General features: G+C 40.9%; 1 protein-coding gene across 1 annotated transcript; it reads left to right on the forward strand.

The window, feature by feature from the left end:
* Window positions 1–18,917: 18,917 nt before the first annotated feature.
* LOC125339895 (betaine--homocysteine S-methyltransferase 1) lies at window positions 18,918–35,512 on the forward strand. Its single transcript, XM_048331233.1, has 8 exons — window positions 18,918–18,993; window positions 22,423–22,555; window positions 24,270–24,388; window positions 25,832–26,023; window positions 26,964–27,111; window positions 31,751–31,933; window positions 33,707–33,935; window positions 34,816–35,512. The coding sequence occupies exons 1-8, from the start codon at window positions 18,961–18,963 to the stop codon at window positions 35,000–35,002; spliced, it is 1,224 nt and encodes a 407-aa protein (XP_048187190.1). The 5' UTR covers window positions 18,918–18,960; the 3' UTR covers window positions 35,003–35,512.
* Window positions 35,513–72,089: the final 36,577 nt, after the last annotated feature.

Below are 72,089 nucleotides of genomic sequence, written 5' to 3' on the forward strand. Positions count from 1 at the left end.
TTTTTTTGAAGATTATATTTTGTCTCCTTACATTAAATATTGTCTTCTTTATTTCCCTTTTCATTAAAGTATTGAGCAAAGAGCTTTGCAAGAACTTCAGAATGAATGTAAGTCATGAAAACATCTAAAATGTTCTTTTTCTGAAAGGCAGTGTGAAACCTAGTAATTCTTTTTTTTTTTTTTTTTTTCCAGTTCTGGGACTTGAATTCGGGGCCTGGGCTCTGTCCTTGAGCTTCTTTTGCTCAAGGCTAGCACTTTACCACTTGAGCCACAGTGCCACTTCAGGCTTTTTCTGTGTATGTGGTACTGAGAAATCAAACTCAGGGCTTCATGCACGCAAGGCTTACGGACTCTACCACTAAGCCACATTCCCAGCCCCCCTGTAATTCTTATGAGGAGAAATGGGAGAAAAGCTCTGGTTGGACAGTTTTTCTGTCTGTATGTTGAAACAAAAGTCTCAATTAGCCTGGTTATCTGATACACATATGTAAATACTTTTATATCTTTATATATACATGTATTTACATATATGACATATTGGACTTACAAAAAGTATATATCTTCTCAAGATACATTGTGCACATAAACTGACATATTAAATTGGACCCCCATGCAATTATTCGAAGATAATCATTTTTAAAAATTAAGTATCAATTGGGATTGAGGGTTTTGCTTTGCTGTTTTTGTTTTCTTTTGATCTTTGGGAGGGTAAGGGGCGCCAGAAATGGAGGGACCAAAGGTGAACAAATGTAACAGTGGTTACTCAGGACGCTATGTTGAAAATGACCTATACAACTCCTAGGTCCGGATGTGAGGGGAAAAACTGGGAAAGAATCAGGGAAGAAGTGACCAAGTGCTAAAAGAAATGTACTCATCACTTAACTTATGTAACTGTAACCTCTCTGTACATCACCTTTGTAATAATAAAAAATAAATGAAAACAGAATACATGTCTTTTCATAGATTAATGCTGTGTATGTTAAAACGCAGGGCTAGAAGGGAGTACCGGGCGACTCTGCTGCCAGCTTCAGGCCCACCTTCCTGTCCTTCACTATCAACGCCTGATGGATAAGGAATAATGGAAGAAAACTGAAACAGCAGAACAGAAAGCAATGGCCTCAGCTCCTTCTGCATTTCATCCTCAGCCTGCCTTGCTGTCAGCCACTAAGCTTACACAGTCTCTTCAGCTCACACTGATACATACATACTGAACTTCTGCTCGATGGATATATAGGACAGGATGCTGCCAACCATGCAGAGGAGTAAGCCAGGTCTTTGACCCTGAGTACTGAGTATCTAGGAATGCTGCCTTGTATTATTCTGAAGATCATTATGAATAACCAAACTTGTCTTTCAGGGTGAATCTGACATTTGAAAATAACAGGAAGTCTCTGAGAACCAAATCTAATGAATAATTTAGGTGTCTGAGCTAGGTGTTTAAGGAAGATGGAGCACCACTGTAAACTAAAGCCATGAGTCTGCTTTTCTTAAATGATTTGTATAATCGCCCCAAATGTAATCCCAATAGACAAGATACAAAAACTGTTGAGCAATGGCATAATTCTTGAATTTGTATATAACATCCCAAGTGATTATAACGCTACAAATTAACATGGGTCTTTATAACCACAGATAGCTAGATCATAACCTATCAAAGGTCAAAGACCATTTAAAATACTTCTTATATTTCTCCTCATTTAGCATTGTGCCTAACATAACCATCGATACTCAATGAAATACTTGCTGATTACTTAAAATAGGCGAACAGTTTCAGAAGACCTTTTAAAAGTCAAATCCATCTTGGTCTAAGATTTTCATGCTTATTGTTTTGTACCCACATTTCTTTTTTCCCCTCACTGCACTGTATCAACTTGTGACAAAAAAGTTAATTTAAATTAACTTACTTATTGTTTTGAGTATGTAAATTTTCATAGATTAGCTTTGGAACAATAATAAATGCTTATTATGTATTATAATATGGGCTTTGATCTATGTTTTCTCTTATGTGTATGTATGTGTATATATTCATACACAGCAATTAAAGCTGAGCTGCCTGCTGTTATTTTTTTTTAACACAGCAGTTTACATTCAAGGAAACTGAAGTCTAATGAGGCTGAGTAGCTTGCCCAAGGTCACACAATTACAAAATGTGGGGCTAATAAATTGGCTTTTGAACCCACATGGTCTGATTCTGAAGTCTGTATTCCAGTCATTATTCAGCATTGTCTCTATCCTGCTATCATGCACACAGCTGTTACTTTGGTCAGATCTATTCAAATTTTTGTGTTGATGAATTAAAAGATTGCAAATATTTGTGGTGTACCTTACATATAAGACCATTTATATTGATTTCTTATGCATCTATAATTTTTTGTGTCTGGAAACTTCAAATTGTTGTATTTCTTCTTAAAATATATAATAAAATGTAGAGCTTAAGGTTTGTTTTTATTTTTTCTTTTAAAAAAAATTTATCCCAGGTTAGTCTCAAATTCATGATCCTTCGGCCTCATGAGTGCTGGGCTTACAAGTGTGTGCCACAATACCCCACTCAAATATAAGGTAGTTTAAGAATTAATTTTCCTTTATATGGATCTATTCTTCCATCCTGATGTGGCTTACTACTTTTAAGATACACCTCACTTTCAGAAAGTTGTTCCTCTGGCTGGAAATGTGGTTTAGTGGTAGAGTGCTTGCCTGGCATGCGTGAAGCCCTGGGTTCGATTCCTCAGTACCATATAAACAGAAAAAGCCAGACGTGGTGCTGTGGCTCAAGTGGTAGAGTGCTAACCTTGAGAAAAAGAAGCTCAGGGACAGTGCTCAGGCCCTGAGTTCAAGCTCCAGGACTGGCAAAAAAAAAAAAAAGATATTTCCACATATTAACCAAAAACTACCAGCTATAGTTTCTATCTGCTAGTCTATTCGATTTTGAGTATCTGTAAAACAAACTTATCATTTTTTTTCCATGTGGTAACTCTTTAAAGTTAGCTGCTAGGTTTTTCTATAACTCCTCTTCCTCATTTCCTCTAAACCAAATGGCTGAGTCTTTTATGATGGCTGTTATTGTGTACTATCTGGATAACACTGGATCAAAGCGTTGGACATAAATTCATGAAGTTGAAAAGCCATGATAATGAAAATAAATTTTATCATGCAAAAAAAAAAAGTAAATGTATATACACACACAACTCCCCTCAGTGAAGGTGAAGTTGAATGGAAAAGATAGGAAAGCGAATTGGGAACCACTCCTGATGTAAAGGAGTCTTGAACTAACTTAGCCTGCAACCTTTCTCCCACCCAATCAGATGTTACAAGAAGGGCTCAAAACATTCAGAACCCCACTGCATCTCTTTTTCTTGGGCTTAAAAGTATTACGAGTGGGAGATACACCTAGATGAGGACTAGACCAAGTAGCAAGGTTAGCACTAATGTCATCACCTCTGCTGGACAGTCATTGTTCTGGGTGTAGATATAATACACCTGGTAGAGCTGATGTGAGAAGCTGGGTAATTGGAGCTGTAGAGCTTGATACACCACACAGTCAGCTTCTGAGTGGTCACATATGACCCCTAAACATGGAAACTGTCAGGCCCAACTTGACTCTTCCTTCCCAAGCCGCAGATTCTCCCCCTTAGAACAACTTCAGGTTATCAACTCTCAGACCCTGTACCTCCCACAGGTACCTCTTACTGCCTCTTCCCGCCCCCCTCAGCCCATACAACATTTATGGTTTTCTTCAAAACCCTCTTGATTGGGGTGGGAATATGGCCTACTGGTAGAGTGCTTGCTTTGTATACATGAAGCCCTGGGTTCAATTCCTCAGCACCACATATATATAGAAAAAGCTGGAAGTGGTGCTGTGGCTCAAGTGGTAGAGTGCTAGCCTTGAGCAAAAAGAAGCCAGGGACAGTGCTCAGGCCCTGATTTCAAGTCCCAGGACTGGCAACAAAACAAAACAAAACCCCTCTTGATCTATCCTTATATTACACAAAAATTACAGAAAAATCTACTTAAACACATCCTTTTTGGAGAAAAGCAAAATATTTGCTTCCTATCTTTTTTTTTCCAGTACCACAAAATGGAGGGGTAGAGAAAATAAATTTTAAGATGCCAAATATGTTTTTTATAACATTTTTCTGAAAACCAGCTTAACCTGGTCACTCATTGGACAATTTGTTTTTGTGTATACCATGGTTTGAACCCAGGGTCTCCTGTTTGCTCCACTTTCTTGTTTATGACTGGCACTCTACAACTTAAGCCAACTTGCTTTTTTTTCTGGTTAATTGGAGCAGGAATCTATCAGACTCTTCTGCCTGTGTTAGCTTCAAATCTCCATCCTCTAGATCTCCTGAGTAGCTAGGATTACAGGCGTGAGCCACTGGCGTCTACATTTTCATGGTGTTTTTCTTGTTCCTATTGCCCCATGCTATCATTTGAACATCCCCTCCAAAATGCATGTTGAACTCTAAACTCGTGTAATAATATTTGGAGACAGACTTTTGAGATGTAATTATGATTGGGGGAGGTCGTGGAAGTGAGACAACTACACACCTTCCACCCATAAAAAACCCATACTGCCACAAAGAAGGAGTGAGCCATACATTCTTTAGGACAGCTGGCTTGCTGGCTCCACCATAGGCTTTTGACTCATGTATAGTTGGCCCCAGACATCTATGAAAAAACAATTGAATCTGAACAGATTCTTTTCTTCTCAATATATGTCATAAACAATACAGTGTAACTTACTTATTTTATATAATGAGTATTATATTAGGTATTATAAGCAATCTAGAGTGTGTGTGGTTATATACAAATGCTATGTCATTTCATATAGTGGCGTTGAGCCATGTGTAGATTTCAGGATCCAGGGGATTCTGGAGCCAAAGGCCCACAGACACTAAGAAATGGCAGCAAACAAACTGAAGCAGCAAAAGGTCCTACGATGAATCTTGCTTTATGGAAAAACAGTTCTAAAAGAAATTATTGCAAAAACTTGGGATATAAATGAGGTAATAAGTGGTATTAATTTTAGGTAGGTAGGTACATATCAGGTAGGTATGTATTCTTAATTTCTGGAGAAAATTTTTAAAAATACATGCTAAATGTTAAATTGCTGTTCATAATTGTATTTAAATATTTTAGCATGCTAAATGTTTTAAGGTAAGATTTCTCTAAAAGTTCTGGTGTTTTAAGAAGACACAAGAAGAAAGGAACTGAAACAAGCAATGATCAAAAAAAGGATGATCCAGTGACCTTAAGAAAACCAGCTTGAACCAGCTCTTTCCAGTTCCACAGTAGATATTTGCTGTCCTAGAGGGTTATCAAGACTAACAGATGGCCGTTGGATAACCCTGCTGTGGGGAGAATCAGCAATGCAGACCAGCAAGTGGCTGGCATAGGAATAACCTGTGCAGGATCGAAGCCATGTGGGAGACAGGGGTGAAGGTCACTGGAAAAACAATTACTGCTTTGCGATGATCACAGCTATGACTTGACACCTTATGCAAAATCCTAAACTCAGTTAAGCAATTCATTTTGGCTGTACAGACAGCTGCCTTGAAGACAGGCACGTATTTTATTTAATCGATAATTTAAAAACCTCTGGAGAGTTTTGTTTACAAGGTCTTGGAGCCATAGCCAGGGAATGCTGACTGCAGTGTCGAGCACTTTGGTGGGCAGAGGCGACATCTAGCCTCTGCTAGTTGGCTAAGTAAAGGAGGACATGATAGAGAAAAGGCTGGCTCCATGCCAGTTCAAGAAGATGAGGTTGAGGAAGCTTGTGAACAGAAAGACAGGCTGGCCAAGCAGAACGGTTCAGGGGGCAATCACAGAAGGTCTTGACTGGAGTAGATGGGGATGTAGAGAGAAGAGAGTTGGTACTCAAGATGATGAGCAATGAAAGTGCCCCCCTTTAAAAAAATGTATTATGATTCAGCCAAGTTCAGTGTCTTAAGCCTGTAATCTCTATCACTGGGGAGGTACAGATAGGAGCATCAAGGTTCAAGGCCAGCCTTGTAAGTTGCTATAGTGGACCAATACATCTATGTATTTCAATTTTAGGGGCAATAAATTACTACACTACATTCCTCTCTAAATATCTAAATTTCTTTGTCCTTACTTGCTCATTCATTTATTTTTTTCCCCAACAAATATTTAAAGCTGTGAGAAGACAGACTCTTTTCCAGATGCTGGGATTACTCTCCTGATTGCCTCAGTGCTAATCTAGTTTTAGCATTGAAAGTCCTATGTCCTCTGAAACTCTTCTGTCCTGGGCTAGGGTCCTAGGGTCCACACAACAGTGAGGGAGGGTTGCTATTTTAGAGAGGTACCAGGAAGTCCTTACTAAAAAGTTACTGGTAGGGGATGAGAATATGGTCTAGTAGTAGAGTACCTGCCTCACAAACAGCCCTGGGTTCGAGTCCTCAGCCCAACATATATAGAAAAGGCCAGAAGTGGCGCTGTGGCTCAAGAGCTTGAGTGCTAGCCTTGAACAAAAAAAACAAAAAACAAAAGAAGAAGAAGCCAGGGACAGTGCTCAGGCCCTCAGTTCAAGCCCCAGGACTGGCAAAAAAAAAAAAAAAAAAAAAAGTTATGGTAAACTACATATTGGTGGCTCATTCCTGCAATCTTAGCTACCCAGGAGGCTAAGATCTGGAGGATTGTGGTTTGAAGTCAGCCTGGGAGAAAAGTGTGAGAGTTTCCCTATCCAATTAACCAGTAAAAAATTGGGAGGCCCTGAGTTTGAATCTCAGTATCACACACGCAAATTTTTTTTTTCAAAAGAAAAATCCAGAAGCTTAGTGTTGGGTACTTTGGAAATAAAGTAACTAGAAATTCTGTAGAAAGAAAAGACCTGAAGTTCCTAAGGGCAATAACCACTTGTGTATCTTGAGGGAAGAGCAACCCAGAGAATGCAGAGCCCGTTCAGAAAACAGCTCAAGAGCCAGGGTTGCTAGGGACAGGGTGTGGAGAGGTATGGGGAAGAGTAGTCGGAGAAGAGATCCAAGAAACAACGTGGATCGGATGCCCTGAGGATTATAAATCTTAGTTTACTCAGAGCAATATGAGAGAACCCAGGAAGACTGTTTCCTTTTAGTTTTGCAGCGCTGGAGGTTGAACTCAGAACCTTATTCCCCCTAGGTAAGTGCTCTGCCACCAAGCTGAACCTACAGCCCGACAATGGAAGGTCTTGGATAGGAAAAGACAGGCTCCTTTTGGCTGTTGTGTTCATGATAGTCCACAAAGGGTTAAGAACAGAAGCAGAATGTACGTTCATATAAGACTATTGTCGACATATTGTCTATTGTCGACATTACATTTAAAGCCCTAGGCAAATTTTCTTCGGCGTGGGCCACGTGGCTATTGTATATGTTCTTGGTACATTGTATATTGTATATATGTCTACCGACCTAGGGAAGGGAAAGAAAAACAGGATGTAAGATATCACAAGTAATGTACATACTGCCCTACTATGTAACTGTACCCTTTTTGCACAACACGTTGTCAAAAAAACCTTTTCTTTAATTAATAAATAAATTACAAAAAAAAGAACAGAAGTAGAAAGGCTTAAAGAGCTCTTTTGAAATTTCTAATGCCTCTTAGCCTTGCCAGTAAAAAGCAAAGGAAAGGTTAGGGTCCTCAGTCAGCTTAGTGCATCCCTGCTAACTGTGCCCTGGGCCCAGCCCTCCAGAAAATGGTCCTCTCCACTTCCTTTTTGGTTTCACTCAGCTCATCTCACCACCTGCTTCTCACTCAGTCTCAAGTTCACCTCTCTTGTTATGACCTAGTTGTAGCTTTTTTAAAAAGGAAGGGGGATGACCTTGCTCTGTGGTTATTTTCAGCTTTGCAATGGCAGGGAAGCAGTTTCAAGCATAAAGAATATAAAGGCAATAGGAAAATTCTTCCCAAGAGGGGTGCTAAGGATGTGGCGTGGGGCCCGACTGCCTGGGTGGCCCTCCGTCCTTTGATTTCCTAGCCAGCTGCCTTGGACAAGTGCCCTGCCTTGGACAAGTCCCTTGCTTTCCTGTCTGTAGGAACAATAGCTGTGTCTACTCAGAAGGCAATCAGGAGGGTTCAGCACATATACCTAAAACAGGCTGGGTCCTCATTAATACTAAACTTCATTATAATCATTAAGTCATACAGAATTAGATGCTCAGCTCTAAGCCTGACTAATCATCATATCCTTTCCAACTCTGAGCTTAAGATTAGTGGGATGAATAAGTAACTACTGCTAAAGCATCCACCATAGTATTCTATGAACAAACAACTGGAAGATTAGTAGTAGTCGTATTTATTTGCTTTGGCAAGTTAAACTTAGATCTTGGATGCACAAGAGATTATTGGGACATAAACGCTTATGAGTCAATGTTTTTGTTAGTCACTAACAAAACTCACACTGTCTAGTTTAACTGGGAAAGGGATTTATTAAAGTTGATTTGGAAATGCATAGAACCTCCAGGAGGGCCAGATGCAAGCTTCAGTGAGTGAACACCCAAATCAATCTCAGAGTAACCACACTGCTGGCCCTTCACACTCGGCTGACACTAGACACGAGAGCCACCCTCCAAATTGGACCTTGGCCGTAACATACACCTGAGAAAAGGGTCTTTTCTGCTTCCTCTCTGCTTCATCCCACTGACTTCTCAGTCTCAAGTTTGTGTGTCTAATTAGGGGGACAAAAGTCACAAGCCTGGTACCTCCAGGCTGTTGCAAAAGCTGGCAAAGTGGATTTGAGACATCTACTCTAAAGACAGAAATACTAAAATGGGAAATTGCCAAAAGACACAGGAAAGATACTCAAAGGATGGTAGGCAGCTAGACAATACAACCATATTAACAAGTAGGAATTAAGTATTCAAGCAGGGCATAATGGTGCACACCTGTAATCACAGCTCTCAGGAATCTGGGACATGAAGAGCACAAGTTCTAGGCCAGCCTGGGTTAAATAGCAAGAGTCTGTCTCAAAAGCAAGAAAACAAACAAACAAAAATCAGAAAATAAATTTAATGTGAAAAGTGATTTGTCATTTAACAATATGTGTTAGGACTTTTGGTTACATAGTTCATATATTCTTATTATTGGGAAATATCTTGATATAGAATTCATTATTCACGGGGCTGGGGATATGGCCTAGTGGCAAGAGTGCTTGCCTCGTATACATGAGGCCCTGGGTTCAATTCCCCAGCACCACATATACGGAAAATGGCCAGAAGTGGCGCTGTGGCTCAAGTGGCGCTGTGGCTCAAGCGGCAGAGGGCTAGCCTTGAGCAAAAGGAGGCCAGGGCAGTGCTCAGACCCTGAGTCCAAGCCCCAGGACTGGCCAAAAAAAAAAGCATTAAAAAAAATTCATTATTCACATATACTATAATTTATATACTCATCTATTGATTCACTATTTTAGTTTCACAAGTTATTATGAAATTATATTAATAAATCTTGTTATTTCCCAATTATATTTACTATCAAACAATAATTTTTGTCAGTATAAGTTACATTTTTCTACTGAGATATTTCTTTTGTATTAATTTATATGAAATTTTATTACATTTGAGTACCATACTTTATAAAATACATGCTTCAATTGCTAAAATTACCCCTATTGATGTTACTACATTAGAATCTTAGCATACATTATATATAACATGCATATTTCATAAATACACTTCAATATACTTCAAGTCACAAGCTGGAAGTACAATTTAGAGAAAATAATTGAAGTAAAAAATAGACAAGGAAAATGCATTTAAATTTTTCAGAATTTTTAATGATAATGAGGTTCTGATTTAAAAAGTGTTTGCATTTAACTATTTGACCTGCTCCATTCATTTTTCGAAATTTTCTTTCAAGTGGAATACTAAAATGGATATACAGCCTTTAGAAGTCCAAGGAAAAATACCTTTACTGGTTCAACTCTGTTAATGTTGATGTAAGGAAACAGAGACCCAGAAAAATTCAATAATTTACTCAAGGTCATCGTTGAAAAACAAATCATGTTGAAAGGTCTAAATGATTTTATTGCTGTTCCAAGAATTCTTTTCAAAACCTCCTACAAAACAATCATCAGGCAGGATGGTTCTTTGGTCAAAATGGTCCAAGTCTTTGCTCCCTTCAATATCCAGCCAGAAAGGCTACTTTGGCTTGCTATGTGCTGGAAAGATTTATTTCTACCCCCTTTGAGTATACTGAAGCTTCAGATATGAAAAATGAGAGAAACAAAGCCCTTTTGCACCAGGGCCAGAATGATTATTGAGCACTACTGAATGAAAAATAGGAAGTACAAAAGTAACATGTATTTAAAAGTTCTATATCCCTGGCGTTTACCTACCTAATTCAGTGAGTACACCAAACTTCCCCCTTTCCTATTGGTATCCAGGATATTCCTTAATTGCAATGTAAAAAGAAGGAAATAAAACCTCAAACACAGCCTCTTTTCCCCTGTGGCTCTCCTTCCAAAACTCTACAACCCCAGTCAAGCAAATCTAAGCTGAGGAACATTCTTACAAGTACAATGTCAAGGTCATGAAAAATACAGAGAGAATGAGAAAATGTCACAGATCAGAGGAGACAAGAATTAAATGTAACATTGTATCTTGGACCATATCCTAGAGTAGAAAAAGAACAGTAATTGAAAAATTGGTTTAAAAAAACTAAATCTAGGGGTTACCACATATAACTATTCAAATGGTGATTGATATGGAAGAGCTTTTACAACCTAATAAGACTATACTGAAACCAGCCTGAAAGAAGAGATAATATTTTTGTTCATGACCCTCTTCTTGGGCACATGGTAAGCACTTGAAGGTACAATGGGCTCCTGTATGTAGCTTCTCTTTCTGCAGCTTTTCTTATTTTCTATCAATTGCAGTCTGCAAATGTTAAATGAATAGCTTTGAAAATAATTAATCATCTGAGAATTGTGATAGAGTCTTGTTATGTGCTGTCCTACCTGCTTCCACCTTCAAACAGGAGTCACTCCTTTTCTAGCATATTCCTGCCATATACACTACCTGTCCATTCATCACTTTGTAGCCTTTCTGATAATCAGATCAACTGCCAGAGTATTTGTGTTTGATTCTTCTTTCATAATGTTCCCAAAGCAGTAATGGTCCTAAAGTATAAAAGTACAGATGCTGACAAGTTGGATATGCCAAAGAGAAACTGTAAAGGACTTCTTCTAAGTGAAAAGGTGAAAATTCTCAGTAAGGAAAAAAAAATTATATGCTGAGAATGCTAAAGTCTGTGCTAAGAATTTGCTGTCTATGAAATTATGGAGAAGGAGCAAGACATTAATGCACAGTAGCTTCTGGGTTTCACGGTTAATGCATAGTATCTGTAGGGTTTCAAACTATCTGCATCCCCTGGAGAACTTGGAACAGAACCTCTTTGGACACAGGAAGGCTATGATAGGGACTGCACGGATAGGTAGATAGAGCAATATGGTCTAGTAGAAATATTCCAAGACTTGAAACAGGAAGGTTTATTATTCTTGTCATCCCCTCAGAATAATAGATCAAATCTTTAATAACATAGTGCTTCTCATATATTTCTACAAAAAGAAACATATGAGCTCACATTAACTATATTACATGTCCACAAAGAGAATACATTAGCCTAAAGTAAATTTGGCCAGCAGTGAAAGCGCAGAATAAATGAAATCAAGTGGCAAGTGCTGGCTTTATCCAGCTAAGCACTGCCCAGAACACATACAGGAATTTTTGCAGTATATGTATTTTTCTTTTCTTTTTTTCTTCTAATAATGAGCTAAGAAACTCAGGATCATGTGCTCCTGAGCTTCTTTGCTCTCAGGTGGGACCCTACCATGTAAGCCATACTTCCTGCAAGGCTGGCTTTTGCTGGTCATTTGGAGATGGTGTCTGATGGACTTTTCTGCCCTATCTGGTCTCAAACTTCAATCCTCAGGTCTCAGCCTCCTGTGTAGCTAGGATGACAAATATGAGCCACTGGCACCCAACTTAACTATACTTTTGATAATTATAAGTCCATCCCACCTCTTGTATATAAATCAATAGTTATTGAATTTTACATTTGAGTAGTATTAAATTTTTTCCTCCAAAAGGAATGTTTGGTAGATAGATTCCAAGGTTGCAAAATGATTAACAATAAGAAAAAGACAAAGAACCCCCACATCCTTGAAATGTTTGTGTCTAGGAAGGACAGACACTAGTTCAACTATGAATATTCTATGTATCCAGTTCTTTTCCTGATTCCACACTTGCCACTCAGCTTTCTGACAAGGCTATAGTTGTTCACAGAAGTCTCCCTATCTTAAAAAAAATATCCATGTTGGTTTCTTCGATTTGAGAAGTGTACCACAGAAATGTAAGATAAAACTGAAACTAGATAGAAGAATACATTTCTAAAACTTCCTGTCATTCTTGAGTGTTATGGTTCATGCCTGTAAGCCCACATTTTGGGGAGAACAGGCATCAGAATCACAAACCGGAAGCCAGCCCCAGGTACATAGTAAGCCGCTTCTCTATTTTATTTTTGTTCAAAGTGTGTGTACACACACATATACAACATAATTATAGCAACCTTATTTGTGTATTGTCTGTCTTCTCTCCCATACTCTCCCACAATATAAACACCAGTCTATAAGAAATCTTTTTTTTTTTTTTGCCAGTCCTGGGGCTTGAACTCAGGGCCTGGGCACTATCCTTGACAGACTATCCCCTCCAGCTTGGTCTGAAGTAACTAAACAGGAAAATAATGTTACTGTCTGAGAGTAGGAATGAGCTAAATAAATTCTGATAATGCCAATACAACAGAATACGAGGTCACTAAAAAAGGTGAACGTTCCTAGTACACTTATATGAAATAATTGAGAAAATACATTGTTAAGCTAAGAAAAAAAAGCAAGGATGGGAGTTTAGTTCAAGTTGTAGCCAATTACAACAACTGTTTTTTGAAAGTGGAATGTGAATTTATTATGTGTAAGATGAACCCTGCCCTTGACAATAAGACTAGCAACCATAAGACTTTAAGTTCAAACTCTAGTAGTGCCTAAGAGAAAACAATAACTTATAAAAAGAAAGATGGAGACAGTATTCACTGAATACTGATCTTTGAATAAACTAGGAGCAAAACAAATGCTTGTATAAATTTGTTGTTGTGTGTAAAAAAGTCCTTACAACACAAAAGAAATGTGAAGAATGCTAGGAAAAAGCTATTTTATGCCCTAAGTTTATATATATCTAACCAACTGCAAAGACAAATATGAGAATCACCTAGCTTCTCATTTTACATATGAAGACACCAATGCTAGTCTAAGAAGGGTAGTCAACGAGATGTGGTTTGACATGCTTAGTGTGCTGGGATTGATTGATGTTTGAATGTGATCTTTCTTCACCAAGGACATAAGGAATGAAGAATTGCCATAAATGGTAAGGTGAGCCCTTGCTCCTGACCCTGGGTAAGAATTTTCAAAAAAAAAAAAATCCCCTTCCCAGCCCTTGATTATGATCTAGATAGTGGGAATAAAAATTATCTGAGGTCGATGACAGTGAGAAAACAGGAAGCAGTGAAACCCTTAGTTTAGGGACTATTGGGGAGGATTTTATATATATATATATATATATATATATATATATATATATATATATATATATATATATATATTCCCCCAATAATATATATACATTCATACATTCATATATACTTATAAATGAATGGAAATTGGTACAGATGAATATGAGAGAGTGAGAACTAGAGCGCCAACTCCCCAACTTCTGGATTTTTTTTTTTTGGTATTAATTGGAAATGAGAGTCTCATGGATTTTCCTACTTGGAACTGTGATCCTCAGGCTTCTGGATTACAGATATAAGCCACCTGATCCTGGCTTTGGAACAGATATATTCTATAACCTCAACTAGTATCCATTTATGCTAGTAGCTGAACACCAAACCTGAGAGCCAGAAAAGATGGCACAACAAAATGGAGTGTAGAACAGCCCAGCACCCTGAACATAATAAATTCACATTTCATTTCAAACAACAGTAGTTTTATCAAAGCAAACATAGGGGTTAGATACATTTTCATGTCACCAGTTGGTAAACAGTTCTACAGTGTCGAAACATGAAATACCATTACACACAGTGTTCAAACATAAGGTTTCTTCAGTGGTTTAAATGACACTTTTTTTAGTCTAAAATATCTGGGGTTGGTTATTTATTTGTGTGTATTTATTTATACACATAGTACTGAGGGTCAAATCTAGGGTCTTGTGCATGGCAGGTAGGCAGGCATACCACCAGTGAGCTAAACTCCCAGATATCATTTTTTTAATTTATTTATTTTTATTGTAAAGGTGATTTACAGAGGGGTTACAAGTCAAGGAATGAGCATATTTCTTTTTGGACAGTTCCCTCATTTCCTCCCAGCTTTCTCCATCCCAAACCCTCTCCCCACAAGTCATATAGTTCACTTTCAACATAGTGTCTAGTGAGTACGGCTGCTGAATTACTTCACCTTTTGTCCCACCATTTCTGTACGCCCCCTCTTCGTTCCCCAAATAAAGTTATAAAAGGTACCAAAATCAAAACCAGTAACAAAAGAGAAAGAAAAAAAAAAAGGCAGGGCTGGGAATATGGCTTAGTGGTAGAGTGCTTGCCTTGCATGCATGAAGCCCTGGGTTCGATTCCTCAGCACCACATAAAAAGAAAAACCACAAGTGGCTCTGGGACTCAAGTGGTAGAGTGCTAGCCTTGAGCAAAAAGAAGCCAGGGACAGTGCTCAGGCCCTGAGTCCACGCCCCAGGACTGGCAAAAACAAAACAAAACACAACAAAAACACAAAAACCCCTCATTTCTCTTTCTTGGAGTTCATTTCAATAAACGCCATTTTATATGAACATATACACATAGCTATTGAGCCTTTGTGATCCTAAGACTATCTTCCTTTAGTCTTACCATGTGAATGTTTAGAGTCCTGCTTATCATTTCCAAGTGTGATGTTGCTTTTTACCATACATGTGTTTACTTGTAGATTTAATTGCTCATTCTAATTACTACAAATAAGGAAACCATGACGCCTATGTTTATTTGGGTCTGGCTTACTTTTCCTAATGTATTTTTTCCCAAGTCTTTTCATTTCCTTATGAACGGGGCATGTCATTCTTCCTGATAAAAGCATGTAATTCCATAGTGTATATATACCATATTTCCTTGATCCATTCATCTACTGAGAGGCATCTGGGTCAATTCCATATCTTGGCTATGGTAAATAACACAGCAAAGAACATGGTTGTGCTGGTAACTCTAGTGTGGACTTGACTGTGGTCTATTGGATATTCCTGGAGTGGAATTGCTGAGTCAAAGGGAACTCCATACTGTTTTCTGGAGTGGTTGAACAAGTTTATACTTCCACCAACAGTGTAATAGTGTTCTCTTTTGGCTACATCCCTGCTGGCATCTGTTATGTTAGTTTTCTCGATAATGGCCATTCTAACTGGGGTTGAGGAGGAATCTCAATATTGTTTTTATTTGCATTTCTTTCATGGCTAGAAATGTTGAACATTTATTCACCTGTTTATTGGCCATTCTTACTTCTGATAAATGTCTCTATTTATGTCTTTAACCTATTTGGGTTGTTGTTTCTTTGAGGGTTTTAGAAAGGTTTAATTTTTTGAGCTCTAAGTATATTTGAGGCCTTTGTTCAATGCATAACTAGTAAAAATCTTCTCCCATTCTATGGGCTATTTATCTTGCTAGCAATTTCTTTTGTCATGAAGAAACTCTTCCGTTTGATACAGTCCCATTTATCCAGTCTTTCTTTGATTTGTTGTGATTCTGGATCTTTACTTAGGAAGTTTCGACCCATGCCTAGGAGCCCTAGTGTTTCCCCTACCCCTTCCTGCAATACTAAATCTCATTTTATTTTAAGAGAGATGCCGTCACTTCTCAAGCTTTTGGCTAAGATTAAGTATTAAAGGAGATGTCAACTGAATGGAAAATAAAAAATCTTGGTACTTTCTCTATTATCTATTGATAAAAGAGATATTTCAATGACTTCTATGAGATGGTATCCACCTCCTCCCTATTAAAAGAAATGCAGAGAGAGAGTGTGCCTTTATTCCAACCCCAAGCTTAATGCTTGATAAATATTTGTTGAGTGGTGCTTAATAAATATTTCTCCGGTTATAAGTACAGAAAAGCAGGAGCTAGACACAGAATAAACTCTTTTGAGGTTATGAAACTCAAGCAGGGTAGTTCTCCAACTCTAACCCTCCTCTTCCCTCTGAACTCTGAACATCTTTGCACAAGATAGAGGACTTCAATGGTAGTTATCTCCCTCATCTTGCTGCTCGGGCAGAGCTCAAAGAACATGGGCAGACTCCCAAGAACAGCTTCTTACAGAACTTGTTTTCTAAGTTTATAGCCAAACGGACTTGGTTCTTTGGGATGCTGACAAAAGAACCAGAGATCTTGCTGATAACCTTCCTACTTGCCTGCCTTCATGACTCTTGAGTACAAAGTGGAGGACCTAACCTCAAAAAGTAGGTAGTGCTATGCGTAGGGAAGATATGCTTAATACCTTGCATTCAGTAGGCACTCAAACATGGTCATTATTATCTATGATGGAAATAGTAGGTCAATATATTCTTTTGTTGTTCATATTTAATGGACCTAATTTGGTATAGGGAGAGTTAGGACAACTTGGGAAGCAGAAGAATGACAAAAGAATCTTAATACCTGCCTATAAATAATTTTTGGAAAGGTTTTATGGAGTTTAAACCCAGGTCCTCCTTAAGTGCGCCTCCCTGTGCACTTAAGCTGCACCGCTACCCACTTTTGCTCTCATTATTTTTTTGCATAGGAACTTAACCTTCCAGACTGTCCTGGACCACAATCCTCATCTTTATGTTTCCTATATAGCTAGAATGAGAGGTGTGTACCAACATGCCTAGCTTTTTCTTGACTGAGATGGAGTCTCATGTACTTTTTTTGGAGGGGGTAGAGGGACTGGGCTGGTCCTGAATCACAATCCTCCTAAACTCAGCCTCCAGATTACAGTTATGACAGTTATTAGCTAGGATGCCAGTTATGACTCACCATGTCTGGCTCAAAGACAATTTTGTATTCACATGTATACACTTAGATAGGCATAGAATGCCTCTAGAAATGTAGTTAGCAGTAATATAGTGGTTATCTCCAGGAAAGGGACTCAAATTGAAGCAGCTAGAATGAGCAAAGACAGCTTGGAAAGGATTTGTAGTGTTTAAATTTTTTTGCCATGTGATTATATCAATATCTATTAAAACTATTTATTTATATTAACAGTTTATGTAGTCCAGGCTGGCATCAAACTCCTGATTCTCCTACCTCAGCCTCTAAGATTTTAGTATGTGCCGCCACACCCAGCTTCATAATTCATTTTTAAAATTAATGCTACTAGTTAAAATCTCTTAGAAGTTATACTGCCTTTGGGAAAATGTGAAACATTGGTCATGCCTCCTGTCACCCTTTATCGCCTGACAGAGCCATTACAATAGAGAGGGCTAATTCTCAGCAAAACATAATACATGCATGTCTGAGAAACATAGTACAATGATATACATTACTTAAAAAAGAATAACAATAATGTGAAATGGGCTCTGTTGGGAAGGGGGCTAGAATAATAGCAGGAAGAGATGATGGGCTATGGAGAAGGTGAGTGAGGATAGAATATAGTCCAGGAAGGAAGTGGGTGGGAGGCAGGCACCGAGGGAGGGAGTTTCACAGATACTGTGTGTGCATATATGGAATGTCACAATGAAACACCTCCTTACACAACTAATGTAAGCTAGTAAAATGCCATAAAAATCAATATTGAAGAACACTTTTAGGCTGGGGATGTGGCTTAGTTATAGAGTGCTTGCCTAGCATTCATGAAGCCCTGAGTTCCATTTCTCAGTACCATATAAACAAGAAAAACCAGTGTGGCATAAGTGGTAGAGCGCTAGCCTTGAGCACAGAGATGCTCTGGGACAAAGTCCAGGTCCTGAGTTCAAGCCCCAGGACCAGCAAAAACAAAAGCAAAGAGTAAACATTTTTAATGTTTTTTTGAAGTAGGACTGTAGGCTTGGCTCAAGTTGTAGAGTAGTAAAGAAGTAAGCATGAGACTCTGAATATAACCCACAGTACTAGAAAAAAAATGAAACAAATTTTGGGGGGAAATACTATAAAACATGTAAGCACTAATTCTACCATCAAAAGATAGCTACTGTTAACATTTTCATTTCTTTTCAGTTCTGAGATGTATACATTTGCATATACAAAATGTTTGTGGTCTTCAAAATACATTTCCATTTTCTAACACAAATGACAACTGGCCTGTCCTTTCTAAACATTGCAAAAATATTCGCATTAAACATTACTGTATTACTAGAAATCGCAATACATGTTTGTATATAAGGTAGAAATCATCTGGAATGGTCCATAATTTCAGGGTTACTATGGGCCTCTTCTCTGAATGTCACTTCAGGCTGACATTAGTTCTTCCTCTCTCAACAATATTGAGTTCCTGGCCTTTGACAAATATTTGAGTATTGAATGGAAGCCTTCGGGGGCTCCTCTGGTGGCCTTCATAGGTAAAGGTACATGGCTCCTGGGCAAGATAGCACTAGATCAAGGTCGGGGGCAGTGCATAGATCAGCGAGCGCCTGGCAATCTCAGTTTTCCCCGTGATCTTCTTGGTCGGTGTTCCCACCCACTTGGGAAAACAATCTCCACATATCCTCATCGGGAGCTTCCGAATGGCCAGCTGGCCCGAATCAGACTGGTAGGCGTGTTCCCTGCCTGAGGCTCGCGTTGGACCAAGCCGGGGCTGGAAACCCACCCCGCAGGCCAGCCAGGAGGTATAAAGGGATGAGGCAGCCGGGGCTGCTGTAGCGCCAGCTTTGCCAGAGGAAAGGCTCTCCTGGTGGGTCCACAGCTGCGGAGTGCCCGTCCCACATCACGAAGATGCCACCCATTGGGGGAAAAAAATCCAAGAGGGTGAGTGTGCAGGGAGAGTGAGGGTTCTGGGGACGAACCTCGGGGAGAGCGCCAAGGCTTCCGGCGCCTGGCTGCAGACCAAGCACCCTCCTCCGCGCCGGCCTCCACCCACAGCGTCTCCTTCGGGGAGCCACGGACTTCCGAGCCCCCACTCCGAACGCTAGGTCCAGGGCGTGCCCCTGGAGTTCCTTCTCTCCATCCCCAGCTGCCCTTTGGACCGGAGTAAGCCCTGCCATTCTGGCCTCCTGTGCCCAAAGGCACTTTGAAGGGGCTTCCAAACTCCCAGATTCTTCCAAAGTGCAGTGTCCCAAGCCCAGATTACTTCTCAGAAAGGCTACTCTAGACCCACGGGCTCCATTTCCTGCCCATGAAGGTAGTAGGGCGGGTTGGCAGCTTGAAGGATGTAGGTGCGGCTGGGCGCCAGCCAGATGGATGGGAGCGCGAGGACGCAGATGGGACCGTTTCCCATCTGCGTGCCTCGAAGCGCGCATGCGCTGTGCCCCAGAGACCTCCCTGCCTGCCTGGTTCTTCCTGCGCCCCGTGGCTGCCCTACTGAGGCCAGACGTTGGTGGGGTGATGGTAGGTTTCATCCACAATTTGTTTCAACAATCACAGGGCAACTCACCACTCCAGCTTCAAAAACAGTTGGAGAAGAACTGGGCCAAATGATTGGAAGATGTTAAGGAAAAGCTGCAGGTTAAGATTGTTCAGACCTCTAACCCAGCAGGTCTATCTAGCTCCTGGCTAACCAGCCCATCACTTCACTTTCCCCAGGGCTTCCTGGGAGGGGATGACCAGCATCCCTTATAGATGGTGTGAAGGGAGGGAAGGATGGAGGGAGGACAGAATGTGTGTGACCCTTTGCACCTGCCACCAGGAGATAACTGAGAGGCAGCATGGTCCAGGCCAACTGTTAACCCTTGATTTGTGAGGGCACGCAGGGCAGTGAAGCCCTGATAGGTTGCCCACTTTTTAAAGGAGCCACCAACAAATCAAAAAGTCCTTTTCACAGGAAAAAAAAAGTGAATTTAATTAAATATTTTCAGGGCCATGCCCTGATGCTGACATGACACATTGTAGGCTGTTATCAGTTGAAGTAGGTTTGTGAAGCACTGCCAGTCCCCATACGTTTACTAAGTGAATAGTCCATTGTAGACCTGAAAGAATGATCCCTACAAAGATTCAATTGATTGTTTTCCTTGGTTTGACCCCATTTATATAGCCATGGATTCGAACCCCTTCAGATGCAAATTCAAATTTTTCAACATTTTAAACAATGGTCTCTGAAGAATTATCTAAGCCACAGGTGGATCCAATGGGGTAAAGTGTTTCCCTCATTCCCCCATCAGTGATAAAATGTGGACAGTAATATGTTTGTGTGTATGAGTATAAAGTATGTGGCCAAGCTAATACAAATTCATTAGAAACAACTAGTAACACCAAGAACGATGCTCATCACATTTGCCGTATATTCTGCTAGTTGCTGTCAAGGCAAAAAAAAAAAAATGGGCTGATAACACACACACACACACACACACACACACGTATCCTTTTCATAGCACATTCCAGTATGTTCACTGAATCACCCCCTTCTACCCTGCTACAAAACAGATTTAACACAGTGGTGCTGTGTTATAATGTGATACTGAAGTTTGAAAACACACATTTAATGAGAGGTATCAACTGCCAAAATTCATGAATTATTACCAAAACAAAAGTTGGTAGGAAGTCATGGCTCATTGATGTGTTTCTTCTCATGTTTAGGATATAACTGCATTGGTGGAAACGTGTGTGGGTGTTGGTGTGGGTGGGGATTATATAGATAGATATAGACAGGTAATTTTTTCTTTCTAACTATGTCACAATGATCATAGCTGCTGTTTTAAGACAAGCATTTAGACACATTGTAATCATGCCAAATATTTGGGTTTCAAAAACCACATGTAGATAGTTCTGTATTTTTGTAGTTGTTTGATAACCTTTGGTCATCCAGGCTTGAAAAGTTTTTGATTAAAAAAGGTATTCAAGAGTAAATCGTACAATCCTCCACTTAACTTCTTGCTCTAAGGTAAAAATGCCCTGGTTTCTTCTCTCTGTGTACTTGCTGTCCAAATGGCGTGGAATGGAGCTGTGGAGGGGAAGACAGCTGTAATGAGAAAGGCTCTAAGCAAGTGAAGAGGAATTGGGTGCACAATCTTATGAATGCCTCACACATTTATATAGTTCTTGTTATATCCACTTAAAAAAATGTGTCCACTTGCATTAGTAATAAATGAAACAGAGTGAGTAGATTCCAAATTCCTCTTTAGTGTCCAGAGTTTTCTTGTGGTTGTCTCACTCTCGCCTTCAATTCAATTTACAGTCAAATCTAGGATAGCATTTTAGGACAAAAGAGTCTGGAAGACTTTGTATAAATTACTCAGGGACTCTGGGCTTTAATTTCTCATTTATAAAACCAGAAACAGCAACCTAAATGAAATGTAGGGTACTTTTTATTTAAAGTCTATGAGTCTCCAAAATTGCAAAAACAAACAAAAATATTCAGTTATACTAGTAAATTGCTTTCGAATCTACAAAACCCTTTAAAATATTCAATTCAAAATTCATTTCTTACACATTAAAGTTAGGGTGATTCTTGCAGAGTATTGCAAATGGAATAGGTGTGGAGAATGGACTGGAAACCATTTCATAAATGTTTTACTCATCTTTTTCCCTGTTCTTGGAGTAGTGCAGGACATAAATCATCTCAGTCTCTCAGAAGCATAGCAAAGCTGCTGCTGTGAAAAATGAACTTCAATGCCAGAGAGAAAAGTCCTTTAAATGATTTAGTCACCTATGTTAGAATCTTCTTCCTTCAGTTATATATCTTGTGACTTTTCAGTCTTTGAAATGTGTACATAGTATCATAAGAATTTCTACCTCTTAAACCCTCTAGTTTATTGATAGAACAGGAGTATGCAGGGCTGTGGATTGGTGTGGCTCCCTTGTAGAACACTTGCCTAGCATGCACAAGGCCAATACAGAAAGAGAGAGGAAAATGGAAAGAGACAGAGAGAGACAGAGAGCTCCTCATTAGGGTGACTGTAGTTGACAACAACCTTATATGCAAACATTTAAAAGAATGTGCATTTGGTGGTGGGGAGGGGCCCAGGCAAGCCAGGCAAATGCTCTACCACTGAGTTATTACCTCCAGCCTGAATACGCTTTCCTGTGTTCTAAAAGATGCCACCCCATACCGCACATACACATAAACACATACATTTTCACTCTATGAGTATTCTGCCATAAATTTATCTATAAAATATTTAATGTATTTTTTCATAAGAATTTTAAAGAAATTATACTTCTCAAGGATGTTTAGCCAAAGCACTAAAACATAAAGTTGTCTTAAAAAATAAACTCCTTTCTCATCTTCATCTGTAATTCCAGGGCATCCTAGAACGCTTAAACGCAGGAGAGGTTGTGATTGGAGATGGAGGGTTTGTCTTTGCCCTGGAGAAGAGGGGCTATGTAAAGGCTGGACCCTGGACCCCAGAAGCGGCTGTGGAGCACCCTGAGGCAGGTTGGTGCCTGGCTCTATTCTAAGTTCTCAGATGGACATTCTATGGATCCACACTCATGGGCAAAATCAAAACAGATACATGGATGCAATACTTTGCAGAAACTTGTTCTTGGCTGCTGGGCCCTGCTAGGGAAGTCCAGATAGATTTACAAACATTATTCCTGCTGTTGTCAGCTACAGACCTCCTTCCCCTGCCTCTCACTCTATATGAGTTTAAAGCTGGCTGACTATCCCACCTCACCAGTCTACCTGACTTCAATATCCATGTAGATGATCCATCAGCACTTTGCCTGGTAGTCCCTCAATTTCCTCCCCACCCCCAACTGGCTGCCACCTACTAGGCTTTGCCAAGGCCGGTAGGATGCGCCAGCCATTCTCTTTTATGAGAAACAGCTCAGCTTTATTACTTGGCCAGGTGTGTCTAGTTTACTGGAGGCTTATGTGTGTTTAGTATTTGCTTTTTCTTCTGAAAGCTGAATGCTGAATTAATAGAAACTCTATGACACCAAATCATTCAGTTTAATCCTTTTAGCCAGGGCTTCAAGTCTTCTATGGTATTTGGCTCTGCCAGCACCTAGCTTGATGTAGGCTCTACTGGAACCATTTTTTTCTTTTTTGGCCTCTCTGTGCTCAAGACTAGCACTCTACCACTTGAAGCCATGATACCACTTCCGGCTTTTTCTGTTTATGTGATACCAAGGAATCAAACTCAGGGCTTCATGCATGCTAAGCAAGCACTCTGCCACTAAGCCACATTCCCAGCCCGGAAATAGTTTACATGATTGGTGACCAGGCCTTACTTTTTAGTGCCAGAGACAGCAATAAAGAAAAGTATATGCTGCATGTCCACAATGCTTTATCCAAACCATTTGGGATCAAACGTAGCTTTGAATCTATTTGGAAAATTAGAACAGTATGTATGCTTCATATTACAAAACATTCCTATTGGCCTAAAGCACATGTGTGCACATGTGCCACACACACACACACACACACACACACACACAGCAAGTAATCATATATATATATATATACTTTTTTGTATCAACATATATGACTACCATATCAATGAGCATGCACTTACAAACACCCTTGTGTTAGTTCAGGTTGCCGTTTGCTCCCAAATGACTTAGTTGCAGATGTATTATTCCCCTGAAGAAATGCTACAGAATTTTATCTGACCCTGTTGAATTTTGGAATTACAAAATCTTGAATTTCTTGTTGGGTGTTGCCCTTACCACCTTCCATGTTTGGTAAGAACACTGAATTCCTCAAAATACAGCTCAGATGACTCTTCCTCTATGGGACCTTCCTCATGCCTTTACTCCATGGCTCTAGTGGGAACTCCTTCCTCCTCCCTTGTCTGTCCACAGCCAGTCATTCTTGGATGGTTCACACAGTTTTTTGAAGACAGGACAGTAGGCTGTTCCTTCCTGAGTGCCACACACACAGAGCCAATGACAATAGACACAACAGATGCCAACTATCTTTAAAAGTGAAATGTAAGACCATGAGCCTCTAGCTTCAGATACCCATCCACCAAGCCTTAGCAGGTTCGCAGGAGGTACAAATCTCTCTCCCTTGTTAACCCCCAAGATGACCAAATGCCACATGTCTTAGGAGTCTTTTTATCTGTTTATCTGAGTCTTTTGAAAACACTGTGGATTAATACATGAACAGAAATGACAGCTTTTCCCCCCACGCAATCTCCCAGTTCGCCAGCTTCACCGCGAGTTTCTTAGAGCTGGGTCAAATGTCATGCAGACCTTCACCTTCTATGCCAGTGAAGACAAGCTGGAGAACAGAGGAAACTACGTGGCAGAGAAGATATCAGTGAGTGGCGCCTGTCCTGACCTCACAGACAGGTTCTCTCCACCACCCAAATCCTCACAGGGAAACACTACAGCCTCTTCTGAGTTTTGTGACATCTACTACAAAAATGAAGGGCAGTGAATTGCACTCTTAGATTTTAGGTGTAATCTCGCAAATGAACAGGAAAGCAGATTAAAGAGAGCTACTTAATGATGAATTATCTTGCCAGTCTGTCTCTTTTTTTTTTTTTTTGGCCAGTCCTGGGGCTTGGACTCAGGGCCTGAGCACTGTCCTTGGCTTCTTTTTGCTCAAGGCTAGCACTCTACCATTTGAGCCACAGTGCCACTTCCAGCTTTTTCTGTTTATGTGGTGCTGGGGAATCAAACCCAGAGCTTCGTGCATGCAAGGCAAGCACTTTACTGCTAAGCCATATTCCCAGCCTCTGCCAGTCTCTTGATTAAGTTACTAAGTGGATATCTCTACAATGATGCACTTTTTTTTAATGCTCACAGTGTTGGGAAAGATCACAGGCTCGTGCAGTCTTGTGTAGTTAGGCAAACTTTTTCCTAGCATGGTTTCATCTCTACAATACACATGGAGATATAAATTTCTGTGAGTCTAATTAGTGTTATGGTTTAAGGATAAAACTTTTTTTGTTACTTTATTTTTATTTTGTGATGCTAGGATGGAAGCCAAGAATGCACAAATGTGAGGCAAGTGGTCTACCACTGACCTTCGGCCCTAGGCCAGCCAGCCTTGGTGGTACGATGCACAATCTCAGCTACTAAGGAAGCTTAGGTGGAAGGATGGATGACTTGGGCCTAGAAATTCAAGGCTAGCCTGGGCAACACAAGTGAGGCCTTGTTTCAAACAACAAAACAGGCACAAAAAGAACTGCTAACCTAAATCCCAGGATCAAGTTTAACTTCAAAACCATTAGCCAAGACCTTACTGAAAATGCATTTGTCAGTTGAGAAGATGCATAACAACTGAAAGCCGTGAATTCTGTCACCATTTCAACTAAACCTTAAGCTTATTAATCATCAAAGCCAATCATTCACCATCACCATTATTTGCTAAACTCTTGCCTTGAGCTTAGGTACTAGAAGATACTCTATCAGACCCTCTTATGAAAGAAAAGTTTTAAAAATAAGCATATATTAATTGTACAAAGGAGTTTAATTATGACATTTCCATACATTTTACCTTCTCTCAGACCTTTGCTGTGATTCCATACACTCAATTAATCAGCTTCGACCATTATATTCCTCGGCAGTGTCATTTTTAGTAGTGCCGATTCTGCTGTTTCTGCACCACTTTGCAAAGCACTGGCCTGTTCCCTATGTGCCCTTTTCTGGAGTAAAATTACAATTACAAATATCAAGTTGAGAGAGATGCAGGGGCTTCACCAGTGATAGTTTTCAATTTCACACGCAAATGCAGATATATCGTCACCCATTTTAGGGGCAGAAAGTCAACGAAGCTGCGTGTGACATTGCCCGGCAAGTGGCTGACGAGGGAGACGCGTTGGTGGCCGGAGGTGTGAGTCAGACACCTTCGTATCTTAGCTGCAAGAGTGAAACTGAAGTTAAGAAAATATTTACCCAACAGTTAGAGGTGTTCATGAAGAAGAACGTGGACTTCCTCATTGCAGAGGTAAGCACTGGTGATCCAAGATCAGATACATGAAGTGCCCTTTTCCTGCCTGTTGATCTCACGCTATCAAAATGGAGTCCAGAGCCAATAAAAACTAGTAACAGTCATAGTTTTTGGAATCTTTTTTTTTTTTTTTTTTTTTTTGGCCAGTCCTGGGGCTTAGACTCAGGGCCTGAGCACTGTCCCTGGCTTCTTTGTGCTCAAGGCTAGCACTCTGCCACTTGAGCCACAGCGCCACTTCTGGCCATTTTCTGTATATGTGGTGCTGGGGAATCGAACCCAGGGCCTCATGTATATGAGGCAGGCACTCTTGCCACTAGGCCATATCCCCAGCCCTTTTTTTTTTTTTGGTTGGTCATGGGGCTTGAACTCAGGGCCTAGGCACTATCCCTGAGCACTTTTGCGAAAGGCTAGCACTCTACCACATTGATCCACAGCTCCACTTCCAGTTTTCTGGTCGCTAACTGGAAAAGTCTCACAGACTTTCCTGCCTGAGCTGGCTTTGAACTCTGATCCTCAGATCTCAGCATCCTGAGTAGCTAGGATTTCCGGTATGAGCCACCAGTACCCTGAAGAGTCTTTTTCCACTGTAAGGCTTCTGTGAACTTTGATTCTGTTAACGTAATGTAGTGTGTGTGTGGCGGGGGGGGGGGGGGGGGTGATGTTGTTGTTTTGAGTGTCACTAGTTAGCCCAAGCAGTCTCAATCTTGCAATCCTCCTTCAGCCTCTCAAAGTGCTAGGACTGTGGGAGTATGCTAACACATCTAGTTTCTAAGATACACAGTTTCTCTTTGCAAAATCTTATGACGGTAATTCACACTAAGCAATTACAATTTAATTCTATTTGGTGTTAAAAAATCTTATTAAATAATAGTTAACAATAAAGTAGGTGTTCTCATCGCTTTACAGTTAACAGTATTACAACCCTAACTGATTTCAGTATTTTGAACACGTGGAGGAAGCTGTGTGGGCAGTGGAGGCCTTGAAAGCATCTGGCAAGCCAGTGGCTGCTACCATGTGCATTGGCCCAGAAGGAGATCTACATGGCGTGACCCCTGGCGAGTGTGCAGTTCGCTTGGTGAAAGCAGGTAATTTGTTTGCAATTTGCAAATGTCTTAAAATAGCATCCCAAAAGACACATCCCTGCAGGAATCCAGGTGTAGTCCTTCACATACTACAAAGAGATACATGGCAACAGGAGAACTATGAATTTATTTGACTTTGGGGGAAAGTTAACACACATGTACGCACACACACACACACACTCTCTTTTGGAGGGACTTTGCTGGAAACTTTAGCACATAAAAATGAGAAGGACACTTTGGTACGTCAAGAGAAACATTAGGATCAATTGTGTTTTATTTTAAACTTGCCTGAAGTACAGGCATTTAAGCATTAATAACTTGAAAATTACTTGCCTTCTATGCCCAAGTTTTTCCATTTTCGTAAGTTATACGCATGTTTTGCTCTTTATAATTGGTGTAATAAATCAAAAAAAACTCTTGGATAAGAAATGCTGACCACCTAATATATCTTTTTATACAATTTTCACTCCTAGCACCGGGCTTTGTTTCAATTATAGGGACTGTTTTCAAAACTGCCTTATTTTAAAGCCAAGGAGTGATTCATTGTCTAGGGAGGAGGCCAGGTCACTATCAAATGGAGAAAATTTGAGTGGTGATTTGTTTAATGTCTGATTCTTTACTCAACACTTGCTTTTTTCATAAAAAATCTTTTACATGCATGTCATCAACAATAACAGATATTGATATTTAGGAATGAAATTGTATAATCCTCATTTTGAGTGAAAGATATATAATAGGGCTGATGAGGAACAAGTCATTTTTCAAAAAAAGATCTCAACAGGCCTTCATTAGGGCTTGGGGAATGGGCTGAGATGCGGACCAGCATCTATCTCATCCTTCCATCCACATTCTGTTCAGATGCCCTTCATGTTTTATGCCCCATGTCCTTCATGGCCTTCCTCATCTTGTCTCTGTTTAATGTCTGACTCCCTTACTAGATTATAACATCCACAAAGGCAGAGACCATGCCTAGTGGGTGGGAGAGTCATACTTAAATAGTTATCTAATAAATCTAGTCCATCTTTCACTATTCAGTTCAAATTCTACACTCGTTAATGCTTATATGGTCATCTCTATCCTAAGTGATCACAACCCTTCTCAGCAATGATAACACATTTTACTTAATCTCTTCTATTGATATCATAAATGACATTTATTAGTTATTAGTTATGCTAAGACTCTGAATTCAGGCCCCAGCATCACCAGAACCAACAAGAAATAAACACAAAAAACAAGTTATGAGAGTCTTCAAGTCCCATTTCCTGCATGGAGAACAGGAAACGTTTCTCTGTATTTTCTATTTTTCCCTACTATAACCTGGTTAAACTACAATAAATCCTTGGTAAAACTTTAAAAATCAAGTGCCAGTAGATCAATCCTATAATCCTAGCAAATCAGGAGGCTGGGATCAGAAGGTGCAGTTCAAATACAGCCCAGGGAGGAAAATCCATGAGGCTCTTATCTTCAATTAAACACCAAAATTCAGAAATGGAGCTGTAGCTCAAGTGGGAGAGCATTACTCTTGAGCACAAAAGTTTAGGGACAATACCTGGGCCCTGAGTTCAAGCCACAGGACTGGCTCAAAAAAATTTTTTAGCCAAGTTATATATGTGTCTTTACTGTAGAAATTATCAGAGGCCAGGCACCACTGGCTCATGCCTGTAATCCTAGCTACTCAGGAGGAGGAGATCTGAAGATCACATTAGAAGCCAGCCCAGGCAGGAAAGTCCATGACACTCTGATCTCTAATAAACTACTCAAAAAAGCTGGAAGTGGTCATGTAGCTCAAGTGATAGAGAGCTTTCCTAAAGAAAAAGAAGTTCAGAGACAGAGCCCAAGCCCACAGTTGAAGCTTCTGGACGGGCAAAAAGAAAAGAAAGAAATGATCAGAATCTTTGATACATTTTTGTATATTACCATTCTCCAAGAATGTGATACAGTGAAGAGCTGCAGCCTGACCTAATTAATCATAAAAATGTACTGCCATAGATTAAATTTTGGGAAGCTCTGAGCTAAATTATAAAATCTTTGGTGTCATGGACAATGTCCTATATGTACATTTCCCCATAACCTTTTATAAAGAACCATACATTAGACACCACAAAAATAGTCATTGTATCACTAATTCATTCGTGTAATGAAGTTTAACGAAAAAGAAACCTTGGCAGTCCGATATTTAAAAAAAAAAATCACAGCCCAAGTGAAGATGTAAGTATGCTGTTGACTGTGCAAGTTTGGAACTCAATGAAAAGGTCCAGGATAGAGAGAGACATACGGGAGGGGTGGGTGTATATGATACCGAAGCTCTGGACTGAAAAAGGAGGTGTAGATGGAGAAGAGAAGCAGACTCAAGGGGACACTGGAATTCTACAGGCCTAAAAAGGAATTAGTACAATAGAAAATGTAGCTAGGGAGGTAGGAGCACCACTCAAGAGAGTGGGCATCTTGGAAACTGGGGGTTGGGGGTGGGGAATGGAACTTGGTGTGGATCAGCAAAGCTGGAAGCACTGGGAACGGTGACAAAATCTATAGCTGAGGAGTCATGGAGAGTGACGCCTAACCAGAACAAGAATGAAGTGCAGACAGCAGGCCCAGCCCAGTCAGGCCTACCATGTCACCTGCCCCTAAATACAGCATGCTTCTTCTGGGGTTTGGAGATTGGTGTCAGTTTCATTGCATCCAGCAAGGCTCTTGCCTGCCATTATTCTTGGTATGTCTATGTAGGTATAACATTTTGGGTCCTTCAAAAGAAGTCATTTTGGGAGATAGAAACAGCCCAGAAGTCCTTCAATAGATGAATGCATAAACAAAACCTGGTAGATCCATGCAATGGAATACTCTTTGACTACTGCTCCAATATATTTTATACTGGGTAACATCATGAAAAGTTACGTAAGCCATTCACAAGAGAACACGTACTATATGGCCAGGCTGGGAAGGTGGCTTAGTGGTAGAGTGCTTGCCTAGCATGCATGAAGCCCTGAGTTCGATTCCTCAGCACCACATAAACAGAAAAAGCCATAAGTGGCGCTGTGGCTCAAGTGGCAGAGTGCTAGCCTTGAGCAAAAAGAAGCCAGGGACAGTGCTCAGGCCCTGAGTCCAAGTCCCAGGACTGGCAAAAACCAAAAACAAACAAATATTATATGGTTTTACTTATATATTTGGAATGGGCAGTCCTATTCTTACTCGATTAGTGATTGCCAGAAAGCAAGGAGAAAGGGGGAAACTGGAGTTTTTGCTTAAAGGTTATAGACTTTCTCTTTGAGGCAATGAAAGGCTTTGAAAGTAATGATGATGGCTACAAAGCATTGTGGATTTGATTAACATCACTGAGCTGTATACTTAAAATGATTTAAATGGCCATGTGATTATATACTTTATCAAAAATTTAAAAGTCAAAAAAAAGGACTCTACTTGGGAATTCTTTACATTGTGAAAGGATGGAATAATGTATGCTGTCTTTGAGATCCTCTGGAGGAGAAAATTTCCAAAATCCTGTCTCATAAGTGCTATGATAAATTATCCTTGGTCCAGATACAAGTAAAAAATATAAAGAAAGTTTTCAAAAATAAATCTTCTAAAACACAGTGTATTCTCATTAAATCAAACTTAACAGGAGCCAGGAATCAGAGTTCACGCCCACATTCCTAACTATTCAGCAGGCTGAAATCTGAGGATCAAGTTTCAAAGCCAGCCTGTGCAGAAAAAATCCATGAACCTCTTATCTCCAACTAACCATAACAAGCTGGAAGCTGGCCTGTGGCTCACGTGGTAGAGCACCAACCTTGAGCAAAAAAGCTCAGGGACAGTACCCAGACCCTGAGTTCAAGTCCCAGTCCCAGTGTATGCACATACACACACAAACACAAACCAAACATACACACACAGACACAGACACAGACACACACACACACACACACACACGCACACACACACACACGAAGAAAGCCTTAAGAAGATAACTGCATATAGCTGTAAGTCTTGGGGGCAGGGGAAGGAACAGTAATTGAAAAACTTGTCCAAATGATTGATAGGATGTCACACATATTGGTTAGCTCAAGTCAAAAGATTTGTGAGACTTTTTTTTTTCCAAATCACTAGTCTTCCTAGAAATTCTTCCTAGAAAACAGATTCCTGAAAATCTTTCACCTAAATTACTTTCTGCTATTATGCCCAAAAAGCCTCATGAAATTACTAGATGGGCCGAGTGAGAGGCAAGATTTGTTTATGCCTTGAATGAGCAGCACTTTGGTAAACACAGGTACCATCTAGCAGCTTGGGGTGTTGAAAAATTACTGTGCTTGCAACCCAATGTCAAACATTGAAAAACTGTTAAAATTTCAAACAACAACAACAACAACAAAAAACACCTCTAATAATGATTTTTTTGGATAAAAAGATGGACAACCAAATGTGCTTAAGTGACACTTCAATTATACCAGAGTCTCCCAGGCACTTTTCTCAGAAAATACTTCCTGCTGGCTAGCCATCATTCTTGCTCACAGGTGAGACAGGTTTGTGGGGAGGACCAAATGGCACGTCTCAGATTCGTCCTAATAAAAGCTTCTCTGTGGGAAGAGGAGCATGGGACCTGCTAGTATGGGGTACATCCTTAAATCTAACCTGTTCTTCCCACTTGCAGGAGCCTCCATCATTGGGGTGAACTGCCACTTCGACCCCACGATTAGTTTACAGACAGTGAAGCTAATGAAAGAGGGCTTGGAGGCCGCCCGGTTGAAAGCTTACCTGATGAGCCAGCCCTTGGCTTACCACACCCCTGACTGCGGCAAGCAAGGATTTATTGATCTCCCAGAATTCCCCTTTGGTAAGATGGCCATTTGTATAAGTTGTCTAAATATCTTTGTTTGAAAATTTTCAAGTTGAAGGAAGGGAGGGAGGGAGGGAGGGAGGGAGGGAGGGAGGGAGGGAGGCAGGCAGGGAGGCAGGCAGGGAGGAAGGGAGGAAAGGAGGAAGGAGGGAGGGAGCGAGGGAGAGAGGGAGGGAGGGAGGGAGGAAGGAAGGAAGGAAGGAAGGAAGGAAGGAAGGAAGGAAGGAAGGAAGGAAGGAAGGAAGGAAGGAAAAAGATCCTATCTAAAAAATAGATCATAGCCAGGTGCCAGTGGCTCACTCCTATAATCCTAGCTACTCAAGAGGCTGAGATCTGATGATCACAGTTCAAAGCCAGCCCAGGTAGGAAAGTCCATCAGATTCTTGTCTCCAATTAACAACCAGAAAATCAGAAGGCACACTGTGGCTCAAAGTGGCAGAGCACTAACTAGCCTTTAGCAAAAAAGGCTCAGAGACAGTGTCTAGGCCTTGAGATCGAGCTCCACAAATGACAACAATAAATAAAATGAAAGCAGGGCTTGAGGCATGGCACAAGTAGTAAAATGACTGCTTATGAAGCTGAAGCCCTAAGTCCTTCCCCCTCCAAAGAAAAAGAAATGCTGCACACTCTCATCTCTTTTCCTCTAGTTCTTCTCCCTACAGCCTAAATTCTTTTGATATTAAAGTGGGAGAAGGGCAAGAAAACAAGATGAGATAAGCCAATCCCCCACCAAAATGTGATAAGCAAGCAGAAATGCTGAGGTTGGTGATAAAAGTTGCCTCCCAGATTGGGGATGGGCAGAGTTGATTGTGGTTCTAATCCGGTTGTTACGATGTGTAACTTCAAGAAGTCCTTAACTCCTCTAGATCTTCATTTTCTCATCAGAAAAAAATTAAGTTATGATCTCCAGAGCTTGTGTCCCTCTTGTAAACATGGCTCAGACACTCCAAAGCCTTTTGGGCTGGGTTGGGTTGCTGTACAATAGATGTTGATGAGACAAAGCAGATTGAGGCCAGGGAATTGTTGGCATTGAGGCTAAAGGAGGTATGGGAAAGGGGGTTCAGTCCAACTTGAGTTCCAAGCTATAGAGGTGGCAGGGCAGGGCAGAGCCAACTTCCCATCCTATTATAAAGTCCTCAGTCCATGTCCTCTGTTCTCTGGAGATGCTCAGACAAGCAAGACATAAGATGAAGACGTAGAAGAACCAGAGAGGAAGGGTGATAAGGCATGTGTTACTTTTGCTGTGTAATATATTATGGTAAAAACTTAGCAGCTCTAAGATCCAAGTGTTTATTTCTTGCCAATTCTGTGGATCAGAAATTCCAGACGGGCTTGGCTTGGAGCTTTCCTTCAGGATCTCTTAAATGGTTCCAGCCCAGATGTTAGCCATTGCTGCAGGCCACAGAAAGACTAATAGAAACTATGGATCTTCTTCCTAGCTTGTTTAGGTGACTTGCGAGTTGGTATCACCTTCTTGCTGTCTGTTGACTAGAGAAGTCAGTTCTCAGATCATGGGTAGTTCTATGGTGATGCTTGAGTGTTCTTACAACATGGCAGCTGGCATCAGTGCCCCAAGAGAAAGCAAGGCAGAATCTATGTTCTCTATAACCTAGCCCCTAGAGTCACGGACCACCCCTCCTGCCATGTATTTCCGATTCCAAAAACCATCCCTGAGAATATCACAGGAAAGGGATCATTGAGAACCATCCAGAAAGCTGGCCACCAACCACGCAATGTAAAATAAGATGTACATATATTCATTTATTACAGGACTGGAGCCCAGAGTTGCCACCAGATGGGATATTCAAAAATACGCCCGAGAGGCATACAACCTGGGGGTCAGGTACATTGGCGGGTGCTGTGGATTTGAGCCCTACCACATCCGGGCAATTGCAGAAGAGCTAGCCCCAGAACGTGGGTTTTTGCCACCAGCTTCAGAGAAACACGGTAGCTGGGGAAGCGGTTTGGACATGCACACCAAACCCTGGATTCGAGCAAGGTAAGTATCTTCCAGCTACACTTGCTGACCCAAACTTGTGCAGATGTCCAAGGGAGGCCACTGCAAGTCAGGAAGGAACTACCTGGCTTTGCGAAGATGAGGAGTTAGATTTTCCCACAGAGGTATTTATAAAACATTCTTATAGATGATTTCTAGAGAAGGCTTTAAGAATATAAAATGTAAGTCATTTAAGTGATGGTGAAATGTGACCACCGCATTGTATTCTAGTGAAACAACATCCATGCTAACAATGACTTGTAGTGATTTTTTAAGTATAGTTTTATAATAATATGAAGTGTCTGTTTTGTGTCATATTTCCAGAGCTGAGAATGCAATAGTAGGAAATAGGCAAGGTCTTTGCTCTCAGACTTACATTCCAGTGGTAGAGATGAATAATAAACAAACACATTCATATCTGGCCCTTTGCTAGGGAGTAGGAATACTAAATAAATTTGTGGTCTCTGACTTGGAGACTGCTGGCTACTGGGGAAAAGAAAACCAGTAGAACTGCTTTACTAGCAGCATAGACTTTTTTTAAAAAAGCTAAAAGACAACCACTATCTGCCTAATTTAAAGATAGAAGACAGGTTTGGAGGGTTGGGATTTGAAGGATTTGAAAATGGAGGGAATGGAGGGATCATATTTATTTCATACAGTAGACATTAATTGAATCCACATATGCACCAGATACAGTTGTTTATATATAGTATAGGTGGATCCCAATGTGCCTTCATTGAGACAGTGAGAGTCCAAAGATGGCTCCAAAGATGGGTGGATTCAAAGCAGTGGCTAGAGAGTGATCTTGGGGGAGGAGCCTGATGCTGGTGGAGGAGCCTGAGGCTGGAGGACTGCCACAATTCTGTATCTTTTGTTCACTCAGGGCCCGGAAGGAGTACTGGCAGAACCTTCGGATAGCCTCTGGCAGGCCCTACAACCCTTCCCTGTCAAAGCCAGATGCGTGGGGAGTGACCAAAGGGACAGCAGAGCTGATGCAGCAGAAGGAAGCCACATCGGAGCAGCAGCTGAGAGAGCTCTTTGAGAAACAAAAATTCAAATCGCCACAGTAGCCACAACACAACTAGTTTTGGTCATTTCCTCTATGTTTGGGCCACAATAGTCAGAAATAAGGAAAAGATGGCTAAAATGCAATGCTTGTGTTGACTAACGCCAGCCTACACACAGAATTGGTATTAGCAGAAGAAAATAGAATCACAAACAGCACTTGACAAATCTAAAAGTATGTGTTAGAAGTTTCCTTAGAAACCACAGCAGGAAAGCATGCAGTAAGTCTTACAGAAGCTTCCTAAGTGCCCATCAAATATAAGGCATTGCAGAACTCACTGCAGGAAGGGAAATGTGATTCAAACATTAACCTTACTTCAAGAAGTTAGGCACGAGGAGGATGAGGCACAAGCTGTCATAAATGACACACTAACCTGCTGGGGACAGATAAGGTGCCTTGGGAAATGGCTTCCAAACTCATTTGAACATGACCCCTAGCAAGAAACAATTTATATAATGACCCAATGGAACATGGAACATAAAGCCCCTGAAACAAAATATGTGATCCATTCTGGTATTTTTGGTTCCTTTCCATCCTATTTCATTAATAAAACATGCTGGTTGAAATCATTACGACATTAATGGCTAACTGGTTTGTGTTTTTTTTTTTTATGGTTCTGGGACTGACTCTAGGGCTTTGTGCATACTGGGTAAGCACTCTACCACTGTGTTATATCTCTAGATCCCATTGATGGTTTTGACCTGCAATATGCAAAATACTGCTGTTGGACACTTCCAATATGGGCTCTTCCAATGTAAGATTATAAGAAAGTCATATGAGGGCTGGGAATATGGCCTAGTGGCAAGAGCACTTGCCTCCTACACATGAAGCTCTCAGTTCGATTCCCCAGCACCACATATATGGAAAATGGCCAGAAGGGGCGCTGTGGCTCAGGTGGCAGAGTGCTAGCCTTGAGCAGGAAGAGGCCAGGGACAGTGCTCAGGCCCTGAGTCCAAGCCCTAGGACTGGCCAAAAAAATAAAAGGAAAGTCATATGAGACTTGCCATAAACTATCCACAGCTCAGAGTCCTGTGAGTACCAGTGTTCTGTCCATTTCCTGACACACTCCTACTGCTCAGTCACATCTAAACAATGGTAAGGAGGGAAGAGTGGCCTATTGGTCCTCATGATGCTCAAAACTGGGCCCACCTATATCTCCAGCCATCAGACTGAAGAACAGTGAACCTGGCTTATATTGTCATTTTCAGAAAAGTATATGTGTGCATGCGTGCATGTGCACAGGCGTGTGTGCTAATTCTGGACCTGAACTCAGGATCTGGGTACTGTTCCTGAGTGTTTCTGATTACTGGTAGCACTCTACTGCTTTAGTCACAGCTCTACTTCTGGCTTTTTGGTAGTTAACCCAAGATAAAAGTCTTATGAACTTTCTTACCAGGGCTGGCATTGAACGACTATCCTCAGATTTCGGCCTTCTGAGTAGATAGGATTACAAGTGTGAGCCACTGGTACCCTTAACATGGACATCTTCCAAACACTGGCCAGGATTCGCAGATTGAAAGCTAGTATATACTATTCTATGAGAGCTCATACCTGAAGCTACCGGACTATGAGAATAAATGTGGCTAGCCTTGATGTGCTGGAAAGGAGTTTACAGCCAGGCACAGAAGCACAGGCTTGAGTTCCAGCTCCTCTAGACACAGAAAGGAGCACTTGAGCCCAGTTCAAGGCCAGCATGGATAATATAGTGAGACCCCGTCCCCTCAAAAATAAAACAGATAAGACTTCATACTGCTGTCTGAACATTCCTGGATGGGTTGAGCTGATTTAAAATCATAATATTTTTCAACTATTAGAAAAGAAAATAACCAGGTACCGATGGGTCATGCCTATAAATCCCAATTACTCAGGAGGCTGAGATCTGAGGATCACAGTTCAATGCTAGCCCAGGCAGGAAAGTCCATGAGACTCTTATCTCTAATTAACTACTAAAAAAAAAAAAAAAGCTAGAAGTAGAGCCACAGCTCAAGTGGTAAAGCTCTAGCCCTGGGCAACAAAGCCCAGAGACAGTGCCTAGGCCCTGAGTTTAAATAAATAAATAGCAATGAGATTACCTTAATTTGATTTTTATCTTAGCTCTGCAGTTTTAGTCTTGTATGGAATTTCTATAGCTCAATTGCTCTATTAACAGAATAAAAATGCAACCTACTTCACAAGTATGCTGGAATTTTAAAGGAGAGAGAAGTATTGAAAGGGAAATTCTAGAACCTCCAGAAGAGTCAAACCAGCACCTCTCAAAGGTTGCATGTGGCTGAGATAAAATAAGACTGAACTATACACTCTGAAATATACATATCCCTTTAGGATGCATTTTAGAACTTTATCACCACAGAGATTATTGTAACCCTTAGTCACTCCTATAGTGTTTGATTTGGAAGATACATTTTAATTTTTGTTGTTGTTATAAAGGTGATGAACAGAGGGCTTACAGTTACATAATGATTTGGAAACTATTTTCACTGGGAGAATTATATAGTGAAGCTCTTCCAGTAAGTGAATTCCATATCAATACTGCCTCCTAGTGGTAGGTTTTCTACTTTGAAAATGTCTTTTGCAATTCACACCCTACTCCAAGCACATTCATTCCCCACCCCACCCCCGAAATCTTGTTCATTAAAAGGGAACGTTCACTTAATATAAAAGGGTTTTTTAGGTTAAGTAGATACTTCTCACCAGTAAAGATTTCTTTAATGGAATCATACCCCGAGGGACTGTAGGAATCCCCCTTTTAAGGACAAGACTAGTCAGGCAGGATGCCAAGTCGGGGAACACTTTGCTGGTGCAAGGCTGCCAAGGAAAAGAGCTTTAGTTTGACCTTTTCATAGAAAAAAGAGATGAAGAAGAGACTGCTCACAAAACTGAAGACTCCTCCTCCAGCCAGGAAAGGAAAAAAAATCCTGGTGTTACTTGAAGTCAACTCACTGAATAAACTGCAGATTATACCCAGACATTTCTTCTTCCAACTGTAGCAAAAACATCTTTGGGTAAGACAGCCAAAACAATGCAGACCAGAGATGAAGATGCTAAAAGAATTCAGTTACCAATGTCTCCAGATGGGGGCAGCAGGTCACCAGCAAGGAATGACCAGTAGCTCTGTGCTTTGAACTTGAGCTATTTTCATCAAGATAGGCTCACATTACATGGCAGAAGTATCTGTAACCCTTTTTTTCTCCCCTAAGTCATGTGGATCTTTGAATCGCATCCAGGAATACTCACCCAGCAAGAAGGGCCTTATATGTCTCCAGCCACTCTCTCCTCAGCTGTTAGCACACTGATATATGCTTGACAGCATTTATAAACTATTTTCCCAAATAGCCTCCCATTAGTCAATAACAGCTCCTCAGCCAGGCTGAAACCCCCCCACAGGCTACTTGCAGGGTCAGCACCCCATGTCTTAGACAATAAAAGAGGAAGGAGTCAACTTGAAGAAAGAAAAACAGCAGACCTCCAAAGTGCTTCAGGAATAACATGCCTGGTAGCTGTGAAACAAAGAACTACAGATAACAAGCTCAATATTTCCACACATCTTTATAATGAACATTTAGCATATAAACAAAAAACAACCCCAGGGCTGCCAAATGCAAAGCCTTCTTGCAGATGGTGACAGGAAGTGTGGAATTGTGGTTGGCAATATGTGGAGTAGGGTGACAGTAAGAGTCTGGAAATGCTTCATTTTCAAGCAGCTGAAGGCCTTCTACTGGCCTTGGACAGGTAAAAAATGAACAAGATTAAAAGTGAGAGAGACAGGTGTCATCATTTGTTCTTCTCTCAGCTACAGAAAGAACAAAGTCATGTACAGCTAAAATGTAAAAGAAAAAAAACACCATAGAGATCCTCCAAACTCTAGCCAGGATTCCTAGACTGATAACTATGATGCTCCTACCTGATCACTTAATAGCTACTACCTTAGGAGAGTTCAAGCCTGAAGATATTAGACTCTTGGAACAGACTTGGCTACCTTTGATACAGTAGGGAAAAGTTCACCTAATTTGTAAATGGCCTTGGACTGGCTGAGCTGTTCTGAGTTTTTTTTTTTTTTTTTTTTTTTTGGCCAGTCCTGGGCCTTGGACTCAGGGCCTGAGCACTGTCCCTGGCTTCTTCCCGCTCAAGGCTAGCATAGCACTCTGCCACTTGAGCCACAGCGCCGCTTCTGGCCGTTTTCTGTATATGTGGTGCTGGGGAATCGAACCTAGGGCCTCGTGTATCCAAGGCAGGCACTCTTGCCACTAGGCTATATCCCCAGCCCCGGCTGAGCTGTTCTGAAAAAAAAAGAAAGGCCTGTTGTCTTATAATACCAGATACTTGAGAGGCAGAGGTGGGCAAGAATGTGCTTCCAGACCAGCCTAGGCAAAAAGCTCAAGAGACTCTATCTCAATAAATAAGCCTGATGTAGGAGAAGTAGGTTGGAGGGTGGCAGTCTAAGACTGGCAGCAGGCAGAAACATGGAACTTTATTCAAAAAAATAAGAAAGCCCTGGGTTCAATTCCTCATCACCACATAAACAGAAAAAGCAGAAGTGGTGCTGTGGTTCAAGTGCTAGAATGTTAGCCTTGAGCAAAAAGAAGTCAGGGAGGGGCTGGGGATATGGCCTAGTGGCAAGAGTGCTTGCCTCCTATACATGAGGCCCTGGGTTCAATTCCCCAGCACCATGTATACAGAAAACGGCCAGAAGTGGCGCTGTGGCTCAAGTGGCAGAGTGCTAGCCTTGAGCAAAAAGAAGCCAGGGACAGTGCTCAGGCCCTGAGTCCAAGCCCCAGGACTGGAAAAAAAAAGTGAGAGGGAATGGTAAAAGGCTCAGGTAGCTGAAGTGGTAGAATGTTTGCCTAGCAAAGGCAAGGTCCTGAGTACAAACTCCAATACTAAGAAAACAAGAATTTAAGGCGAGAAAAAAAAAAAAAGAGCAAGCTAGACACAGAGCCCAGGTCTATAACCATATCACTGGGAAGATGAAGGGAATCATGAGTCTGGTGTATCTAGATGATTCTGTTTCAAAGAACATGGGTGAAGCTTGGGGTATGGTTCAAGCTGTACATCACTGCATAGCAAGGAAGAGTTCTTCACAATGAGTTCAAACCCTAGAAGTGAGAAAGAAGAAGAGGCAGAGGAGGAGGAGGAGAAAGAGAAGGAGGAGGAAGAGAAGAAGAGGAGGAAGAATGAAATTATCTTAGATTATTTGATTCTTATTTTAGTTCTACAATTAATCATTAAATGTAACCACATTTATATGCCACTTAATCAAACATGACCATTTTAATATGTAGTTTACCCAAGGTTTACTTTTGAATTTGTGAGCTTTCCGTGCATATTTTCACATGAAAATGAGTTTTCAAGGAAAAGCTTTAGCTTACTTTTAATAAAATATTTCCCCAGCTGGGTATTAGTGGCTCATGCTACGTAATCCTAGCCACTCGGGAAGCTAAGATCTGAGGACTGAGGTTCATAGCCAGCCCAGGCAGGAAAGTCCATGGGACTCTTGTTCAAATAACCAACAAAAGAGGTGGAAGTGGAGCTATAGCTCTAATGGTAAAGTACTTGAGCCTTGAGCAAAAAGCTCAGGGGCAGTGCCCAGGCCCCGAGTTCAAACACTGGCACTCTATCTACACACACACACACACACACACACACACACATACACACACATTCCCCAAATGCCTAAGATATCTTTAGCAGGTGTCACTTACACATAAACTACACATGCACCCATTACAGACTGTATAACTTTAAGCAGGTTCACAAAGACCTTTATGTGGCTCATTCTGTGCATATTTGTTTTAATTTACTACATTGCCTTGAAAGGAAACAGCTGAGTATCTTTTAAAATAGGTCCAACTTTTCTCCAACTCAACCTCGCTATTCTTCTAATTACTTTTACTTAATGAGAATTTACTGTCCTTTGGAAAGGTTACTGTCTCAAACATCTGAACTGGCTTAGTGAAATTCATCTAGCTCTCCAAATGCTGTTGCAACTTGCAGGGACCATAATGAAGTACCAGCGTTGGTGGCTCGTCTTACAATCCTAGGTACTCAGGAGACTGAAATCTGGAGGATCACAGTTCAAAGACAGCCAGGCAGAAAAGTCCCCAGTAATTCATCTCCAATTTACTAGCAAAAAGAATAGCTGAAGAGATGTCTCAAGAGATAGAACATCAGCTCGCTGAGCATGATGCCCTAAGTTCAAAAAAGAAAAAAGAAAAAAAAATACATCAGAAGTAGGAGTTTGGAGCACAAGTTCTGGCTTTGCAATTTCCTCATGGTGAGACTTTGAATAAGTCATTTTGCTTGTACATGTCTGGTCTATAAGATGACAAACCTCTAATACTCTGCAGAGAAACCACAATTTTCTTTCTAATGTGGTGGTATAAACAACAGCCTTATCATTATCAACAAATATTTATTGAGAGCCACTTGATAGTGTGTTTCCAGTAGGCTTAATTGTTAATTATTCCCTAGCTAAACAGACAGCAGATTAAAACAAATAACACAGCTCATATGGTAGAGAAAATATTATTACCAGAGACTCAGCCTGGTGCTAAGCAATGAGAATGTCACCCTCATCAAGTATTAGTCCTAATGAGTTCAGGTCTGTGCTTTGTCATCATAGGAACTGTTTTTGTTTCAGGACTGGAAGTTCATTATAGGTTTATATAAGCGATAGACGTTCTAGAAGCTATCCATGGATAATTCTTGGCTTAGAACCCTTTTTGTCTTCCTAGGAAGGAAGAAAATGAGCTTCTCACATTTTTCAAAGAAGATGAAAGTCTGGGAACTAGAAATCTCTGAAATTTTCCTTCCATAAAGCTTTCCTCGGCAGCCTGAGGAGAACCAGATTTATGCCTCCAGCCTGGACTGCTCCCAAGAACATAGGCACGTGACATCAGTTTGGCCTGTAGACTCAAGCAAGCATTCCCTGCCCAGAGTCCCACAGTCTTTCCATAGTGGGCCAGGAAGAGCGCCCCAAATCTGGATGAAGTCCCATGTGAGTTCTGGTTGCCAAAGGCAACCTTCCTCAAACTCCTCTACATCCCCATCTCCAGTGACTGGCCCTAGCCACACTGCCCTGTCCCTTCTGGAAGGAACTCACTGGACCTGACAGCAGAGGACCTGGTCCTATTTGTCAGCAATCTCTGTATCCCATTCCCATGTCCCACTTATGGAGTGACTGAGCACTCTGAGAAGCCCTGGGATTCATGAAGGACCTCGTGCTAGGGGGAAACCCAAGTGACAGGATGGCAGATGTCTCTTTCGGATTTCAGGTGACTCATGTAAGACATGGGAACAATTTCAGGGATCTGGGCCAGGAAAGGTCTTCTACTGGCCCTTGTCCTGAGCAGTGTATGTATGAGGAGCCCTGCCTTCCTTCCTCAGACATTCCACTACCTCCCTATATGCCAGGCCATCCTCTAGGGGCAGCTGTGGCTCCTCCTCTGAGGTTTCTGGAGCAACAGGCCATTCTGGTTCATTATCTTTGGCCTCTTTTGAATGGGGAGGCATTGTGGCCTCCAAGGCTGAGGTGAAGTCCTGAGAAAAGAGGGATGGACATTCCTGGAATGGATGGAACTCTCATCTAGCCTCACCGAGGGCCATTGTCTCCCGACGTGTGTGTGTGTGTGTGTGTGTGTGTGTGTGTGTGTGTGTGTGCGTGTGTGTGTGGCAGGCAGGAGCACAGTCAGTGCAACACAGTGCTGAAGGAGGCCACATTCACTGCTGATGGCTTGAAGAATTCAACACAAGTGGGGAACATATGTTCCCCTACTTTTACATAAGATTCCTAAGGACAAATTGGACAGAAATGTATTATAAAATTAATTACTTGAATGTTCCCAGGGGTTCTTGATAAGGCTGAGAATTGAGGTTTTCCTTAATAAAGTACAGATGGTATTTGTGAGAGAGCCACCAGCACTAAACAATGGATTGGGAACTGCAGAACAAGGTCTGCATTATCATGCACATCCCTGCCCCCTTCCAACTCTCCCAAAGTAATATGGCACTGTGGGGAGACATTAATGCATTTTTCATGCAATGAAGATAGCAAAGTAGAACATTTAACAACAAAGACCAAGAAGAAGTTGTTTCTGTTCCTCACAGGGACAGAGGGTGTCTGCCTGCTGTAAAGAATCTCCGTGCATACTAATTGGACCACAGACTAAGTGCCCAAGGACCTCTTCTCAATCCATTATTCTGTATCCTCAGTGACCGATCATGACACATGATCACAGATGCCCAGGAACTTTCAAATACATTTTAAATCAAATACACTTCTAAAGTACATTTTCAAAATCAATTTTTTATGTAGACAGATAATACAAATATTTTCCCGAAACTTCCCCTTCCCTTGAGGAAGTTGATCATGACTCTAAGAACAAAGCCCTGATGTTCTCTAGTCCACTTAGACTCACCCCTCTCATAGCCCCTTCCATCATGGAAGATGGTTCTGACAGCCTTACAATGCTCAAGGCACCATCTTGGAATCGTCCTTGACTCTCCCTTTCCTTGTGCATCTGCATTCAACCCACTCACAAGGCCTGTTAGAGTGAGCACCCTTCAAAACACATCCACCTCAGACCACAAAACTCATCTGACCACTTTTCACTTGTCCCTGTTATCTCCTTACTAAGACACCATTAATTAATTCTTTTATTCTATTCTATTATTTCATTCCATCCCATTTCCTTCCCTTCCCTTTCCTGGGGCTTGAACTCAGAGCCTGGGCACTGTCCCTGAACAATTTTGCTCACAGCCTTTACCACTTGAGCCATAGCTACACTTCCATTTTTGGTGATTGGAGATGAGGATCCAATGGACTTTCCTGCCCAGATTGGCTTCCAACTGCAATCCTCAGATCTCAGCCTCATGAGTTGCTAGAATTACAGGTGTGAGGCACCTGATGCCTGGCTCCCTGTCATCCTGGGGATTGAACCCAGAAGCCTCACACTTGTTAGGCAAGTGCTCTACTACTTACTCTTGATTTTGATTTTGTTGAGACAGAGTCTCATGATAACTCAAGATCCTCCTTGCCTCTGTCTTCCACATAGTTGGGATTGTAGGTGTGAGTCACCACACCCACCCTTTACTTCTTACCTAGAACATTGTACAATAATTTTTTTCTCTGCCTCTCCCTACATCCTTGCTAGCCTACCCTAGATAGATTCTATGTAAGTATCCTGAATGATTCTTTGAAAAGCTGTTAGATCATGTTGCTTCTCAGTCCAAATCTTCCAGTTGCTTTTTAGAAAGATAACAAGAGTTATGTACAATATGCCCCTTTAAGGAAAGACACGCTGCTCAACTATGGATTATGTGACCACAGCCTCCAGCTGTTAGTTCCTTCAAGGTCAAAGTTGCAGGCAGCCTCTTTGTTCAAAATCACACTCGACCCAGGCAAGCCTACATGAGATGCCCGAGCAAAGCAAGGATATAAAAGCCTGGGAGTTCTGCCCAACCAGTGACAGCTCTGATAGGTATTTTCTCAGAAGTCATCACAAGGTTGTTGAAGATATTCAGGGGCCTTGCAAAACAATTCAGCTTTACCCTGCCAATTCTCATCTCTCCTTGCTGTCAGCCATGTATTACAGTCTAAAGGGTCTCTGCATCCTCTCCTCTCCTCTTTCATTTCCACTGTTTCTGCCCCCTTCCAAAATCCTGCACTTTTATGTTCTTCTTAGAATCAAGTCTCTAGAGGATCCAAAACTAACTTTTCCTGACCACCACCCCCCCCCCAACCATGGAAAAGAGAAACATACTTCATCCTAGTCCTTATTACCCTACTAGATTACTTTGCTACTTGCCGTACATTTTTACTTTATCCATCCATCTACTATCTTCCTCCTTAAAGGTAGGAACTTAGCTTAGGTCACTTCAATATTCAGTTCCTTTATATAGTAAGAGCTCAATGAACATTGGATGCAGAAACAAAATGAATGCATGTTTGGGTGCATGCATTCCTGTTAGAAAGAAGAAAACTGCAGCTAAAGCTGAAGCAATACTTCATAGTCTTCTCGGCCATGTAAAAAATAAATTTTAAGAGCTGAAAAAAGTAACATTAAAATATCTTTTTATTCACTAGTAATCTAAAAGTTACAGAAAGGGTAGAAGAAAGCATGAATAGAAAGAAATCAAAAATAGAAAAAAGAACTCTAATATGAATTCAATTCTTTGCTTCTCTCTTAATTTTCTTATCCTAACCTTGGAATGATTTCCCCCCTAAATTCTTGTTTCCCTCATTAAAGAAAAAATGCTCAGAAACTCTGGACACAGTGTATGTTCTTTTCTATTGGAACTCCATTGTTTTTAGGCCCTCTTGCAGACAAAACAAGAAAAATGAAGCAAATGTGTGCATATGCCTATCCATCAACTATTTCTATCTTTCTCTCATAGATATATAGATATATGTCAAAATCAACTGAGTTCGTCATAATTGATATCTTTAATTCCAACCTAACAACATTCATGAGTTGCAATTTTTTCTAAGTTATTTTTTACTTCGAAATTTGAACCCACACATCCACTGATTGCTTCACATGGGTGTGTTTCTTATAGTTATTAAACACCTTCCCTGTGCCAGACATTGGGCCAAGTTGCCAGTGTATGTTCTTTCATACCAGGATGAAAGAACACTGTTTCTGACTTCACTCAGCTGCTGAACTAGCAAGAGAGGGACAAGTGATTAAATGTGACTGACACCACAGGGGATGTTGCAGAGGCAGAGAATAGCTTCTCAGCCCAGCCTCACAGAGGACCAAAGTGCCCTGAGGAAGCCCAGAGAAATCCTCCTTCTCACACCTTTCTGATCTTCATATTTCCTCTGAGCTCATTTCTACTTCAGAGCCTTTGCAAGCTGGCATGAAATAGCCGAAGTATAGAAGAGAAGGCCTGGGAAAAAAAAAGTCAATGTGCCATCAGTAGGGCTGAAGATTGGTTAGCGTTCAAATTTCCAGTTGCTCCTTCCAACCCTTCTTCGTTGGAGGCTGGCCTCCTTCAACCACCTATCTTCATCCTGTCCTTGTTGTTTCAACCTTCTCTCCACAGGTCCTTCCACTAGAGCCTGACACCTACCTCGTCTACCTCCTCAGATACCAAGCTGGGCACCAGTAGCTCACACCTATAATCTTAGCTACTCAAGAGGCTGAGTTCTGAGGATCACAGGTAGAAGCCAGCCTGGGCACCCGTGAGACGCTTATCCCCAGTTAATCACCAAAAAGCCAGGAGTGGAGCTGTGGCTCAGGAGGTAGATTGTCAGCCTTGAACAACAACAAAAAAAGCTATGGGAGAGCATCGGGGCCATGAGTTCAAGCCCTTGTTCTCTGTTCTCTCTCTCTCTCTCTCTCTCTCTCTCTCTCTCTCAGCCTTAGGACATCATCCAGGAAAACTATAACCCCGTGCCAACCCCCCACCCACCCACCCCCGCCCAGTTCACTTCACCACTCCCCGTTTCCCAACGAAGCCACCTCGACACCCACATCCAACCTCAGCACGGTCACCATCTGTATTCATGTCATCCCGGGCGCCGCCCCGTCGGGGGTCTCCCACGCCTGCCCTTCCTGTCTTCTTGCACCTTGATACCCCATCTGGTTTCATTGCCTTTCCTTTATGCACAGCTACGCAACTATTAAATTCCCGGGGGGGGGGGGTGGTGAGACTCGAGGCGCCTCAGTTACCTCAGCGGCTCCCCCAGGGGCTCCGGGGCTGGAAGTGAGAGGCCCCTAGGTACCGGCAGCCCCAAGGTCTGTCTAGGGACATGTTCCCTCCCGTGGCCCCTCGAAGGGCCCAACCTCGAAGCAGCCCCGCTTTCCTCTATTCGTACCTGCAAGCCACTCCGCTCTGCCGGATGAAAACTACCTCCCCGTCGGCCTTCCCTGAGGAGAGTCTCACACGAGGCTCCATCTGGTAAACTGAAAGAATACCGGGAATTCCCAGGGCCTCGGGGCCCACCCGGCACCGAGGAAAAGGCGAAGGCTGGGACTCAAATATGGGCCCCATGTGCCAAGGAGGCAGGATTTGTGGAGAAGGAATCTGATTGGCCACTCCTGTCACGTGTGTTCCTTCCCAGTCCAATCAGCCACGGATAGGGGCGGGTCATCTAGGGTGTTAAAAAAAAAATGGCTGACTTGGAGCCACCAGCCAATGAGGGAGTCAAGTGGAGAAGACTGGCAGAGACGTGGGGAGCAGGAAGATGGCTCAAAAAGTTGTTGCTTGCTTATGGGAGACGAGGCTACCTAGATAGAGCATGCTGAGCTTCTGAGGGGAGGGAGGGAGGAAGGCATGAAAGAGCAAGAAGAGAAACCAGAGCTGAAAGACACTCTTGTTACCTTCCCAAACTTAGCAAGGCCAAACTTAAACCTTCCTGATTTGGATGTTATTTTGTTTTGTGCCAGTACTGGGGCTTACACCCAGGGGTCTGTGTTCTTACTTGGCTTATTCATGGCTGGCACTGTACTACTTGAGCCTGAGCCTCCAGTTCTAGATTTTTGTTGGTTAATTGGAAATAAAGAGTCTCATAGATTTGTATGCCTGGCCGGGTTTCAGACTGTGCTTCTCACATCTTAGCCTCCTGACTAGCTAGGATTTATAGGCATGGTCCCCTGGAGCTCAGTCTGGCTAACAGCATTCTGCCTCAGGAAAAGGGGCACTTTTTTGTCTTCGGGTTGTAAGGTCCCACAGAGATCATTTTTGACTAATACATTTGCCAGAGTAACATATTTCTGTTACAAGCTAGATGAGAAAATGACAACAACCCAGGAACAATAAAATCACAGGAGAAAGTGCCAAAGGTTAGCAAAAGAAAAAGAAAATGCTAAGAAGAAACAGAGAGACGAAGAACACAAACATCTTATAGAACAAGACACCAGAATTTGTCATATTTTACTCCTGGAGAATAAGTGTGACACATGGTACCATCATGAAACATGGCTGTTATTACAGAAAACTGTCTCCAGGTGACTGCCCAGGGGTATTCACCTGTCGGAAGCATCTGGCTGTCAGGATGAATCAGAGCTGTGTAAATTAACCAGCAAGTACATTGTAGGCAGAAATATGTCTTAGAGAGAGATGGTAGCCTTGGAGTTGTGGGCAGGAGTGGGCGTGTGGAGAATGAAAAACAGAGCTAGGAAAGAGAGCAAAACAAATTCCTCATTCTCCTCTTCCGCTGCTTGTGCAACTCAGTAGCTGGGCTGAAGTTTGGAAACAAGCAAAAAGATGGGCAGGGACAGCATCACATAAAATACATCCAAAGCTTAAAGAATAGCTTGACTATTTTGTATATATGAAAGGAAGTGGAATTAGAAATTGTGATATTTGTTTTGAAGAAAACCAATGAACACACAATATTTCCTTAAGCCGCTCAGAACCACATAAAGGGAGCCAAGTAGAATGAATCATTGAGAAGACTGCTCTCCGAGCCTAAGCATGGAATTGATGAATTTTAATAATCCAGTACACTATTTAATGATTTAGAGCAAGGAATAAGACCCAGGCTGATGTGTATATTCAAACAACCCAAACCTAGGCAGTATGTGTGAACGGGATATGGAATTTCAAGGGTATTGTGTAATAGAAAGGCAGACACGAACCCACTTCCAACACACTTGTGTCTTGCACTACACTGTAGGTGTTTCCTCTGGAAGGAACAAACATAGAAAGAGATCCTAGGAAGACTTGGAACTTGGGCCACTCACCTTGGAACTGCTGCTCTGACCCATCACACTAATCTCAAAATTACATAAGAAAAATACTGGGCTGGGGATATAGCCTAGAGGCAAGAGCGCTTGCCTTGTTTACATGAAGCCCTGGGTTCAATTCCCCAGCACCACATATACAGAAAATGGACAGAAGTGGCGCTGTGACTCAAGTGGCAGAGTGCTAGCCTTGAGCAAAAAGAAGCCAGGAACAGTGCTCAGGCCCTGAGTCCAAGCCTCAGGACTGGCAAAAAAAAAGAAAAATACTCTGACCATAATGTATCCTCTGCTGTACTTGAAACTCTCATCTCAATGAGACACTAAGGCACTAGTTTTACCACTCCCCATCCCTGCCACCTGCCCCTAGGGAACTCTCAAAGATGTGAAATGTTTTCCCTACTAGTTCATTGTGTTTTTAGGAAACTTTTGGATTTCCTGGAACTATTTTGTGTAATTTATATCAGCCTTCAGTAATTAATATAGCACAAAGTCCGCTAACAAAAGAAAGGGGAAATGTTTGAATACACAGGCTTTCTCAAAGTGAGACCTATCATTTCACTACCTATGAGAGGAAAAAAAACCATTAAAACATATTTAGTGGTGCACAGGTGGCTCACAGATCTAATCCTCGCCACTCAGGAAGCTGAGACCTGAAGATTGAGACTTTTATCTCCAATTAACCCCCCCCCAATAAAACCCACCCAAAACTGGAAGTGGAGCTGTGGCTCAAGTAGTAGAGTGCCAACCTCAAGCAAAAAAAAAAAAATCTAAAGGACCATACCCAGGCCCTAAGTTCCAACCCAAGTCCTGGCACTAAATAAATATTTTTTTTAAAAAAATCAATTAAAAAGATGTTTAGGGGCTGGGGGTATGGCCTAGTGGCAAGAGTGCCTGCCTCGGATACACGAGGCCCTAGGTTCGATTCCCCAGCACCACATATACAGAAAACGGCCAGAAGCGGCGCTGTGGCTCAAGTGGCAGAGTGCTAGCCTTGAGCGGGAAGAAGCCAGGGACAGTGCTCAGGCCCTGAGTCCAAGGCCCAGGACTGGCAAAAAAAAAAAAAAAAAAGAAGATGTTTAGCTTCAGGTACCTGTAGCTCATAGCTAAACTCCTAACTAGCCAGAAGGTTATGATCAGAGGATCAGGGTTTGAAGCCAGCATGGGAAGAAAGGTCTATGAGACTCCATCTCCAAAATAAGCAGCAAAAAAGCAGGGCTGGAGGCATGGCTCAAGTGGTAGACTACTAGCTGTCATCAAGAAAGCAGGCAAGCACAGTGGCTCACACCTATAAGCCTAGATGCTCAGGAGACTGAGATCCGAGGATAGCAGTTCAGCCCAGGAAGGAAAGTCAATGATGATTCTTAACTCCAATTAACCAGGAGAAATCCAGAAGTGACATTGTGACTCCAAGTAGGAGAGTGCTAGCCTTGAGAGATAAAGCTCAGGGAAAATGCCCAGGCCCTGAGTTCAAGCCCTATGACAGAGAGAGAGAAAGAGAGAGAGAGAGAGACAGACAGACAGACAGACAGAGACAGAGAGAAGAAAGCAGAGCTAGATCCCTAAGTTCAAGTTCTAGTACTACAAAGAAGGAAGAACAAGAAAAGAAGGGAAGCGAGGAGGAGGAGGAGGAAGAGGAGGAGGAAGAGGAAGAAGAAGAGGATGTTAGAATTGAAATGGACTGGATATTATAAATAAAATTTTGCTTGTGAGAACAACCTGTTCTATCAACTATGCAATTCCATTTGATAAGCAATGGAGTGACACATACAAATACTTGCTTGTGAGCATTAATGTGTTGACTCAATAGCATTCACCATCTTGTCTGGTGGAGGCTGTCCCAGGGGTTGGGGTGGAAGAAGAAAACAGTGGCAATAGGAACATCTCCTGAGTGCTTATCCCATGACTGTCTAATAGAATCCCATGACGAGAATATAAACTAACTGTATGTTCCAGAAAGGAAACTGAGACTTACCTGAAGCCATAACAATAGGCAGAGCAGACATCATGGAGTTGTGCCAGGGGTGGCACAGCATCTGCTGCTCTTGCTCATTTTATACACACCTCCCTGCACTAAGCTAATTAGGTAAGAACTTATTTCAAAATCTATAGCTGCTGATATATTCTTGGCACATAGGAGAAGCAACGAATGTTTACTAAATGAAATATATGGATAATAATAACATTTAGCTAAATAATGAAATCTGAAAATATTTGCTACATTTAATAATCGGCATAAATGGAATACACTGAAAATATCACTGGATTAAATAATTGAATGCATAGAAAATACATACAAAATAAAAACAAAATCAACAAGTTGCCAATATTTTGTTTTTTCTGAATATTTTTATTGTCTTTAAGTAGTTGTACAAAGGAGCTGCAGTTAATGAAAACAGTGTATCTTGATGAATCTCACACCTTTCAACATTCTCAGCCACCCCTGCCAACCACCCTTTCCCTCCCTTTTCTTAATTTTTTAAGATATGTATTGATTTTTTTCCATTTAACAAAGCAGTTTATGTATACAATGCATCTTGATCTGTCTCATCTCTTTGACCAATATTTTAATTTCAGTTTGTTTTGATAAAAGAATGTGCTACCTACTTACTCTATTTGGTGGGTGTGATTATAAATAACCTTACTTTTTAAATTAGTTTATTTCGTTTATATTTTTTACTAGCATCAGGAGGGTTTTATTTTAAGATGCTCATATATATAATGCATATATATATATATAATGCATTTTGGCTGTTGTTTTTCATAGAGGGCCTCAATATATAGCCAAGACTGGCCTGGAACTCTCCATCTTTGCCTCTACCTCCCAAGTTCTGGGATTACAGGCATTAACCACCACACTTAGCAAAATCAGTTAGCAATGGCTTCTAAATATCCTATTCATCAGGGGCTGGGAATGTGGCTTAGTGACAGAATGCTTGCCTAGCATGCATGAAGCCCTGGGTTTGATTCCTCAGCACCACATAAACAGAAAAAGCCAGATGTGACACTGTGGCTCAAGTGGCAGAGTGCTAGCCTTGAGCACAAGGAAGTCAGCGACAGTGCTCAGGCCCTGAGTCCAAGCCCCAGGACTGGCAAATTATATATAATTTTATATATATGTATATATGTATATATATGCATGTATAGGTACATATGTGTGTATACATATATGTACATGCAGATACACCTACATATATATGTATGTATATATATATAGTGCTTATCACCTTTAATAGCTTTGCTCCAGTTGCCAAGCTTGCCTAAATAAATAGATTCCAAGAGTAAATTGCATATTCTAAGATACAGCTGGATGACTCCTGAGCTCAACACTCCTTCTCTTCAGTAGAGTATTTTGGTCTTACTGGAACTTTAAGAGCCAATTAAAATTGAGGGTTTTGTTATATTTAAAAAGGAAAATACTAATCTACCAAAGAGTGAAGTGTTAGGGCAGTGTGTACCATGGGGCACCGGGTCCCTAGCCCAGGTCTGCCACGAGTTTGTGGCATAACTGCTGAAGAGCACACCGTTGTACTGGACTGAAAGAAGTTCAGAATGCCTGGTCTTCCAGCTGCTAGTGTGACTCCATGCTGGGTCCTCCAGGGCCATGTCATCAATGTCCTTTCGGAAGGACTGCTTCCTACAATTCACCTGCCTGGAAAAAAATCAACCCTAGTGCTGTGCAGTTTCTCCTGCTCACCTCTATTAATAATCACCTATTGGGAGAGAGCAAGGGAAAGGGTGGTTTTGTCCAAAAAGAAATATGCACGGGCTGGGAATGTGGCCTAGTGGTAGAGTGCTTGCCTTGTATACACGAAGCCCTGGGTTCGATTCCTCAGCACCACATAAACAGAAAAAGCCAGAAATGGCACTGTGGCTCAAGAAGTAAAGTGCTAGCCTTGAGCAAAGGAAGCTCGGGAACAGTGCCCAGGCCCTGAGTTCAAGCTCCAGGACTGGCAAAAGAGAAAAAAAAAAGTACTCTTCCCCTGACTTATGTAACTGTAACCCCTTGGTATATTATGTTTATAATAATAAAATTTCAAAAAAAAAGTCATGCATTGTCATTAGAAACCAAACCTTCAATCAGTATGTTGAAAATGAACTATACAACTTGGGAGGGGGTCAAGAGGGAAAAAAAAACCTGACTTGTATAACTGCAGCCCCTCTGTACATTACCTTTACAACAAAAAAATGTTTTTAAGAAACCAAATCTTTCTGTAGCTCTGGAATATAAAATCTGAATAGTCCTGAGACTTAACCCACTTGCCACAGACCACCAAATCCAGTGAGAATCCTGTAGTGAAGTCTGAAAACAAGTATTTTTATTGATTGGTTAATAAAAAAAGTATTTTCACAAGTTAGGTAGCTCCCAATGGTTTGCTATCAGTAATTGGCAGGACACTTTAGCTGACAGAACAGTAATAATAACACCTAGTGATATATCACAGCAGGTTTGTGATGTAAACTGGGAAGGAGTTAAGAAAGCGGAGTGATGATACTATAACAAAATCTTCCTTCCCATTTGATTATGTAGGGAAACAAATAGAGTTCTGATGTTTTTCACATCTATAAAGTAAGAAATAGAATATATATATAAAGTAAGAACTTATATAAAGTAAGCATATGTCATTTTACTATAAGTGATATGCAAACATGGTTACAAAATTAATTAAAACTTAGTTCCACATATCTAATTAAGAAATATATTCTCGGGAGGAGGGGGGAATGAGGGAGGAGGTAACAAACAGTCCAAGAAATGTATCCAATGCCTAATGTATGAAACTATAACCTCTCTGTATATCAATTTGACAATAAAAATTTTTTAAAAAAGGAAATATATTCTCCTGGGCTCTGGTGGCTCATGCTTGTAATCCTAGCTACTCAGGAGGCTGAAATCTAAGAATCACAGTTCAAAGCTAGTTTAGCCAGACAAATCCAAGATTCTTATCTGCGATTAACCAGCAAAAAGCCACAAGTGGAGCTAGGGATCAAATGGTAAAGCACCAGTCTTGAGTTAATAAAAACTAAACCGAAGTGTGGGGCCTTGAGTTCAAGTCCCAGTATTGGCACACCAAAAATATATCCTAACAAATAAAATTGTACTTTTCTTTCATTGTTTCTTAAATGTCTATTGAATTAAAAAATTTTTAAGTTGGCATAGTAATTCTGTATGCTTATGGAGTATGATGTGGCATTTCAATCCAGATGTAAAGTGTATAATGAATGATAAGACGAATTGACATATCAAGCAACTCAGACATACAAATCCTACTTTTTACTTTCATAGTTACAGATCAAAATAGATCATATGATTTATATTTTTGGTCATCTGCACTATTAATAACTGTCCTAACTCAGTTCTGAAGAAAATTTGAACACTCAGAGACCTGTGATCACATGAAACTTCTAATTTTATATTTAAATGATATATAAGCATTTTAGTGGCAGAAAGCTTGGAGGTCTACTTGTAGAATATTTTTGGATATAAAAATATATGAAATTGGGCTGGGAATATTGCCTAGTGGCAAGAGTGCTTGACTCGTATACATGAAGCCCTGGGTTCGATTCCACAGCACCACATATATAGAAAATGGCCAGAGGTGGCTCTATGGCTCAAGTGGTAGAGTGCTAGCCTTGAGCAAAAAGAAGCCAGGGACAGTGCTCAGGCCCTGAGTTCAAGGCCCAGGACTGGCAAAAAACAAAAACAAAAAGAAAAAATATATGCAATTGGGAGGGAAAGGAATGATGGAATAAAAATATAAGGTTATGGGAGAAAAAATGAACACAGTACTATTTTCTTTTCTTTTTTGCCAGTCCTGGGGCTTGAATTCAGGACCTGGGTACTGTCCCTCAGCTTCTTTTGCTCAAGGCTAGTGGTCTACCACTTGAGCCACAGCGCCACTTCCAGCCTTTTCTGTGTATGTGGTATTGAGGAATCGAACCCAGGGCTTCATGCATGCAAGGCAAGCACTCTACCACTAAGCCACATTCCCAGCCCCATAGTACTATTTTTATTGTTAAAGATAAACTCATGATAGAGGAGGAGAGACTGTTTAAAATACAGGAAATTGTGTACAAATGTAACAGTGAAATGCCCCTCTGTATAATAAAAAATGAATTAATGCCTATAATCCTAGTTACCTAGAAGGCTAGGATCCGAAGATCTCAATTTGAAGCCCGCCTGGACAGAAAATTTCATGAAACTCTTATCTCCAGCTAACCAGCAAAAAGCTGGCAGTGGAGGTGTAGCGCAAATGGTAGAGCACCAGCCTTGAGCAAAGAAGCCAAGTGAGAATGAAAGGCTTGAGCTTAAGCCTCTTCAGTACCAGCACCAAAAACATAAAAATAAAAATTAACAAAGATAATACTAATGTGAGCTCATTCGTGTATCTTTAAGGGAATAAAAGCAAGACTCTCAAGTTGATGTGGTATTTTATTTCCAATTACTATGTTTGGCTTCTTAGTGTCAATTTATTTGGTTAGAAATTATATCCTTAGCAAGAGTTTAAAATCTACAACTTCAAAAACAGATTGCTTGCAATGTATAAGGGTGCCAATTGTCTTGTGTTAAAATTATTTGTGGGCTCACAGAGTAGGTACATTTGAATGGTGCCATTTCAAAGATCTGAGGTTCATGCAAATTCTAAAAAATTATGTGGCTTTTCTATTCCACAATTTCTCGTCAAAGAAATAAGCACATTGGTATATCAGGTACAAAGTACTATATTGTTTCAGAAAATGATCCAATTAGCCAATTAATGCTTATGATACACGTGCAATTGAGTTGAATTAAGAGGGTTCTTAAAGGGAAAAAAATCAATGTTTACAAATTCCAAAAACATATTCCAGAAGTTGAGATTAAATCTCATTTAACATTCATTGACGGCAGCTGACAAACTCTGTGGAAGGTCCTAAGAGCCCTGTCTGAACCACAAGGACCAGAGCCTTCTTCCTTGCAATCTTCCACTTATGGAAAAGGGCAAGCACATAAATGAACCAACCAAGTATGCCAAGAGAGGCCATGAGTTCAAGCCCCAGTACACGTACGTACACACACACACACACACACACACACACACGTGCACACACACCACCCCCAACAGCAACAACGCAATTTCTGTAAAGCATAAATTAGAAAGTCACAGAGTTAGCAATATAACTGTCAAGTAAATCTGAAATGTTAGGCACACAAACTGATTACTAATGAAGAACAACAACCCACACAGGGATCTCTTTACAGCTGACTTTAAGATCCTGGTAGTTACCCCTTCCCTCCTCTCTCCTTAAAGTCCTTCCTTCCTGGATCTTCTTTTTTGTTTACTGAGAAACTGCTTTGTTCCGGGCATAGGTCTAGAGGTCAGCTTGAAGCTCGGGAAAGGAAACAGGCATCACATAGAATGTATTGGCTGTTTCTGTGTTGTCTGCTACTAACAGGAGTTCAGGATACATGGGAGCATGTTGAGACATGAGCCTAGTCTGGGAAGATAGGAAAGGTTGCCCCATGCAGCTACAGCCTGGTGAACAACAAAGAATTAGGCATGTGAGGGTTGAGGGAGGAACATTCCAGGCAGAGGATCAGTAAGAGCACAAAGAGCAACTAATGGACCAGGCAGTCATGTGTATTTTCTTACAATAAATATTTTTAAAGGCATGGAGTTGAGAGCAGATGATTTATGCTGTTAAATGTCTGCTATGGTTTAAGATTTGGCTCTGAGTTTGGAATCATATCCATAGCTCCTTTAACACAGCTACGATTTTTTTTATAGGTCTTTTTTTTTTTTTTTTTTTTTTTGGCCAGTCCTGGGGCTTGGACTCAGGGCCTGAGCACTGTCCCTGGCTTCTTCCCGCTCAAGGCTAGCACTCTGTCACTTGAGCCACAGCGCCGCTTCTGGCCGTTTTCTGTATATGTGGTGCTGGGGAATCGAACCTAGGGCCTCGTGTATCCGAGGCAGGCACTCTTGCCACTAGGCTATATCCCCAGCCCCTTTATAGGTCTTTAAACTAAAACCACACCTAAAATTATGTTAAGATTCCCATCTGAAACCGCAGTGTGACTGACACAAATAGACAAGGTAACTTCATTTTAAAGTTTTGCAGTCACAATCAATTTTTTTTTCCTGCCAGTCATAGTGCTTGAACTCAAGGCCTGGGCTCTGCCCCTGAGCTTTTATGTTCAAGGCCAGTGCTCTACCATTTTGAACCACAATTCCACTTGGACCACAGTCGATTTTACATAGAGGCTCTTGGGTCAATCTACTCTCTTCAGCTACCTGCCCCTCCCCTCCTCATAACTTAAGCTATGAGCTTATGTGATAATGGATTGCTTCTCTCTTCCTTCCTTCGTTCCTTCCTCCCTCCCTCCTTCCCTTCCTACCGTCCTTCCTTCCTACCTTGTTTCCTTCCCTTCCCTTCCTTTCCTGTTTCCCTTCCCTTCCTAAGGGATTTTTTTAATTCAAAAAAGTCCCCTTCTGCCCAGCTGTGATAGCAAACAACTGTAATCCTAGCACCCAAGAGGTAGAGATAGGAGGATTATGAGTTTGAGACCAATCTGGGCTATGTAGTGAGTTCAAAGCCTGGATTAGATCGTGAGTTTGGGGTCAGTCTAGGCTACCCAGAAAAACCCTGTCTCAAAACACCAAAGCCAAAATAAACAAATGAAACAGTCATCTCCTACAGGAAAATTAGGAGTTTCTGCTCCCCCAGGCAAAACAAACCATTACCTATGCTCCATTGCGAATAACAAGTTTTCGCCCCATGATATAGCTCACTTATCCCCACTAAAGAGCTGATATGGGGGACTTTCACATTCTGTTCTAGTTTGTTTTACAAATCCCACTGATCTCCTCCATCCAGGGTTCTGCCTCTACTTTTGTAAATAAAGTTTTATCTGGCTCTTATCCACGGGGGCCTTCACATAGCAACAGCAGAGGTAAGTAGTTTTCACAGAGGCTACAAAGCCTCAGAGCCTAAATTATCTCATCCTTTACAAAGAAAAACATGCCTACTTCAGCCTTTGATGGTTCCCTGAAAGCACTCCCAGATCTTTGCCCAATGTTTGGCACAAAGCATGTGCCCTGGAAGTATTAATTAATGATCTAGAAAGATATGTAGTGCAAGAGTAAGAGAAAGAGACAGAGATGCAAAAGCACATTTAAGCATGTTGACACAAAAGCAAGGTAGAAGGAAATTTGTCTTTGTGTACACCACATTCATTTAAGGGAAATACTCATGGGCTGTTTTCAAAACAAAAGAGTTAAAAAAAAAATACCACGCTAGGGATGGAGCGCCTCAAGCATGTAAGCTAAGCAATTCTACCACTGAAGTACAAAGCCCCAACCCTGAACTTGCAGTCTAATTCCAAATAAATAAGTTTGATTTAATCTAATGAATCTATTCACAAAGAGAAATTTGGTTGCTTCTGTGCTTCAGTTACCATCTGGAATTCTGGAAGATGTAAGTAAACATCCCATGTTGGATGCATCTTAAATTGAGGCAGGCATGAAAGTCTTTCTAGCATAAGTAAAGTAATTTCCATTTGCAGCCTGGGAATCTTGGCCCAGATGCAGGGAGAGGCAAGTGAACTTTACCCTGACATTAAAGGTCTCATTGTCTCTCTATTGAATATTTTTAAAAGAAATATGAAAATTGCATTAACAAGACATTTTGCATGAATCTAAAATTAACTTTGCTGAACACACTCAGGCCTTTGTAGTTGTTTGGTGTAGTTCTATATCTGCATGCAAAACTGACTGGTGAAGAATTTCACTATTGTATGACAAATCAGGGAAATGAGAATTGTGTCCTGTGTGGAACTAATGAGTACAGTTTATCAGTCTTAAGCTTAGAAGATTTCTTTTATTATGAGACAAGGTCTCACTGTTACCCAGGCTGGAGTGTGTGTGTGTGTGTGTGTGTGTGTGTGTGTGTGTGTGTGTGTGTGTGTGTGTGTGTGTGTGTGTGTGTAGTGATGACCCCGGGGCTTAAACTCAATGCCTGGGTGCTATCACTGTTTCTAGGCTTCTTTTGCTCAAGGGTAGCGAACTACCACTTGAGCCACAGCTCCACTTCCAGTTTTTTTGGTGGTTAATTGGATAAGAGCCTCATGGATTTTCCTACCTGGGCTGGCTTTGAACTATGATCCCCATTCTTAGCCTCTTGAGTAGATAGGATTACAGGCATGAGTGAGCCATAAAAGCCTGGCTTAAAAATAATTTTTGATTACTGTTACAATCAAGAATTCAAAGCTGGGGGCTGGGAGTATGGCCTAGTGGCAAGAGTGCTTGCCTCCTACACATGAAGCTCTCGGTTCGATTCCCCAGCACCACATATATGGAAAACGGCCAGAGGGGGCGCTGTGGCTCAAGTGGCAGAGTGCTAGCCTTGAGCGAGAAGAGGCCAGGGACAGTGTTCAGGCCCTGAGTCCAAGGTCCAGGACTGGCCAAAAAAAAAAAAGAATTCAAAGCATCTAGTACAAACAATAGAATTTTGGAGTGATTTAAATATGAGGAGTTCTTCACAATGAAGTAAAACTTGATCCACTGAAAACAAGTATTAAAATATAAATAAGGAAAGATGACTCTATGTAACAACTGATTCTTCTTTGTAGACAAATAGCTTTTGCTTGTTTCTTTGTTCATGTGGTGCTAAGGAATCGAACCCAGGGCCTCATGTGTGCTACGTAAGCATTCTACCGCTAAGCCACATTCCCAGCCCTATGCATTGATTTTTAAGAAATATAAGCCACAAGAAAGAAACTAGGAGTAAAAGGGATGTATCCTACCATAATAATAGATTATATGGCAAACTTACAATCAATGTTATACTAACTGGAGTAAAATTGAAGTCACTTCCTCTGAAGTCAGGAATACACTCACCCCCTTCCTATTCAATATAGTACTAGAATTCCTAGAAAGTACGTAAGGCAAGGAAAAGAAGTAAAAAGGATCCAAATATGGAAGGGAGAAGTCATATTATATAATCCTGCAACTAATGGACCCTAAACATTTCATCCCAAAACTCCTAGATCTGACAAATACCATTGGCACACAACAGGATACAGAAGTCAACATAAAAAAAAAAAAGTAGCTTTACTGTATACCAACAATGAACAGACTGAGAAGGAAAACAGGAGAACAATTCCATTCACAATAGCTTTTCTCTCCCTCCAACAAAACCCCTAGGAATAAGCTTAACTATGCAGGTGAAAGATCTCTACAATAAAAACGATAAAACCTTGAAGAAAGAAATGGAAAAAGACATCAGACAATAGAAAGACTTACTATGGATTGGAAAAATTAATACTGTGAAAATACCCATTTGCCAAAAAACAATTCACCAGTTCAATGCAATATCCATTTTTTTAAATGCCAATGTCATTCTTGAAAGAAATAGAAAATTATGTCCTAAAATTCACTTAGAATTATTCACATAGAGACAGGCACTGGTGGCTTGTGCATGTACCTAGCTACTCAGGAAGCCGAGACCTGAGAATCATCATTTGAAGCCAGACTGGACAGGAAAATCAATAAGACTCTTATCTCCAATTAGCCATCAGAAAACTAGGAGTGACATAGTGGCTCAAAGTAGTAGAATGCTAGCCTTGGGTGAAAAAGCTCTGGGGTGAAGTGTACACTTAGAAATATTCAGTTAGAAAATTCGAATACCCAACGCAATATTGAAGGGGGCAGGGAATAAATGGCTGAAGTATAACAATGCTGGCCTTCGAAATATACTATAGAGCCAGAGTATCAAAAATACCACAGAGGGCTGGGAATATGGCCTAGTGGCAAGAGTGCTTGCCTCGTATACATGAGGCCCTGGGTTCGATTCCTCAACAACACATATACAGAAAATGGCCAGAAGTGGCGCTGTGGCTCAAGTGGCAGAGTGCTAGACTTGAGCAAAAAAGAAGCCAGGGACAGTGCTCAGGCCCTGAGTTCACAGCCTAGGACTCGCCAAAAAAAACAAAAAAACAAAACAAAACAAAAATACCACAGTACTGCACAAAAGTAGACATGAAGACCCATACAACAGATTAAAAGACCCAGAAACGAATCCACACAAATATAATGATCTAACGTTTTACAATAACTTTGAGGGATGTTTGTCCACCTGCTCTACAATCTGAGAAACATTGACCAAGAACCAAAGTGATGTGTTCATACTTGCAGACAAGGTTTTCTTTTCCTAGAGGAAAACAACAGTTTGATCTAGAGGTGCAGCTCAGTGGTAGAGCACTTGCCTAATGTGTAAAAGGTCCTGAGTTTGAGCCCTAGCACTCAAGGAGGGGGCACCCAGTGTTTAAATGTATTCTAAACTGTTTTCTTTTCAGATTCTCTCTTTCCCATTTCTTCATTACCACCAAAGCAGAGAGGACTTATAAATGTATACCTCTACCCCAAGCCTCTGTCTCCTCAGGTTTCAAACCTGATTGTACAGGTGGCAACTTGCCTTGTACTCTTAGGATTCTCAAAGGTGTCCAAGCTTAATAGGAATTCATGTTCTCATCAACCCACTTCCAACTATACTCCTTACTTGGTTAGCTTCAATGGACCTCAAACTCGATGAACTACTCATCCAGCTGAACAAGCCTGAAACCCATATTGATTGATTATTCTCTCACCTTCCTCTCATTCATATACCAATGTTTTAAAGTTCTATCCTCCTTTCTTCTTCTCTATTTCCTTTAGTGAAGGATTTTAATTCATTTTTTCCTTTTCTTTCCTTTCCTTCTTTCCTTCCCTCTTTCCTCCCTCCCTCCCTCCCTTCCTCTTTCCTTCCTTACTTTCTTTTTTTTTTTTTTTGCCAGTCCTGGGGCTTGGACTCAGGGCCTGAGCACTGTCCCTGGCTTCTTTTTGCTCAAGGCTAGCACTCTACCACTCTAGCACTGAACCAGAGTGCCACTTCTGGCTTTTTCTATATATGTGGTGCTGAGGAATCGAACCCAGGGCTTCATGTATACGAGGCGAGCACTTTACCACTAGGCCATATTCCCAGCCCCCCCTTCCTTACTTTCTTTTTTGACAGTAGTGAGGTTTGAACTCTGGGCCTCACATTTGTTAGGCAGGCACTCCACTTGAGCCGTGCCCCCAATGCTTTTTGCCTTCATTAAAAAATTAAATATTAGTATTGTTATTCTTATTATTAAAGATGATGTACAGAGAGGTTACCATTTTCCTGTAGTTTTTCAGATGAGGTTTCATGCTTTTGTCTGGGCTAGCCTTGGATCACCATCCTAGAATTATAGATATACATGATTGTGCCAAGACCTGTGAAGGATATTTATTCTAATAACCTCTTAACAGTCTACCTAGAGCCCTTCTAACCTTAGCTAAACCTGTTTACCATGTTAAACCAAAAGTAAAAATTTTAATACATATCATACCCCTTCACCCTCCAGTATCACAGAAACTTTGCATAGTAGAGCTGATTTCTCTTCATTTCCTCCTTAGTTAACTCCCAACTTCTTCACATCCGTTTTCTGTGAAGCTTACCTTGCTTTCATGACCACATCAAACCCACTCTCTCCCAGCACGTTACCCATCTCTTTCATAGTGTTCATCCTATTGTGAGATGAAATAAATTTGTGTTACTGTATTGTCTCACTTACTAGCTTAAGTCATATCATAGATATGTCTAACTTTTTTCATGGTAGCCAAACACCTAGCATATTATCTTCTATACTGCAGTATCTCAAGAACTTTTTACTTGGTAAATAAAGGCATAAATTAAAATGCATGGGGAGACAGGGGAAAACTGAGGGAAGAAGTAACAAGTTGGATAAGAAATGTACTGACTGCCTTATGTATGAAACTGTAACTCCTCTGTACTTCACTTTGACAATAAAGAATTTAAAAAAATTAAAATGTAAATAAGCAACATCAAATCCTTTCCTACCATTAGGCTTTTATGACAAATGCCAACTAGGATGCTAATCAAGTATTTTCTTCAACATTTGAAAAAACTGCCTGGCACACAGTACTCAATTTTGTAAAAATAATAATAATAATAATAATCTATTTGCTGTCTTAGTTTTCATGAAATCAATATCTGCAGTCTATCCTTTATTTATGAAAAGTGGGACCAAAGCACTGTAATTTGCTTCTAGAATGCTAATCATGAATTTTTTTTTCTTTGTGTAAATTTAGAAGGTTGTTACAAGAACTATCAGGCCAACTGAAAGCAAGAATTTCCACTTTGCAAGTTGGGCAAGATGTGCAGGGACCATATATAAACCCTCCCTTTAAACAGATCTACTACTGTCTAGTCTTAAGGCCCACAGCAAGACTTTTCAAGAATGAAAATTCTCTCTAAATTCAGGCCAAAGAATTAAGATTTCAAGTTTAGCTTCCTCAGTGTGTGAAACACTCAAAGGGACAGAGTGTTTAATCTGCATGAGTTCGTGTGAGGACAGGTCCCAATAAGGAAAAGCTGTAGGGCATATGATTGTTTTATAAAAAACAGCGTGAAGAGATTGTTCAGCATTGTTTGCACATGACAGACTTACAACAATTCATTTCTTTAAATATAAAGTCCCAAATCACATGGAAAATTATGTTTCCTAGCAAGATTGCATAGTTATTCCACATAGAAACGAGCAGGGGCCTGGAAGTTAGCACCCTCAGCTCTCCTCAGATAAACACTTCTCCCATTCACCAAGATGCCGGTCCAGACACTTCCTGTTTCTGTCCCATTTCTCCACCACTAATTAGCTCTGTGGCTCTCACCAAATCCCAGTGCTTCCTATGTAAAATGAGAGGGTTGGATATTTTAAGTCACTAATGTCTTCCAGTTCTGACTCCTCTGATTCAGACCTGAATTCCTGACAGCTGACTGGGTTTATTAACTCACCTACATAACTTGTTCCATATCATGAGCATTTAGCAAAGAGGTTCCCTCCTCCCAGGAAGGTACCACTCACAGGAAGAATGTATGCCACCGTATTAAATGAGCAAAGGGAACCCTACCTTTTCCTCCCAGGGGCATAAGCAGCCTCAAAGTAGGAACTGGCTAGACCAGTGGGGAGAAAGACAAGCATCTGAGGTGCTAAGTGATGAGGTGATGTGGTCCCAGTCCACACTGACCAGCTTTCCCTTCCCCCTGCTGAGCTCTCCACATGAAATCCTGACACTCCTTTCCTCTCCCTTCCCCACTCAACTGAAGAATAAAAAATTTGGTGCCACAGTTATCATACTTTTTGTTGTTGTTGTTTGTTTTTGCCAGTCCTGGGACTTGGACTCTGGCCCTGGGCTCTTTTTACTCAAGGCTAGCACTCTTCCCCTGGAGACACAGTGTCTTTTCCAGAGTTTTCTGTGATTAATTGCAGAGGAGAGTCTCACAGAGTTTCCTGCCTGGACTGGCTTTGACTCATGATCCTCAGATCTCGGCCTCCTGATCCTCAGATCTCGGCCTCCTGAGTAGCTTACAGGCTAAGATTACAGGCATGAGCCACTGGCACCCAGCTTATTCGTCATGTTTTATAGACAACTCTTCCTGCGTTAAAAAAGCAAAACAGGGGCTGGGGATATAGCCTAGCGGCAAGAGTGCCTGCCTCGGATACACGAGGCCCTAGGTTCGATTCCCCAGCACCACATATACAGAAAACGGCCAGAAGCGGCGCTGTGGCTCAAGTGGCAGAGTGCTAGCCTTGAGCGGGAAGAAGCCAGGGACAGTGCTCAGGCCCTGAGTCCAAGGCCCAGGACTGGCAAAAAAAAAAAAAAAAAGCAAAACAATCTTTTGGGTAGATGCCCAAAAGTGGGGCTGCTGGGTTGTAGGGGAGTTCTATGTTTAGCCTTCTGAGGAATCTCCATACTGCTTTCCAGAGTGGTTGAACAAGTTTACATTCCCACCAACAATATAGTAGGGTTCCCTTTTGGCCACATCCCCTCCAGCATTTGTTATTATTAGTTTTCCTGATAATGGACATTCTTACTGGGGTGAGGTGGAATCTCAGTGTTGTTTTGATTTGCATTTCTTTTATGGCCAGTGATGTAGATCTTCATGTGTCTCTTGGCCATTCTCATTTCCTCTTCAGAGAAATCTCTTTTTAGGTCTTCGGCCCATTTGTTGGGCCATTGGTGCTTTGAGGATTTTTTTTGGAGGCATTTAATTTTTTTAGTTCTATGTATATTTTAGATATGAGGCCTTTGTTGTATGGATGGTAAAGATCTCCTCCCAATCTGTGGGCTTTCTATTTATCTTGTAACCTATTACCTTTGCTGTTCAGAAGCTCTGCAATTTGAAGCAGCCCCACTTGTCCAAACTTTCTTTGATTTGTTGTGTTTCTGGGCCTTTATTAAGAAAGTTTCACCACCAGCACAACTATGTTCATCGCAGCACAATTTGTTATCGCTAAAATATGGAAGCAACCCAGATGCCCCTCAGTAGATGAGTGGATCAAAATATGTGGTACATACACACAATGGAATTCTATGCCTCTATCAGAAAGAATGACATTGCCTCAGTCGTAAGGAAATGGAAGGACATGGAAAAAATCATACTAAGTGAAGTGAGCCAGACCCAAAGAAACAGGCTCTATGGTTTCCCTCATTGAGAATAATTAGTACACATCTAGGATAATCCAGGAAGAAGATCATAATAGCTCAACAGCTATGTCCATATGAACACATAAGATGATGCCAATTGAAATGAACTCCAAGTTATAGAAACAAGTGCTATATCATTGTTGTTATTTTCAACATGCCATGTGAAACCGTGCCCTTTTTTAAAATATATTTTTTTCCATGTTTTTACCCCTGATATCACTGTAACTGATTTTATTACCCTGGATATTGTATATACCAGTACTGGAACTAGGTAAAGGAAAGGAAATACCAAAATCGAGAGACCAAGGATAAAAAAGACAAACCAAAGCAACAGCAATACTTTCAAGACTATACGGTGTAAACCAACTGTACAATTCATGGGGGCGAAGGGAAATGGGGAGGGGGAAGGGGGGTAACAAGTTGTATAAGAAATGTACTCACTATCTTACGTATGAAACTGTAACCCCTCTGTACTCCACTTTGACAATTAAAAGCAGCGGGGGGGGGGTGGTGGTGCTGGGAATGTGGCTTAGTGGTAAAGTGCTTGCCTAGCATGCATGAAGCCCTGGGTTCAATTCCTCAGTACTACATTTGCAGAAAAAGCTGGAAGTGGTGCTGTGGCAAGTGATAGAATGCTAACCTTAAACAAAAGAAGCTGAAGGACAGTGCTCAGGACCTGAGTTCAAGCCCCAGGACTGGCAAAAAAAAAAAAAAAAGAAAAAGAAAAAGAAGAAGGAAGGAAGGGAGGAAGGGAGAGGAAAGGAAGGAAAGACAGAAAGAAAGAGAGAGAAAGAGAAAGAAAGAAAGAGGAGAAAGAAAAGTATTCTCTCAAGTTCAAGTAAATCTTGGGCAGGGCTATTCATAATGGGGCCAGGGGCAGGGGGATCTGAAGCAAAGAAAACACCTATACAAATACAGTGTGTGTGAAACCACAGCTTCTTTTGTTGATGATCCTCTTGTATCCCCTTCCTGTGGTTGTCCCGGCACTATCACTGTATCGCATCTGAGCACCCTGGATACTGTATATACTGGTATTAGAACTAGGGAAGTGAAAGGAAATATCAAAATCGAGAGAGAAAGGATAAAAAGACGACTCCAAAAGCAATATTTGCAAAACCATTTGGTGTAAACCAATTGAACAACTCATGGCGGGGAGAGGGAAAGGGAGAGTGGGGAGGGGGGAGTAAGGGAGGAGGTAACAAATAGTACAAGAAATGTACCCATGGCCTTACATATGAAACTGTAACCCCTCTGCATATCACTTTGACAATAAATAAGTAATTATTATTTAAAAAAAAATAGTGTGTGTGTGTGTGTTACTGGGGTTTGAACCCAGCCCCTTGGGCTTGCTAGGTTGACATTGAGCCTTTTGAGTAACTTGACCCATGCCTCCAGCCCCAAGAAGGATTCAGTGTAATAAGACCCAAAGGTGAGTACACTGGAGGAAGCCAGAAGTCCTGGTCATTTGAGAGATTGATCCATGGATCACTGACTTCAATGCAAGGCCAGATGCTGTGAAAGTATTATAGGAAGGGTAGAGGAAACCTGAAGATTTCTAGGCATATGGTGAAACCAAGAAAAGATCCAGGGGCTGGGGATATGGCCTAGTGGCAAGAGCGCTTGCCTCCTGTACTTGAAGCCCTGGGTTCCGTTCCCCAGCACCACATATACAGAAAATGGCCCGAAGTGGCGCTGTGATTCAAGTGGCAGAGTGCTAGCCTTGAGCAAAAAGAAGCCAGGGACAGTGCTCAGGCCCTGAGTCCAAGGCCCAGGACTGGCAAAAAAAAAAAAAAAAAAATCCAGAATCACAGCAAATCAAAGAAAGTCTGGGTAAATGGGATTGTATCAAACTGAAGAGCTTCTGCTTAGCAAAGTACATCACTAGCAGAAAAAACAGAAAGCCCACAGAATAGGAGAAAATTTTCACTAGCTATACATCAGACAAGGGCTTCATATCTAAATATACTTAGAGCTCAAAAAATTAAGCCCCCCCAAAAAAATAAACCCTCAAAAACTCAACAACCCACTCAATAAACAGGCTAATGACAAAGAGAGACTTCTCAAAGAAAGAAAAAAGAATGGCCAAAAGACACATGAAGAAGTGTTCAATATCTCTGGCCATAAAAGAAAAGCCAATCAAAACAACATTGAAATACTACCTCACTCCAATTAGAATGACCATGATCAGCAAAACAAACAATAACTGCTGGTGGAGATGTGGCCAAAAGGGATCGTACTACACTGTTGGTGAGAATGTAAACTTGTTCAACCACTCTGGAAAGCAGTATGGAGGTTCCTTAAAAGACTAAATGTACAGCTTCCCTGTGACCCAGTTTATCCAATGGACCACAAACCAGGTCACACTAAAACCACCAGCACAACTATGTTTGTTATAGCATTGTTTACCATAGCCAATATATGGAATCAACCTAGATGTCCCTCGGTGGGTGAACAGGTCAAGAAAATGTGGTACACACACACACACACACACACACACACACACACACACAAACATATATACACACACACAGCTCTCTCTACAGATATATAGACAGATCTAGATGGATGTATATATGTGTGTGTGTTTGTATATATATATATATATATACATACATATATATATGGAATTCCACTCATCCATCAGAAAGAATGATATTGTACCATTTGTAAGGAAATGAAAAGACTTGGGGAAAAAATGCATTTAGTGAAGTAAGCCAGAGCCAAAGAAACACAGGCTGCATGCTGTACCTCTGATCATATTAAATAATATCTATTGAAATGAACTCCAGGAAAACAAAAAAAAAGAAATATTGAAAATTGGCTATTGAATACATTTGTCCCTTCTTGGACAAACGTTTTGTTGACTGCCTTTGGAATCATGCTTGTCTCTGTCAATGGAATCAAAGATTGACTTAAATAATGTAACTAAAGAGAACATGGGTCTTGAAACTCCACAATATGAACTCATTCTTTTAGTATCCAGTCCTACAAGTTTATATTGAGTATTTTTAGCTTAAGCCAACTTGCAGTATTTACTTACTGTAAGTAAATAACACATGATCTTTCCGGCCATGCTACAGGGGACTCTATTCCCTGTTGTCATTGGCATTTTGAGGTTCTACTTCAAGTTCCCTGAGTTATTGTGGGCACTGCCCTAACCTATTGGAGCATTATGGACAGCACAACATATAGATAATGACGCTTATAATTACTGACAGCTTGCCTCCCTCTTTGAAGTTCCCAAAAGAAAAACATTCCAAATGTCCCTGCACAATTGTTATTCATTGATCAGATGGCCAACACAAATCTTAATTTACTCAAAATAAAACTGCTCTTTTTATTTTTAAAACTTGACTTATGGAAGCTCCAAGTTAAGCATGGAATATGTATATAGATACAGAACCTATTTGCATATAAAGTGCTACCATCAGTGCAAGTCAACATAGATCAATGTTCGTTTTAAGGGGATTGTTAGTAATGTTGAAAATGGTTGAATCTTTCTTCTCAAATAAAATGATACTGTTTTCCTTGGAAGGTAAATGGTGTATTGCAATGATGGTGATTTGTAAACCATCATTTCAAATTGCTTATATTTTAGTGACATAATGTCTAATTCGCTGTTCCTCCCACTACTCACTACATTATAAATTAAATCTCTTGATATTGTTTTGAAAGCCTTTGTCTGGATTTCCTTCTGGACATCCTATTTTTATGTAGCATATTTCTTGACAATCTGAAATCTAAAACTCTGCCTATTTGCATCATTTCCATAGTAACTATGCATTCAGCACACTGTAAAATACTGAAGACACATATAGCTGAGAAGAAATTGTTTCCTAAGCATGGACTCTGGGAGCCAGGTGGCACATTTAATACTCATTCCATCTCTGCATCTTTGTAATGGAATTAACTCATGGATAACAGTGACGTCATATCCTGAAATTACAAGACCAAGTAGAGCTTCAACAAAACAATTACTTGAGCAAAACAATGACTTCCTCCAAGGGCACAACTGAGCAATTCCCCTTCCCAGCACGAAATGCCCTGGAACTCTCCCTAGTCATTTGCAAAGTATGTTGTTATAGATGTGCCATCAATTCATACCCAGCAATGATAATCTTTTTGTTTTTCCTTTGATACCAATCCTGGGGTGAACTCAGAGTCTGGGCACTGTCCCTGAGCTTCTTTTTGCTCAAGGCTTGCACTCTATCACCTGAACCACAGCGCCACTTCCAGCTTTTTCTGTTTATGTGGTACTGAGGAATCAAACCCAAGGCTTCATGAGCAGTAGCCAAGCACTCTACCACTAAGCCACATTCCCAGCCCATCATCCTCATAATCTTGTAATCCCTCCATGACAACTCTAAATCTCATCCAATGGTTTCACAGACTTGCACATTTTCTAGATAAAGATGACAGACTCCAAAATGATTATCTCACCAAGGTGACAGTAACCCTGGAAGGAGTGACCACATGTTTATATATCTATTTCCCAGTACCTGTCATTACAGTGTTCAAGTGTACAACCCATGAAATATTACAAGACAAGAGATTGCCACAGACTTAGACAAACTACGAAGTCATAGTTTCACTGGCCAATGAGTCAGATAATTGAAACAAAAATAACATCAACAGGTTTGTAAATGGAACTGAATATTAAAAAAAAAAAAACAAATGAAGCTTTGCTGTGTGGAGGATAAAAATTCTGGCCTAGAATCACAGAACCCCCTAGCTGGAAGGTAGCCTTCAGGTTCTCTAGTTCAGTCACTCACCTCGTACAGAATTTATTTTTCTTACACTGTTCTTGACACATGGCTTTTCAGCCTCTCTTTGTTCCTGTCCAGTGCACAGAAAGCACCCTAGTCCTACTGAGTCCAAATTAGACTCTCTGAAAGTTCCAATTATTGGGCTGGGGATATGGCCTAGTGGCAAGAGTGCTTGCTTTGTATACATGAGGCCCTGGGTTCAAGTCCCCAGCGCCACATACACAGAAAACGGCCAGAAGTGGCGCTGTGGCTCAAGTGGCAGAGTGCTAGCCTTGAGCAAAAAAAAAAAAAAAAAAAAAAAAAAAGCCAGGGACAGTGCTCAGGCCCTGAGTCCAAGCCCCAGGACTGGCAAAAAAAAAAAAAAAAAGTTCCAATTATTGATTCTGTTGTTCTTAGAGCTTTGGATAAATTCTGCCCCTCCTTCTACTAGTACAATTGGTTTTGCAAAACATGTTATAAAACTATAGCAAGCATTATTGAGTACCTGCTAAGTGCCAGGCTTTTGACTGGGTATTTTAATATGAACTATTTTATTTATGTGGTAATTATGAACATAAACTCTGGAGCCCCACTGTCTGACTTAGAATTCCAGCTCTGCCTAAACTTTTGACAAGCCATTTAATATCTCTGTGTGCTACAATTCTTCAACTGGAAATAATGACTGCCTCAGAGATTTAGGAAGACTAAATGCTATACATAAAGTGTTTAAAACTGTACCTAAGTTGAGCACTGGTGGTTCATGTCTGTAATCCTAGCTACTAAGGAGGCTGAGATTTGAGAGTTGTGGTTCAAATCCAGCCTGGGCAAGAAAGTTCATGAGATTCTCATCTCTAAGTAACTAGCAAAAAGCTAGAAGTGGAGCTGTGGCTCAAGTGGTAGAGCACCAGCCTTGAGCCAAAAAGGTCAGGGAACAGTACTCAGGCGCTGAGTTCAAGGCCCAGAACTGGAAACACCATCCTAAACCCCCTCCAAAAACCAAAAATCATATTTAAAGCCAGGCATGGTGACTGATACATGTAGTCCCAATTAGGAGACAGGAGGATTACAAGGTAGAGGCTAGCTTGGGTTATATACTGAAACCCTGACACAAACAAACAGAAAACAAAGAAAAAAGCTGTATTCTGTATATGAACAAAGCTGTAGAAATGTACTAGCCATTGTTATTACTATCTCTTTCCTCTTGCAATACTGAGGTTTAAATCCACAGTTTTGTAGATGATAAGCAAGTGCTTCAACTCTGAAATACATCCCTAACACTAATATTTCTGTTATGTTCCCATTTTATGGATGAGGGGATTGAACTTTAGTAAGGAGGTTGGGCAACATAAGTGGGCTTTTCAACTATCATTGTAAAGTCACATCAGGAATCAATTTAGTCCCTTGTTTGCTATTTCTTGCATAATTACTATTGATTTCGTTTTGACTGTTAGTTTGGCATACTAATCTATTTTTAAACAGATTCAATTCCAGGAATTCTTTTCATTGTTTGATGTGTTCTAAGAATTTGGTGCCAAAAGCACAGCTTCCCTCCCCCCCCAAAGTATATTATATTCTCATATTAAAAATCATCTAGTGTTAGCCCCCAAATTATAAAAGTGTGCATGGATAACAATATTACAAATGAACAAAGAATTTGGGCTGAATATTGTCATATACACCTGTAATTTCAGCACTTGGGTGACCAAGGCAGAAAACATGAGTTCAAGGCCAGCCTGGGCTACATACTAGCTTCGAGTCCAGCTTGAGGTATTTAGTGTTTTTTAAAAAAACAAAAACAAAAACAAGGGCATGGGTTATAGTTCAGTGACAGAGAGCTTATCTAACATAAACAAGACTTTGCTTTTTAGCACCACAAAGAAAAAAGTTAAAAAATTCTACTCCTAGAAACTTATTCTAGGGAAATAATTTAAACAAATAAGGTATACAATTCCAGATCTTCATTATAATATATACTAAATCTATTCTCCCAAAACATATTAGGTTAAAATTATTAGATATAGTTAGGCAAATTTGATAAGTAAGGTTGAAGAAAAATTATGACATATGAAAATATAAACAACCCCAAACTGAATTATAATGGGACTGTCACTATAATGATG

The sequence above is a fragment of the Perognathus longimembris genome, chromosome 22 (genome assembly GCF_023159225.1).
Source record: "Perognathus longimembris pacificus isolate PPM17 chromosome 22, ASM2315922v1, whole genome shotgun sequence".
NCBI lineage: Eukaryota > Metazoa > Chordata > Mammalia > Rodentia > Heteromyidae > Perognathus > Perognathus longimembris.

What these genes read in the sequence shown, in the direction of transcription:
- LOC125339895 (XM_048331233.1), top strand. Translation starts at nt 18,961, where the DNA reads ATGCCACCCATTGGGGGAAAAAAATCCAAGAGG. An exon ending in ACGTGGCAGAGAAGATATCA is followed by an intron (nt 24,389 to 25,831) that starts GTGAGTGGCGCC and finishes CACCCATTTTAG; the next exon opens with GGGCAGAAAGTCAACGAAGC. An exon ending in TCTCCCAGAATTCCCCTTTG is followed by an intron (nt 31,934 to 33,706) that starts GTAAGATGGCCA and finishes CATTTATTACAG; the next exon opens with GACTGGAGCCCAGAGTTGCC.